This window comes from Lytechinus variegatus, chromosome 12 (assembly GCF_018143015.1).
Source record: "Lytechinus variegatus isolate NC3 chromosome 12, Lvar_3.0, whole genome shotgun sequence".
NCBI lineage: Eukaryota > Metazoa > Echinodermata > Echinoidea > Temnopleuroida > Toxopneustidae > Lytechinus > Lytechinus variegatus.
In genome coordinates, this window is record NC_054751.1 from 647,967 (window position 1) to 700,536 (window position 52,570).

At 37.6% G+C, this 52,570-nt stretch overlaps 3 protein-coding genes across 3 annotated transcripts in view; 2 read left to right on the plus strand and 1 right to left on the minus strand.

The window, feature by feature from the left end:
- Positions 1-9,748, plus strand: part of LOC121425724 — a 13,891-nt gene extending 4,143 nt beyond the window's left edge. The window contains exons 3-8 of the mRNA XM_041621893.1: positions 1-80; positions 617-766; positions 1,964-2,567; positions 4,328-4,548; positions 5,588-5,763; positions 9,059-9,748. The exon at positions 1-80 is cut by the window's left edge and continues 31 nt beyond it. Coding sequence (XP_041477827.1) covers positions 1-80; positions 617-766; positions 1,964-2,567; positions 4,328-4,548; positions 5,588-5,763; positions 9,059-9,644 — 1,817 coding nt within the window. The 3' untranslated portion in view covers positions 9,645-9,748. The remainder of the gene's footprint in view (positions 81-616; positions 767-1,963; positions 2,568-4,327; positions 4,549-5,587; positions 5,764-9,058) is intronic.
- A 4,032-nt stretch (positions 9,749-13,780) lies between these two features.
- LOC121425246 lies at positions 13,781-25,970 on the plus strand. The gene is made up of 2 exons (XM_041621265.1): positions 13,781-14,906; positions 19,153-25,970. Exons 1-2 carry the CDS (start codon positions 14,614-14,616, stop codon positions 19,379-19,381), a joined length of 522 nt encoding a protein of 173 aa, XP_041477199.1. The 5' UTR covers positions 13,781-14,613; the 3' UTR covers positions 19,382-25,970.
- Positions 25,971-41,657: 15,687 nt separating this feature from the next.
- LOC121425633 lies at positions 41,658-47,366 on the minus strand. The gene is made up of 2 exons (XM_041621756.1): positions 45,541-47,366; positions 41,658-42,820 (listed from the first exon to the last, which is right to left on the minus strand). The coding sequence occupies exons 1-2, from the start codon at positions 46,949-46,951 to the stop codon at positions 41,886-41,888; spliced, it is 2,346 nt and encodes a 781-aa protein (XP_041477690.1). The 5' UTR covers positions 46,952-47,366; the 3' UTR covers positions 41,658-41,885.
- Between the last annotated feature and the right edge of the window lie 5,204 nt (positions 47,367-52,570).

A 52,570-nucleotide genomic window follows, 5' to 3' on the forward strand; every position in this document is an offset into this window, starting at 1 on the left:
CGCTTTTACAACGGACAAAGAAAGTTAGCTGTCCGGCAACTATCATTATTATACAGATTACAAGATTGCAAGATATTAAGGTAATGTATATATTTCTGATTAGGCTCTCTTAAGTTGTGTATTTGTAGATTATCCTTTTATTTAAAAAAAGAAGAAGTATGAACAGATGATTAAAAGATGTTGATGAATGAATTAGACGATGAGTAAGAAAATAAAAAGAAAGAGACATTTAAGTAATTAATTGATTGATATATGTACATGTGTGTATATATATATATAAGTATAAAACTTGGTAAGTGTGAAAACAAGTATGTAATTGATAAGTGAACGATTATTATCTATGGTAAGTATGTCGGTCAGTAGGTAGAATAAACAAATTAATAAATCAATTAATCAAATATTAAATTAAAATATAAGTAATTAATGATGATGAATACCTGTAAATATGTATTTAAAAATGGATGGAAACTGCAGTATATATGACTAGAACAGTGACAGCAAAACACATAATGGAAGGTTTTTTTGGGGGGGATTAAAGTTTTTCTTAGCCCCCCCCAACCAAATGAGCTCTCAATAAATTTGGAGACTTTATTTTTCGTCACTACTTCCCACCCAGGTGAAAGAAAACAAGGAGTGGACAAAGCGGATCGCTTCTGCAGAATTTCGTAAGATGCTAGCCAAGGGTCACACACCTCAACAACAATCAGAGTTCTATGCTCTGTTTCCCAAGGATGAGGATCATAAAGGACATCCCATAAAGAATGAGGTACTCTTAACTAGATCTAGATCTATGTAAGTCTCTGGCTTTGACTAATTCCTTGTTTGGTCTCATCTCAAATGGTCTTGAGGGCAGTACGGTAGTTGCAGCAAACAATTATTTCATGAGAAGGTATTCTAAATCAAGGTTAATTGTCACCATATTATCATATACAATCAAACCTGTGTTAGTGGCCGCCTGTCTATAGCAGCCACCTACCTACAGTGACCACTTAGTTTGATTCCTCGGGAGGAAGATAGTGTGTATAAGGACCTGTCTATAAAGACCACATTTTGTGTTTCCTTTGGGTGGTCACTACAGACAGGTTTCACTTTATGTAAATCTGGTGTATTTAAATGTAAACTTATCATGTGAAGTCATGAAATCTTAACTCAAAACCGGTAATTCTGATGATCACTAACACAGAAAAGCATATGTTGGACAGTGTATTAATATTGCTTGGAAAAATACCTGACATTTGATGGATTTCTGTGCTTGTTTTGCTCATTTCTCAGCAATCACGCATTTTCTTCCAGAGCTATTTGGCACATATTTTTTTATTAATACATACAAACACTTTGGTGGTAATTTTATTGCATTCTCATTGATCTCATTTTGTAATTGTTATCACAACTGGTATTTGTCTTTAATTTGAGAAATTGTTCATTATTCATAAAAGATTTTAAAGTCTTGACTGAAGTTTCTTTTCTAACATCATTCCTTTATCACACTCTAAAAACTTTGTTATTCTTTGTATGTTTTCTTGCGTACCTCCAAATAGGATATTTTTAAAACCCCCCCAAAAGTCTTTGCCACCAATTTTATATTTCCCAACCCCCCAAAAAGGTCTTCAAAACAATTTAGGGAGGGGGGTTTGAACCCCTGTAACCACCCCCTTCCATGCATAGGCCACTGGCCTTGATCATATTATTTATAATAATAATGGTATTTTATTTCAATACTGTTCGCAACAAGAGCTGAATTGTACATAACTTTTGCATAAAAACAATATAAAACATAACATAATCAAAGTAGAATTATGAAAATACACTAAGCATGAAAAAATATACTATCATTAATACTTTGGGGGTTAATATGAACCAACAGAATATTTTCAAATATATATATATATATATATATATATATATATAAGTAATTGCAGAAGTTTCAAAATTTTCATGTTCATCATTACTTTGATTTGAACAGGCTGCTGGTCTACGCGAACCAACCATTCCAGAAGTGGTAGAGAGGGTGCGATCTCTCACCCGGGGCGGGGTCGTCAAGGTCAGCGAGATGAAGCAGCACATCATCACCTTCCTGCACAAAGAGTTGCACATAACAGACACTCTCCGCCGAAGATACATGCCTACAAACACAGACATCAGCAACATAATGGCCTCCGTGAAACGCAAGGCTCACCAAGACCCGGACAGCATGTCTGAATTTATCAACACGATGAGGAAACGCTGCCCCAGCGATCTGCTTCTCCATCGACCAAACTCTCCCAAGCATCCGCTACTCTTCTGCTACCAATCTACCTGGCAGAGTAGACTCTTAAATCGCTATGGCAACCAGTTCTGCCTCCTAGATGCCGTCCACCGTGTCCTTGAGGGGTCAAGGTTTCTGTATCTTCTGTATGTGAGGACTAATGTTGCGTATGTTGCAGTTGGTGCCTTTATTGTAGAGACAGAGGAGCCTGATAAGGTTCAAGAGGCTTTGGATATTTTTGCTAAATGGAACCCGAGCTGGATGCCATCTCACTTTGCGGTAGATGTACCGGATGTCCAAGCTGTGGAAGCATGCTTTCCAGGTTTGTAAAATAATAGTATGTGGGGGGGGGGGGGGAGTGGAGGGGGGGTAGTTCTTGATATAAAATGGAATTAATTCTGTATAATCCTGTTGGTTTATTTTTTACAATTTGTCTCATGCCAATTCATCCAATTGCCAACTCGTCTACTATCATTTGGTCTACCATCAGTTCGTCCACTCACCACATGGTCTAATTTCATTCAGTCTCGTGCCATTCCGTCTAATTAGCAATTCGTGCAATAGCCATTTAGTCCATTATACTGTATCATTTGGTCTAATTGGACTAAGTGTTAAATTGTGCAAAATGAATGAAAATGAAATGGATATTAGACCAACTGGTTGTGAGACGAAATGGTCATAGATGAAATGGTGATTAGACAAAGTGATGATTGGACCGAATGGTTAAAGGACCAAATAGTTGTGAGACAAAATGTTTTTGGACGGAATGGCATTAGACGAAATGGAAGTAGACCATGAGGTGAGTGGACGTGTTGGCAGTAGACGAATTGGCAATTAACCATCCTATTTGCTGAATTACGTCGATTTTGTGTTATTGCTTAGGTAGCGTGTCAAAGGTCAAATCTGCATCTTTCGCGCAGGAATCCCACAAGCATCATTTTATCCCATTTCTCACACATAGAAAAAATCAATAGGGAATGCAGGAAAGCTGCTATGAAGAGACGCATTGGCCCAAATTCACAAAGGTGGTTTTGAACACCCACGGTTGAGTCCATGGTTTATGCAGATTTTCTGTTTAAATTACGCTTATTTTACCGCATGCATTGAAAAGTGTCCAATGTTGATTCGCGCTATTGTCGCAGTGTGCCAAATTGACGCCTGTTGCCATGGTTATCCACGCTATTTTATTCATGAGTCCACTGTTTTGAATAATGAGTCCACTCTTCAAGCCGTGGACTCAACCGTAACAGGCGTCAATTTGGCGCACTGTGACAAAAGCGCGCATTAGCATTGGATATGTTTTATACACACGCACGATGCACGCCAAATTAAGCGTAATTTGTTCAGAAAATCTGCATATGCGATGGATTCAACTGTGGGTTTTCAAAACCAATTTTGTGAATTCGGGCCATTGTGCCTTTATAGCGGGATTCCTGCTAAAAGACGCTGTGCAGATTTTTGACAAGATACCTTAATGACCCCCCTGCCCTCTTCCATCCATCTCATATGTCTTTCTTTTTTTTAAACACCTTCCTCTTCTTCCCTCTTCATTCTCTCCTTTATCTCATCTCTTTCTCCTCTGCCTTTCTCCCCTGTTTATTCTATCATATCCCTCAAACCTGGTGGCTGATTGATTCCAATTTCAATGATTCTTCATCAACCTGATTTTCCAAGCGACTGAAAGCAAAGTAAATGTTGATATTAATAAATAATGACGTGCTCTTTAATATCACTAAGGAAGATTTTGCAACCACTACACAGATGCTGTCTAGTAGGTGGATCATCTATTATCTAAAGCCCTTCTTGACAAAGCAGTCTTTGTTAAAAGTCAGGTAATCAAAACAGCCGTACTGTCTGTGACTCTGGACAAAATAAATATTTGCAATTTTTGTCAGATCCAAATCTTAGGATGATCTGCTGTCTCAGTTCACCAGTTGTGGCAAAGATCGCTGAGCTGTTCAATGCTTTTACTATGTTCTAGAATTTGTCCCCATTGCAATTGCGAAAACTCGCTTTTGTGTCAGCTAATGAAAGGTACTATAATAATTTGACACCACATTTTTCTTCTTTTTACTTTGATAGATTATACTGTCAGCCTGTCCAATGTTCATTGCGAGAGGGCGTGGTCTGAGCTTTTTTCAAAGACTCCACATCTGAAAAAGGAGATTATCTTACCAATGCTCCGCCGTATGGCACATGCAGACACCATTGGAAAGTATGAAGACTTAATGGGCCAGCTGCTCAATAACAGTGATATGAAAGAATGCTCTGCATTTTCAAATTATTGGCTTCCTCAAGCAAAGGTGGGAAAATATACTATTTTGATTATTATTTACTATTTCTGCGATTTAAAATTCATATGCCACCTAGATAGATTTTTGTTATTTGGTTGGTTGTTTGATGTCAATCATTCAACCCATTTTACAATGTCATCCGTTCATTTCAGGATCCATGCGAATTTGTCCATTGCACTTGCTGAGACCAACGGCGCTACACGTAAATACACTCGTGTTTGTACACGAGACTGTGCGTGCACTGCATGTAATTTTGCTTCCAAATGCATAAATGTCAATTAAATAACAGATATCTATTTTTATAGTGTCATATAAAATAAATGATTTATTTGTGTGTGTGTGCAATGGAGAGAATGCCGAATAAGCATTCGGTGAAAGATGAAATGAATGATCCATTCAGCTCGGCTATGCCTTGTTGAATGGATCATTTCATCTGATGAAGTATTCTTTCCATTGCACTCATCAGCGTCCATTTGTAACTAGCTCACCAGCTCATCAATGGCCATGACTGTTGTCCTGTTGACTAGACTCAATGCCCCCTCATTGGCTTTTGAGATATTTACTTATTTTTCCCATTTGTGCTGTAATATAGAAACGTGCCCTCTGGATAATTGTCGCTGCCCCTAGAATATTGACAGGCCTTTTTTTTTTAGAACTGATTCTGATTGAGGTAAAACTGTAGAAAGCATGCCATGTTTCTGGGTTCCAGGAATTATGATTGTGATAATGAAATCCTGGAAAAACCAGTCCCTTCTTTTGGCATGCTGTGCACTCTTTCAACACAACCCAATACAGGGGGAATCTGCCAAAGAAGAATCTTTGTACCACAGAAATATCTTTGATTTGGAGTGGAGTTCAACTGGGATTATGTAAATAATTCATGTTCTGACATGTAAGATTGCTTCGTTCCACTTAGCCAATTATTAGACTTATAGAAGGTCAGCTTGACTGACCTGACTGAACTTGAGTGTATCAATGTCTCTACTGTCAAACCTCTTTCTTTGAAATATTGATGTGATCAATGCATTTTAATTTTGTTTTTGTGCAGAGATGGGTGCGTTGTTTCCAAGATGAGAGTTTCTACTTCACTGTGCATGCTGCTGGAGGGTTAGATAAACAAAATGAAATATTTAAATATGATGTCATCAAACCTTACACCAATGGTTCCATCAAAGATCTGGTGGCAGGACTTCTTAATAATTTCTTCCCAGAATCATATAGAAAGTAAGTTTCTATACACTTCTTTTGTTAGATTGTTTATTTTATTTCTTCTTTTTATTGTTATCTTTTAAAAGGGAATTTCACCCAGATCATGAAGATATTTTTATAAAAGCAGACAAATTTTATTAAAATATTAAAGGTTTGACAAATTTTCATCAAATGTTGGAGAGATATGTTTTATTTTAAAGTTTTGAATCTATGACTTGATATGCAAGCTTTTGCCCCATATGGAACGTTATAAGAATTTCATAAATATCAATTTTTTAATGGTTCACGATGACTGAAAATATTTTCCTCATAGCAGGTATTAATCGATGTGTCTGATCTCTGATGTCACAAATGCACAAGTAAAATCATATACAATTTTTGGGAAAACTGACATTTTTGTAGAATATACATGTATTACCCAACACATTAAGGAGCTGCTTACATGTGTCAACACAGAATCAAACTTTAAATCCATAATTTTGTTTATCTATTTGCCGAATCTTAATCTATGTATATTCCTGTTATTTTTCTGCTTTTTAGTAAAATCAAATTTATGTTTGGGTGAACTTGCCATTTATGAAAACAAATTTTTTTTCTTCATTCAAGTCTGCATACTTCTTGACAGACTTTATAATTTCCCATGTGTCTACATACTCCTATAGCTGACTTGAAATTAGTCCAGTAGATGACCCTATAGGCCATGTATAAGACCTGGAAAAGTTGTACAATGTTTTTGTCTCACCTGCGAAGCAAAGTGAGACTATAGGCGCCGCTTTTCCGACGGCGGCGGCGGCGGTGGCGGCGGCGGCGTCAACATCAAATCTTAACCTGAGGTTAAGTTTTTGAAATGACGTCATAACTTAGAAAGTATATGGACCTAGTTAATAAAACTTGGCCATAAGGTTAATCAAGTATTACTGAACATCCTATTAGAGTTTCATGTCACATGACCAAGGTCAAAGGTCATTTAGGGTCAATGAACTTAGACCATGTTGGAGGATTCAACATCGAAATCTTAACCTGAGGTTAAGTTTTTGAAATGTCATCATAACTTAGAAAATATATGGACCTAGTTCATGAAACTTGGACACAAGGTTAATCAAGTATCACTGAACATCCTGCATGAGTTTCACGTCACATGACCAAGGTCAAAGGTCATTTAGGGTCAATGAACTTTGGCCGAATTGGGGATATCTGTTGAATTCCCATCATAACTTTGAAAGTTTATGGATCTGATTCATGAAACTTAGACATAATAGTAATCAAGCATCACTGAAAATTTTGTGCAAGTTTCAGGTCTCATGATTAAGGTCAAAGGTCATTTTGGGTCAATGAACTTTGGCCGAATCTGGGGTATCTGTTGAATTACCATCATAACTTTAAAAGTTTATTGGTCTAGTTCGTTAAACTTGGACATTAGAGTAATCAAGTATCACTGAACATCCTGTGCGCGTTTCAGGTCACATGACCAAGGTCAAAGGTCAATGAACTTTGGCCGAATTGGGTGTATCTGTTGAATTACCATCATAACTTTGAAAGTTTATGGATCTGATTCATGAAACTTGTACATAAGAGTAATCAAGTATCACTGAACATCCTGTTCGAGTTTCAGGTCACATGATCAAGGTCAAAGGTCATTTAGGGTCAATGAACTTTGGCCGAATCGGGGAAATCTGTTGAATTACCATCATAACTTTGAAAGTTTATTGGTCTAGTTCGTTAAACTTGGACATTGGAGTAATCAAGTATCACTGAACATCCTGTGCGCATTTCAGGTCACATGACCAAGGTCAAAGGTCAATGAACTTTGGCCGAATTGGGTGTATCTGTTGAATAACCATCATATCTCTGTAAGTTTATTGGTCTAGTTCATAAAAAGTGGACATAAGAGTAACTATGTATCACTGAACATCTTGTGCGAGCTAGAGTAGTTTTCAAAGTCAGCACTGCTGCTATATTGAACTGCGTGATGCAGGTGAGACGGCCAGAGGCATTCCACTTGTTTTTTTATTCCAGTTCTAGATGGCTATTAAAGTAAATTCAGCTTGGTTGCCACCTTGGCAACCTTCAGCATTTTTTTTAAATTAACATAATTAGCATAATCGTTTAATTATTGGACATAATTTATTTGATATGTTACTAGTCTTAAGGACCAGAAAGCCAGAGAACGTAATTAGTACAATTTTTTATGGGGTTTCTATGACAAGGATTCATGACCCCAGATTTGTTTTTAGGTAGTTGAATATTTCTTTAGTACCAATATAAAACACAAATCATAAAAAACCTTGTATTTAAAGGTCAAGTCCACCTCAGAAAAATGTTGATTTGAATCAATAGAGAAATATCAGACAAGCACAATGCTCAAAATTTCATCAGAATCGGATGTAAAATAAGAAAGTAATGACATTTCAAAGTTTCGCTTATTTTTAACAAAATAGTTACAAGAACGAGCCAGCTACATCCAAATGAGAGAGTAGATGATGTTACTCACTCACTATTTCTTTTGTTTTTTATTGTTTGAATTATACAATATTTCAATTTTTTACGAATTAGATGATCAGGACCTCCTTGCCTGAAGCACAAAATGTTAAAATAATGGAGTTCCACGTGTTCAGGGAGGAATGAAATTTCATTTCACATGACAATGACAAGAAAATAAAAACATTTCATATTTCATATAATAAAATACAAAAGAAATAGTGAGTGATGTCATCAGTTTTGTGAAATGAAGCGAAACTTTAAAATGCCATAACTTTATTTTACATCCGATTTTGATGAAATTTTCAGTGTTATGCTCGTTGATTTTTTCTCTTTTTATTCAAATCAAGTTTTTGTTGGGGTGGACTAGTCCTTTAACAACTTTTCCACTAATGAAAAAATGTTGTCTGGATCTTATTTCATTTTTCTGTGGTCATGAATCTCTTTTGTAATTTGTAGAACAGGGGCCCATCCATCGTGCAAAGCGTTTCGATTGATCCAATCAGTGTCAACTCTATAGACATCCACAGATGTCATAATTTTTTCTACCCCAAAAACTGCACAATGTCCTTTATAAACTAAGAGAAGCACAGTTACCACACTGACTTTTTAAGAAATGAATAAATATATGAATTTACAGCATATCTAGAAAACATTTTGAGCAAACATGCATTAAAGGTAATGATGTTGTTGGCTTTCCATAGTTGTGGTTGATTGGATCTATATTAACTCTTTGTAAGGCGGGGCCCAGATGTCACATTCCAGTGATATTGTCAATTTAATGTTCGCAACTAAATCATATCCTTGTCAACTTGATCGTCAATTTATACAGATACCTTGAACGCAATGCAAGATCATCTGCAGGCTACAGCCATAGCAACGCTCAGATTCCAAAGTTCCTGCAGAACCGACCAAGAGCCATAGTCCATCACATCAGAAATTGCATGCAGAATGACATTCCTAAAGGAAGCATCGTGGATCATGGGAACGGACTATTTGTGGTACAGTACGCCAATGAATGCCACACCCTACGATTCGGCGAGGGTGCGGTCATGCCGCGCTGTACCTGCCGCGACTGGCAGACCCATCTCCTACCCTGCAAACACTTCTGCGCTGTTTTCCAACACTTTGAATCGTGGCAGTGGGAGAATATGAGCCCCCTATATCACAATAATCCTATCTTCGCCCTGGATGATGCGTTTATTGTCTCCATGGAAACCTATGCTCCGAAGGATTCGGAAGACGATTCTGAAGCGAGGCGGAAGGAAGCGATACAGGAGTGCATGGACACTACCAGGGCCATCAATGCAGCTGTGAAGAGATTAAGTGATACATCTCATATTGTTAGTGTTACCAAGAGACTGAAGTGTCTTTTAGAGGATATTCAAACAACACAGGGGGAAGTAGATCCTCCATGATTCACATGGATCAGGAAATTTCTAGTGTAGGGGTAAATTATGGTAAGTGGGACATTTCAGCATTTACCTAAGCATTACAAAAAAGAGAATAATCAACAGAGCAATCATGTATTTTATTTTGGAGTTTATTTAGATATTAACATTTTAATAATTCAACACTTGTATTATTAATAGCAATGAATTGAGGGAAGTATTGCATAAATTTATTTTACAGGCTTTAAAGAAAATTTCAATGTTTCAACTTACCCCATGTTCCAACTAACCCCGGTCTACCCTACAATATATAACAAATATACCAGGGTAGTTACTTTCCCATTACACCTTTATACATTATTGAATCTTAACTTTATGTGTAGATAATAAAATATTTTCAGTGTGGCATTTAGCACAGCAATAACAAAAGTAATAATACATATAACCCATTTGCCATAGTTTATGATACAAAATTATTCACTAAGTTGAGAAACAGAGACATGAAGAAAAATGAAAAATACTTCGCCAATATTGTATAGAAAATTTATGTTGAAGGAGATCTCACACAAGAAGAAAAGAAAATGGACTCATTCAATTTTCGTTAAAAAATGAAATAATTCAAACGACCTACATGTGTACTCCTAATTCAGTGGCAAACGATTTTTTTATTGATCATTTGTCAAAGTCTTTGCATTGAATATTCTCCAATTCAGAGACCTTCCTTAGTCCTGTCCATGTTTCATTCCAGTAGCGAGCACATCCAGTGCACAGCTACCAATCATCATCAAAGTGGAAGCCATTAAATCCACCAGAGTTGTTTTGAGTATCTTTTCTCTCATCTTGCATCAATACATTTATAGGCTCCACACACTTTTGAGATTTCATTTTACTTGTTTTGTTTTGTTTGCCATGTCTTTTGTGATTGTTTAAAATTTTTGCTACTAGCTTTTCCTGCTTTTTCCTTTTCACGATCCTCTTTCTTTTTTTTTCTTCTGCCTGTTTTTGTGCTTCCTCCTGTGCATCTTGCTCTTCCTTTTTGTTGCTTCTCCTCCATCTCTTCCGGAATTCCATCAGCTGTCATTAGCCTTGACTCAGTCACATGCCTCAATTTTTTTTCTTGCACTTCAGTGTTTTCTGAATGAGGGGTCTTTTGAGGGTTTCAGGAAATGATGGAGATGGAGTTGAATGTAGCAATGAGACAGGAGCACTGGAACTGCAATCAGCAGATGTTCTTGGACGGTCGATAGCTGTATTGGTTGTTGCAGAAGAAGGTCTGATCTGACTGTCAGACTGGGCCGACTGCCCTTTGTCTGTTGCTGGTTGAGGCTCTTCATCCTCTTGGCCCATCTCTTGTGACTCATCTGGACCCAGAGTCTCTCTTTCCAGATGGGTCTTGATAGAGGATTACTGCAAGTGCCTGACACTTATGGCACTTGGGTTGTAGGGATGCACCCCTGTGGCTTTAAACCACTGATGATATTTGCCATTGTCAGGTCTCTATTGTACACCTCCCTGAATATTTCACAGAAGTCACACCTCTTGATGACTTTATTTGGATTATCCTGCATGAATGATTGACAATGATTGTAGTCAACCTTCATGGATCTGAGAACTACCTTGTCCAGTGGATGTGTTTGGTTTTTGGTATTAGGTGATACGCAGAATAAATGGACTGAGTTTGCTTTGGCAAGCCCGAGTGTGTTACAAAATTATGGGTGAGCTGTGACCATTGAGAATGAGTATCACTGGTCTTGCTGGGGGGTATCTTGGCCAGGAGCTGCTTCTCAAACCAGGTTTCAAACAGCTCCACATCATCAGGGAACGAGCTCTGATTCACATGTTTCAGCTGGTGCATTTTAATTGCAAGACCAGGATTCAACCGGTGACCTTTGAAAATCACAAAAGGAGGGAGAGGTTGACCAATTGCATCCGCAGCTATCAGAACTGTGATATTTTCTCCCCTCTTTCCACTCGTTGTAGCCTGTACCATCTTCGTCCCCTTCTGTGCCAAATGTTTTGAATGGCACATGAACCAGACTAAATCCTTTTCCATCCACGTAATAGATTTGCTCCAAATGCCTCAGAGCCTTTCTGAAAGGGGTTCTAAATAAAATCTAGTACTAGGTTGCTAGAAAACAAAAATTCTTCAGCAATTTATACTTCTATATCAAGTTACCAAATGTAATGGAATTGCTTCAAAGGACATACAAAAAGGCATATTTGCGACTATATCTTAACGCTGTGACTGTTAATACCTTCACGTCACCACCAATTGTAGTGTTGACCCAGACTTCCCCATCAATCATTGCAGATCTCTACTTGAACTTTGCTTGGCAGAAAGGACAAAATGTAGTTTGTCCTGGGTGGTGGTGGTGGATTTCCAGTCCAACCCATTTATAATGCATCCAGCCACCAGAGACTTCACATTTTGCCCAGTCCTCCTTCTGAGGTTTGCCTTCTAACAGGCAATCAGGTGCATCGCAAATCAGCAGTGGTTCAGGCGCAGTCTTTGACTTGTTTAATTATGCAGCCTTACTGGTGAACACATAATTATATTTATCTTCTGCACATCTTCCAAAGCCCTTACTGATGTAGAGGGGGAGGTGTTGACATGGATTGACAGGGATTTGTAGTGATTCTTTATATGTAGTAAAGTGTCCGGGATGGGAGGGACTGGGACTGGGACTTGGGGAGGGGAATGACATTAGGGTGGACATTAGTTCTGGTGATGTCTTGATGGGATTTTGAATACAGTGAGGGCATGATGAACATTTTACAAAGATTGTTGTCCCAATCCGTCTGTCCATGTGCTGTGCATTTTGCTTGAGTTGGAGGATGTCTGGGTGCTGGAGGGACAGCTGACGGGCGGACTTCCCAAGTATCTTCTTGACTGCCTGGTAGTCTTGACCGTATGGATGTGGTGGTCTCCCACTAGGTACAACCTGCACATTCACCTGGATTAAATGAATTGAAATGGAACGAGGCGTAAGTATATGCATTATTCAACATTTTTCGATAAAGGAGAAAGTGAAATTAACATAGTAAAACAATGAAAGTTTTATGCATTTTTTACCACTCGACTGCCGAGTATTTTTTTTTTTTTGCTTAAGAAAAACTCAAATTAATAGAAGGCATCAAGATTCTGTAATGACCTGAATTACATGACACCATGTTGTGATTCCATAGGTTTGTACACAGATAATCATGATGGTGTTTGTTTTAATTGAATTGTGTGCCTATTTGCACAGGAAAATGGTACTGACATTTATTCGGTGCACAAATGGAAGGAAACCAACATTGGCTCTCAATTGGCATGTCAGTACGAAAAGATGTTACACATTATCTGAATGCAGGTTAGAATTGGAAATGAAACATGGCTAAAACTAAAACCGAAGCTGTAGATTTCGACAATTCAAGCTTGTGGGAAACGATATATAGTAATATCACTTTGAGTAAAAATGGAAATGAATACGAAATCTGGAAAGGGAAAAAAAAAAAACACCCCGTTTTTCTGTGGTCTTTCTGTGTACAAACCAATCTAGTTTATTTAACCAATAGAACTGAAGAAAGCAGTTTTCAATTTACATTTCTCCTAGATTCAATTGTACAATCTGATTTTCTTACGTCTTTTGTAAAGAATAATCTAGAACAAAATAATACCTGGTGACCAGCAAATCTCAAGTCCCTCCAGTAGCTTTCCTTCACCCTCATGGCCTCATCAAATACACGCTGCTCTTTCTGCTCCTTTTCCTCGGCTGTAAGGCCAGTTTGCATGGATGGAGGAAGATCTTGGAAGGTAGACGGAAGTAAGTGCCTGTGTACAGGGGGCCCAAAGGTGTTCTATTGGATTGTATGCCGATTGCCCGGGACAGTATTGAGTAATTATAAGTGCGTCGAGGTTTTCTTGAAAAAAAAACTGGCCGTAAAAAAAGAGTTGACTTGAAAATTGACATTGAAGTCGGGGCCACCATCTACAAGGAGGAGGAGGACAGACTTCTGTGGGGTAGCAGGGGAATGTATTATGTGATGCAGGTCGTTGAGATAGGACGCGACACTGCAGGCGGAGTGAGGCCTGCGGAGGTAGATGGTGGCTCGGCACTCTTTGGGAGCCTGAAATAGGAATTGAGAGAGTAACAAGAAATTAGTATTTTACAAACCAATAATGTCCTGTACTTCAAATGAATTTTGCATGTCTTTACACATGATGAATGTTGGTGTCAACTTTTATGAGTACTGGGAAAAAACTGATGAAGTATTAGATCCGTAATGAGTTTTCCTGGTTTTTTGCCATAAAATGCAGTTACCTAAGCAACGCAATTTCCGACACTAAAAAAAAAATTGTGTCTTGCAGGTCTTTAGCATGCATTTTAATATTGCATTATTTGGTCTCAAAAGTTGATTAAGGGTTGAAAGTAAGCGAGCGGAGCAGTAAACAAATTTAATGAGGCGGATTTATCGCAAAAATGTTGAGGACCCCCCTTGTATTAGGGTTAAAGCCTATTGTTAATATTTCACAAACAAGGTGATCTATAAATAAACATACACATAATGGTCTCTTCCTAGTTCATCCATGGTGACAATTTGAAGTGAACAGGCTGAGACAAATTCATCAGGCTCCTTTAGTATAAGACACGCTTCATCCAACCTTTTCGCAATCTTTTCATCTAGACGCTTCTCAGAACCCTCAAAGAAACGTAGAAACCAGCTCGGGGGGTCGTCAGCTACATCTGCGTATTTGTCAAATTCACCAGTAAAGTCCGGCGGGCGTGCAATAGAAACCTCGCCCGACTCTCCCCGGACACGTACTCCTTCGACTGCTACTTGTTTGGGTGCCGGTTTGGAGGGAGAGTTTTGTCCTTCTGAGCAGGATTGCCTTTTCTGATCCATCTTTTTCCTTTTTCTTAACACCAAAGAATGAAAAGAATACTTCAAAAAGAAGTACTTACTCGTCCATTACAAGTTTTGGGCCAAAAATCGTCAGATTAGGTTGAGCAAAATGAGAAACGATTCATCAGCGTTGAGGGCGCTCTCCTGCTCCGATTATTTTGGTCTTAGTGGGCTACTGTCTGATTGTGGAGATTTTAAGAACTCTATCTCTAGTCATTTGCATACCGATGATTTCAACTCTAATGGAGTTGATGTTCGTGTCATCACGAACCCGGCTATGATGAGCGATCTCAATAACAACGTCATGTCTGACCTCCCTTTGTCGACTGCCAGTATAGCGTACTCTGGATTCCTACCACTGAATTTCAGCAAGGTTTCCACTTTGGCGAGTTGGAGTTGCGAGTCATACGCGAGCTGCGCGAGCTCTTACTCGCCTTAGCTCGCACAAGCTCGCGTGAAATTTACATTTTTTCCTGGAATTTGCTTCAGTGACAAAAGACTCAACATCGAGTTCACTACGCTCGCTGTACGAGTGAACCGAGCGCGAAACGAGTCAGGCCGAGCTTAGTATGAGTTGCAGTGACCTTTATACGACTTAAAGCGAGCTATGAACGAGTTATCAAGATTTTGTTACGAGTTTCATACGACCAAGGGACGAGATATGCACATTTTTGGCACTCAAAGATGGACACCGACGGCGGTGGCGTCAACACCAAATTTTAACCGAAGGTTAAGTGTTTGATAATTAAATGGCATCATAACTTAGAAAGTATATGGACCTAGTTCATAAAACTTGACCATAAGCTTTATCAAGCATTACTGAACATCCTTCTTGAGTTTCAGGTCACAAGACCAAGGTCAGAGGTCATTTGTGGTCAATGAACTTAGACCATGTTTAGGGAATCAACGTCAAAATCTTAACCTACGGTTCAGTTTTTGAAATTAAAGAATATAAACATCCTGCTTGAGTTTCAAGTCACATGACTAAGGTCAAAGGTCAATTAGGGTCAATGGACTTTGGCTAATTGGGGTATTTGTTAAATTAACATTATAACTTGGAAAGTTTATGAATCTGATTCATGAAACTTGAACTAAGAGTAATCAGGTATCACCTAACATCCTTTGCAAATTTCAGGTCACATGTCCAAGGTTAAAGGTCAATGAACTTTAGTGATGTTCGGGTGATCTATTGAATTACCATCATAACTTAGAAAGTTTATAAATCTGATTCATAAAATTTGGATATAAGAGTAATCAAGTATTACTGAACATCCTGTGAGAGTTTCAGGTCACACGACAAAGGTCATTTAAGGTCAACGAACTTTGGCCATGTTGGGGGTATTTCTGGAATTACCATCATAACTTTGAAAGCTTATGGATATGATTCATCAACTTGGATATTAGAGTAGTCAAGTATCACCGAAAATCTCATGCAAGTTTCAGGTCACATGACCAAAGTCAAAGGTCATTTAAGGTTATTGAACTTTGGCCATTTTGGAGATTAATACTATATTGCTGTCATAACTTTCAAAGTTTAGATACAGTTTATAAAATGTGGATATAGGGTAATCAAGTATCACTGACAACTGAAGTCTTAGGTCACATGATCAAGGTCAAATGTCATTTATTGTCAATGAACGTAGTATTGTATCATTGTATGAATGGTGTTTTTGTGAATAATTATTTTATAGTAGTTTTCAAAGTCAGCACTGCTACTATATTGGATAGCGTGATGCAGGTTAGACTGCCAGAGGCGCTCCACTTGGACCTTGTCTAGTTTGATGTCTTGTTCTTTTACCTTGGCTCTGCTCGTCATTGAACTTTTCTTCCGTTTCAATTGTCTCTTCCTGCACTTCTTCTACCCTTGTTTGAATGTCATCTTCTTTCGCTGTTTCCCTACCTGAATGGCCACAACTTTTGGATCTTTTGGATCGAGGCATATTTCTCTCCTTATTTGTTTAAAGTTGTAATAATGCAGTGGCAACAGCCTTTTTAAAAGTAAGTGTACATTGCGTGGGTCAGTTAAAATGTTCACTTTAAAATAAACTCCCTCCTCGGTTTTAATAAATTTCAATTGTTATTAATATCAATGATTAGATCATCTAATTTTCTTTAAAATGATACCCTACATGATATGATTATGGTTCACATGAAGGTGCAGTGCCTTGAAATGTGGGGCAAGGTCAAAATTCAAAATTAAGTTGCAAAGTGACACAATAATGAAAGTCACTGTTCCTTTTTCCGTGGTGATGAGTGAGTTTTTTAAGCGGTTTCTTTTGAGTTTGATCGGTAATCCCGCCTCGGTTTTAGTAAATATCAATGTTAAATTAATATCAATGAATACACTGTTAGAAAATTTATCCTTAAACTAAAAGAAGTTCCTGCAGCAGAGTCTCGAGAACACCTGTAATCTTACCAGATTGCGTAATCTTACAGGAAATTGGTATTTGGTGTGTGTAATCTTACAAATTTCCTTAAATAAAACACTCTTTTCCCCTTTTTCTAACTGACCTGTTCTGTTAAATTGCAGAAAAATTCCTGTTTCATGAATTTAAAGAATGATTCTGGTATTGCTTTCTGCAAAATCTTCTTTTATTTTTCTGTAAAATCAGGGTTTTTTTAACAGTGTAGTTCATTTAATTTTCTTTAAAATGATACTTTCCATGATGTGATTTTGGCTCACATGGAGGTGCAGTGCCTTGAAATGTGGGGCAAGGTCAAAATTCAAAATTTGCAAAATGACATAATATTGAAAGTCACTGTTCTTCTCATCCATGATGATGAGTGAGATTCTCAGCAATTGTTTTCATGCACCTTAACATCAACATTCAAATAGAATCAAACATACTTTTGCACAAGCAAACACACAACAAACAAACATAAACCACAAGAAAACATTATGAAATGAAAAAGCAGGGCCAATGGATTTTCATCTGTATTGACACAGACAAAAGAATCATGTTCTGTATTGACCCTCCATGATTATTTCTGCTCGTTTTGCAGCTTTTTACTTCAGACCTCATCCAACACTTTTCAATTTTGCCCTTTTTTATGGCATGATCATAACAAGCGAGGGATCATTTTAAAGGGAATCAAATGATCTTTTGAAAGATATCAAATATGCCTGTGTAAAATTTGGAGTCGGGAGAAATTAATGGCCAAACTCAGATTTCCAAACTTTTTTGCTCGTTTTGCAGCTTTTCAATTCAAACTTCATCCAACACTTTTGAATCCTGCTCTTTTCGTGATGACATGATCATATAACAAGCATGGTATCATTGTAAGGAAAATCGAATGACATTTTAAATGATGTCAAATATGCAATGTGTAAATTTTGGAGTTGGGAGAAATTAATGGCCAAACTCAGATTTCCAAACTTTTTTTTGAGGGGTTTATATGTGGGGAAAATATAGATCACTGGACATTTATCGATCAGCCGGCATGCCTCTGAGCCCTTGCCACGCACTCGGAATAAACTCATACGAAACTCGCTGTAACTCGGGGTGCTCGATCTAAAGTCGCGCTAATCTCGTGGGAACCTCCACTTGACTCGTAAAACGATCGCAATGCTCGTATCTCGCTCTTGAAAACTCAGAACGCACTCGCGTATACTCAGATGTGGCGAGTTATTACGAGTTATTGTGAGTTTATCTCGAGCTTCTTGCGAGTTATTACGAGTACTGCGAGTATACAGCGAGTTTAGGTTAGTTCAGCGCGAGTTACAGCGAGTTAGCAAAATTTTTGAACATGTTCAAAAATTTTGAAACTGCTCACGACTTCAAGGAGAGTTGTCCCGAGCTTGAACGAGCTCCGCCGAGTCATGCCGACTTGTCGCGAGTTATCCCGAGTTTCATGGTGAGCTTTATGCGAGTTATTGCGAGTGCCTCATTTTTGCAACTCGCTATAACTCGCCATAACTCGCGATGTTAACTCGCCAAAGTGGAAACCTTGCTTTCCATATTACTGAACTTTCGAAAGTGATGAGTGTAACTGCCACCAAGTTATTTAGACAAAAGTCAAAAGATCCAACGTTTGGACGGATGTTGAAAGTTTATTCCAAACAGTGCCGTGAAACTGTAACAAACATTGAACAATTCAAACAATTTCATATCGAATATGTACATTGCAATAATATCGTTTCCAATTAAACATATATTAATCAAGTCTTATTAAATTACTCTTTTAGTGAAATTTCCTCAACTATGGCATTTCAAACAAGACGTATACGATCATTTAACATTTCATACAATAATTCTTTACTAATTCTCATCATTCATAACCAATTGTCATATCACTATGTTTCAAGTACATTTACGTAATATAAACAAAAAGGACATCAATATGAACCAAGTTCCAAAACATAAATATCCATCATATTCCACAATCGTTAGAATAATATCACATGAAAATAAAGAATTGATTAATAATTTATATCAGCAATATCATGAATAAGATCCAACTCACCTCGTTGGCTGGACATAAATAACTTTTGCATGGCAGTAATGTTAAAACAGATTTTGCAAAGAGGAGCGGTAAACGAAGGTCTCCTTCTAGGTCAAATAACAGCAAAGTGACAAAATCAAGAAAATAGTTATTTTGGGTTGTCATGGCACTTTGCGCACATTGATATCATAAAAATATAATCAAGAAAAATATGTTTTATAATTACACTGAATTGGCAAGTTAGACCGAGAAAGTGGAGAGGTGGAGCAATGGGTACTGCAACCCGACCGCCTAGCTGGTGTGTGTTCTGTAAGAACAACGGGGAAAGCGAGATGGTGTATGCCAGCCACAAGTTGAAGTCCGAGGATGGCATCACTAGCTTTGAGAGTGAGCACACCACCAGTATTAATCATGTTCGATCCATTCCAAGATAATTTTGGTCTAAGTCGGCTACTGTCTAATTGTAGACTCTGGCGATTTTAAGAACTCTATCTGTAGTCATTTGCACAACGATGATTTCAACTCTAATGGAGTCGATGTTCGTGTCATCACGAACCCGGCTGTGATGAGCGATCTCAATAACGTCATTTCTGACCTCCCTGTGTCGACTGCCAGTATAGCGTACTCTGGATTCCTACCACTTAACATCAATATTACTGAACTTTCGAAAGTGTTGAGAGGAGCGGGTCGACGCTCTAATAACGGTAGAGGTGGAGCAACGGGTACTGCAACCCGACCGCCTAGCTGGTGTGTGTTCTGCAAGAACAACGGGGAAAGCGAGATGGTGTACGCCAGCCACAAGTTGAAGTCCGAGGATGGCATCATTAGCTTTGAGAGTGAGGGCACCACCAGTATTAATCATGTTTAATCCATTCCAAGATAATTTTGGTCTAAGTCGGCTACTGTCTAATTGTAGATTCAGTGGAGATTTTAAGAACTCTATCTCTAGTCACTTACAAAACAACGATTTCAACTCCAATGGAGTCGATGTTCGTGTCATCACGAACCCGGCTGTGATGAGCGATCTCAATAACAACGTCATGTCTGACCTCCCTTTGTCGACTGCCAGTATAGCGTACTCTGGATTCCTACCACTGAACATCGATATTACTGAACTTTCGAAAGTGATGAGTGTAACTGCCACCAAGTTATTTAGACAAAAGTCAAAAGATCCAACGTTTGGACGGATGTTGAAAGTTTATTCCAAACGGTGCCGTGAAACTGTAACAAATATTGAACAATTCAAACAATTATTTTCATATCAAATATGTACATGTTGAAAGTTTATTCCAAACAGTGCCGTGAAACTGTAACAAACATTGAACAATTCAAACAATTAATTTCATATCGAATATGTACATTGCAATAATATCATTTCCAATTAAACATATATTAATCAAGTCTTATTAAATTACTCTTTTAGTGAAATTTCCTCAACTATGACATTTTAAACAAGACGTACATGTATATGATCATTTAACATTTCATACAATAATTCTTAACTAATTCTCATCATTCATAACCGATTGTCATATCACTAAGTTTCAAGTACATTTACATAATATAAACAAAAAGGACATCAATATGAACCAAGTTCCAAAACATGAATATCCATCATATTCCACAATCGTTAGAATAATATCACATGAAAATAAAGAATTGATTAATAATTTATATCAGCAATATCATGAATAAGATCCAACTCACCTCGTTGACTGGACATAAATAACTTTTGCATGGCAGTAATGTTAAAACAGATTTTGCAAAGAGGAGCGGTAAACGAAGGTCTCCTTCTAGGTCAAATAACAGCAAAGTGACAAAATCAAGAAAATAGTTATTTTGGGTTGTCATGGCACTTTGCGCACATTGATATCATAAAAATATAATCAAGAAACATATGTTTTATAATTACACTGAATTGGCAAGTTAGACCGAGAAAGTGGAGAGGTGGAGCAACGGGTACTGCAACCCGACCGCCTAGCTGGTGTGTGTTCTGTAAGACCAACGGGGAAAGCGAGATGGTGTACGCCAGCCACAAGTTCAAGTTGGAGGATGGCATCACTAGCTTTGAGAAAGAGCACACCACCAGTATTAATCATGTTCGATCCATTCCAAGATAATTTTGGTCTAAGTCGGCTACTGTCTAATTGTAGACTCTGGCGATTTTAAGAACTCTATCTGTAGTCATTTGCACAACGATGATTTCAACTCTAATGGAGTTGATGTTCGTGTCATCACGAACCCGGCTATGATGAGTGATCTCAATAACAACGTCATATCTGACCTCCCCGTGCGACTGCCAATACAGCGTACTCAGGATTCCTACCACTGAACATTGATATTACTGAACTTTCGAAAGTGATGAGAGGAGCGAGTCGACGCTCTAATAACGGTAGAGGTGGAGCAACGGGTACTGCAACCCGACCGCCCAGCTGGTGTGTGTTCTGTAAAAACAACGGGGAAAGCGAGATGGTGTACCCCAGGCACAAGTTGAAGTCCGAAGATGGCATTTACTAGCTTTGAGAAAGAGCACACCACCAGTATTAATCATGTTCGATCCATTCCAAGATAATTTTGGTCTAAGTCGGCTACTGTCTAATTGTAGACTCTGGCGATTTTAAGAACTCTATCTGTAGTCATTTGCACAACGATGATTTCAACTCTAATGGAGTTGATGTTCGTGTCATCACGAACCCGGCTATGATGAGTGATCTCAATAACAACGTCATATCTGACCTCCCCGTGCGACTGCCAATACAGCGTACTCAGGATTCCTACCACTGAACATTGATATTACTGAACTTTCGAAAGTGATGAGAGGAGCGAGTCGACGCTCTAATAACGGTAGAGGTGGAGCAACGGGTACTGCAACCCGACCGCCCAGCTGGTGTGTGTTCTGTAAAAACAACGGGGAAAGCGAGATGGTGTACCCCAGGCACAAGTTGAAGTCCGAAGATGGCATTTACTAGCTTTGAGAAAGAGCACACCACCAGTATTAATCATGTTCGATCCATTCCAAGATAATTTTGGTCTAAGTCGGCTACTGTCTAATTGTAGACTCTGGCGATTTTAAGAACTCTATCTGTAGTCATTTGCACAACGATGATTTCAACTCTAATGGAGTTGATGTTCGTGTCATCACGAACCCGGCTATGATGAGTGATCTCAATAACAACGTCATATCTGACCTCCCCGTGCGACTGCCAATACAGCGTACTCAGGATTCCTACCACTGAACATTGATATTACTGAACTTTCGAAAGTGATGAGAGGAGCGAGTCGACGCTCTAATAACGGTAGAGGTGGAGCAACGGGTACTGCAACCCGACTGCCCAGCTGGTGTGTGTTCTGTAAGAACAACGGGGAAAGCGAGATGGTGTACGCCTGCCACAAGTTGAAGTCGGAGGATGGCATCACTAGCTTTGAGAGTGAGCACACCACCAGTATTAATCATGTTCGATCCATTCCAAGATAATTTTGGCCTAAGTCGGCTACTGTCTAATTGTAGACTCTGGCGATTTTAAGAACTCTATCTGTAGTCATTTGCACAACGATGATTTCAACTCTAATGGAGTTGATGTTCGTGTCATCACGAACCCGGCTATGATGAGTGATCTCAATAACAACGTCATATCTGACCTCCCCGTGCGACTGCCAATACAGCGTACTCAGGATTCCTACCACTGAACATTGATATTACTGAACTTTCGAAAGTGATGAGAGGAGCGAGTCGACGCTCTAATAACGGTAGAGGTGGAGCAACGGGTACTGCAACCCGACCGCCCAGCTGGTGTGTGTTCTGTAAAAACAACGGGGAAAGCGAGATGGTGTACCCCAGGCACAAGTTGAAGTCCGAAGATGGCATTTACTAGCTTTGAGAAAGAGCACACCACCAGTATTAATCATGTTCGATCCATTCCAAGATAATTTTGGTCTAAGTCGGCTACTGTCTAATTGTAGACTCTGGCGATTTTAAGAACTCTATCTGTAGTCATTTGCACAACGATGATTTCAACTCTAATGGAGTTGATGTTCGTGTCATCACGAACCCGGCTATGATGAGTGATCTCAATAACAACGTCATATCTGACCTCCCCGTGCGACTGCCAATACAGCGTACTCAGGATTCCTACCACTGAACATTGATATTACTGAACTTTCGAAAGTGATGAGAGGAGCGAGTCGACGCTCTAATAACGGTAGAGGTGGAGCAACGGGTACTGCAACCCGACTGCCCAGCTGGTGTGTGTTCTGTAAGAACAACGGGGAAAGCGAGATGGTGTACGCCTGCCACAAGTTGAAGTCGGAGGATGGCATCACTAGCTTTGAGAGTGAGCACACCACCAGTATTAATCATGTTCGATCCATTCCAAGATAATTTTGGCCTAAGTCGGCTACTGTCTAATTGTAGACTCTGGCGATTTTAAGAACTCTATCTGTAGTCATTTGCACAACGACGATTTCATCTCCAATGGAGTCGATGTTCGTGTCATCACGAACCCGGCTATGATGAGTGATCTCAACAACGTTATGTCCGGTTTCCCCGTGTCGACTGCCAATACAGCATACTCAGGATTCCTACCACTGAACATTGATATTACTGAACTTTCGAAAGTGATGAGAGGAGCGAGTCGACGCTCTAATAACGGTAGAGGTGGAGCAACGGGTACTGCAACCCGACCGCCCAGCTGGTGTGTGTTCTGTAAGAACAACGGGGAAAGCGAGATGGTGTACGCCTGCCACAAGTTGAAGTCGGAGGATGGCATCACTAGCTTTGAGAGTGAGCACACCACCAGTATTAATCATGTTCGATCCATTCCAAGATAATTTTGGCCTAAGTTGGCTACTGTCTAATTGTAGACTCTGGCGATTTTAAGAACTCTATCTGTAGTCATTTGCACAACGACGATTTCATCTCCAATGGAGTCGATGTTCGTGTCATCACGAACCCGGCTATGATGAGTGATCTCAACAACGTTATGTCCGGTTTCCCCGTGTCGACTGCCAATACAGCATACTCAGGATTCCTACCACTGAACGTTGATATTACTGAACTTTCGAAAGTGATGAGAGGAGCGAGTCGACGCTCTAATAACGGTAGAGGTGGAGCAACGGGTACTGCAACCCGACCGCCCAGCTGGTGTGTGTTCTGTAAAAACAACGGGGAAAGCGAGATGGTGTACCCCAGGCACAAGTTGAAGTCCGAAGATGGCATTTACTAGCTTTGAGAGTGAGCGCACCACCAGTATTAATCATGTTCGATCCATTCCAAGATTATTTTGGTCTTAGTGTGCGACTGTCTAATTGTAGATTCAGTGGAGATTTTAAGAACTCTATCTGTAGTCATTTGCACAACGATGATTTCAACTCCAATGGAGTCGATGTTCGTGTCATCACGAACCCGGCTATGATGAGTGATCTCAATAACAACAACGTCATATCTGACCTCCCCGTGTCGACTGCCAATACAGCGTACTCAGGATTCCTACCACTGAACATTGATGTTACTGAACTTTCAGTCAAGTTCGAATGTGAGTTAATTTAAGGTTAAAGGTTAGTGAACTTTCCATGACTTGCACTGTGCTGTGTTGTACACACAATAACTTTCTATAGCCTCGAAACAGGTATTAAAGATATCTCACTGGTACTGTAAGTTCGGATGCTTTTTGCATCTGTTTGTTCCACTAATGGCATGACCTTATCTGTTTGTTCCACTAATGTAATTACCTATAGTTTTGACATGCAGTCTCTTTACTGCAATATGCAGGCAAGACAACGCTTGTAGTAATGAGGTTCAACGAAATGACACCATTCACAATGTAATACCAAAGATTCAAAATAAGAAAGGCATTCCTTTGATGACCAGCATCTCGTACGCTGGCAAGTAACTCGCGAATAAAGTTTGAACATTATTATAGTGAAATAGTCATAAAAGCTCTGGATATTAAACAAACAGACAAAAACAGTACAATACTTTGTGATGTTAAAATTTATATTTATTTTATCTTCCAACAACAGAAATCTCTATTTAAAAACATGTTTAATTCTTTTATTCTTTTAGGTATAAAAGAATTACAAAGAAGTCTTTGGATTTAGTTGAGACTTGGCTTGTTGATGTTCTTAAGACTCTCATTAGTGTTTTACCAAAGGGTGCCATCTTGGTAAGACAGAACAGAGATTGGAAATTTTTTTTACAGCTTTCAGAGTGAGCACACCACCAGTATTGATAACAGAGGAATTCAAAAGGTGATTTTGACTGTTTGAAATGACAAAAATAGCCCCCATAATATGTGTTCGATATAAACTATAACTTGAATTAAGCCAAAAGTATGGTCGTTATTGTGAGTATAAATCCCTAACAATTGTTTGAACAGAAAATTTGTCATGGGCTTAGTACTTTGACCTTTGCATAAAATTAGCTGAAAAGTTTACAAAAATGAAATGCCTTCACATGTAGATAGGTATCGTTAAATATTTCCTTTGAAATATAATTTTCTGTGAAAATTACCAAGACACAATTTAAATTTTAAAGTACTCTTTTTAAGTCAACAAAAGGATCTCAAACAATCTTGATTAAGTTGACTTACTGTCGTAAGCTTGTCATTTCTGTTGAGTTCAAAAACAAAGTGGTGATTGACAGTTTGGGTATGAATCAATGGTTTTCAGTGTGACGTTTTCTCCCCTCTTTCCACTTGTAGCCTGTACGGTTTTCTTCCCCTTTTGTGCCAAATATTTTGATGGCACATGGACTTGATTGAATCCTGTTCAATCTGCATTATAGATTTGAGCTGGTGTGTTTCCCAGCTCAGTGGAATTCAGCAGTTTCTTGAAATGTGTATCAGTGACCGTTGGATTCGGCATTGATGCACAAGGGGCAGAGAGTGCTTCTGGCTGTCAAAGAGGTTCGTGAGGTTTGTGGTTCTTGAATCCAACATACCAGTCTTATCCTGCTCTCCTTATCATTATAGAAATAATAAAATAGAGGCCGTTCTCATTACGCTTTCTAAAACTAGTTTACTGGAAACCGATTCAGGAAACCACTTTGGAAGTTGCTTTGCTAGCGTTCCCACTTGATCACACGAAAGTGGATTTCAAAATCACTTCACGTAAAGCGCTCTTGTTGCTATGGAAACGCTCTTAGTGGGGTGACACATTTCGCGCGAAATTCGAAACCGCAGCATAGGCATTCTACACCTGTCGTGTGGAGTAGCGCGCTCAAAATGTGCGAAGATCGCTTCCCGAAGAACGGTTGTGTCCTCACGCTAAAACCAGTTTAATGAGGCAAAGCGATCTTGAAAACTACATCGCGAGGTGGTTTTCCTAACTGGTTTGGAAGATCGCTTCCAAGACCGCTGTGACCGTTCTCACTACGCGTTAAACTAGTTTCCACTAAACTAGTTTTTAGGAACATAGTGAGAACAGCCTCTAAGCCTTCCTTCTAATGGCATCTCAAATGCCAATCTACATACAGAATCTATCATCAATCCATGATCAATACTTTCTATATACAAAATGTGATCATAGAGCTCCTTTTTCTGTGCACGTGTATTTACTGGAATTCTTGAAGCTGGCAGGTCAGTTTTCCCCACTTTGCAGTCGTCGCTGAAGTGTTGACTTCGGCACACCATGACTAGCTGCTCCTTTCCAGATGCCAATATTTTTCTCCTTAACCGTTTTAACTGCAGCTTCCATGGACTCTGCACTCCATTTCCCCTCAAGTTTGTGGATAGATGTCCAGTCTTTCTTTTTTCTGGGCATGGTGAAGCCATATAGGTCTGGACACCTACATTAAAATGATAATTATAATAATACCAAATTATTAAATCAGTGTGTTATTCAAATAATAACATTAGTCTACATCAAAGAAAAATATGTCAGAATATTTTTGAAAGACTACCTTCATATGAAATGGCGCAAATATTCACTACTGAATGACACGCGCCGTATAAGCTAAAAAAACAACAACAGCGTATGCATTACTTTAACTTCAAACATCATTTGAACAATATGGCCCAATATAAACTCTCACCTGGATGTGGCGCGTCCCACTTACCCCAACCATGTGGGGTAAATGCCCGTGGGGGGGCTGTTACACCCACAAATGTAATAATCGCCCACAAATGTAATAACGCCCACAAATGTAATAACACTTTACCCACAAATGTAATAATTTTTGATCGCCCACAAATGTAATAACACTTTACCCACAAATGTAATAACGCCCACAAATGTAATAACACTTAACCCACAAATGTAATAATGCACTTTACCCACAAATGTAATAATGACTTTAACCACATATGGGCAATTCCATGGAAAATGTTCACTTTAGAGAAAAAATGAAGTTTCAGATTTCACTCAAGCAGTCAAATTTTCTTAAAAAGTAATCTATAAAGTCTCAATTTCCAATAGAAAAATCGCACTATTGATCAAATTTTGTAGTTTTTTCCATCATCAAAAAAATAGAATAGTATATTGCAAAATTTGAAAAATGTGGCTATCTTTTAACAATTCATCTTTCCTGTCTCTACTAAAAGCAAACAAGGTCCCAGAGGTCTCTTTTAACTTTTGAATAGTTGATTAATGTTTAAATCAACAGAAAATAATCGTTAAATTTTATGCCATTCATCAATTTTACAGAAATCTGTATTCAGATTTGTGTGATTTCTTTACCATTATCAGTGTCATGTCCGTTACGTTTTTCACTTAAAGTTTTCACAGCTTACAGGAAATTTGTCTAAAGGTACTGCAGATTCAGATTCTATGTAAGAATTAACTCATTGAGTGCTTCGTGCACGCTACGTATCCTACTATAACATGCCACACTCGTGCTCGCACGCCTACTATTGATTGCTTTGTGCTTGCATTGTTTCCTACCCTCGCCTGCTTCGTGCATGACTGCGCACATTCGGAATTACAATCATTGTTACGCCGTTTTGCATTGTATTGCGCATCGCATGCACGCCGTAATTAGCACTATTGTGTGCAGTGCGAACTCTGCTTTCTGACAGATCAACTTACTCACGCGGTTTACATTCGACTTTTCGAGTATTTCTACATTTTTTACAAGATATGGCTCCGCCTCTGAGAGGGAAGAGACCTAGGTTTTTTGATCCATACAAAACACTCCACAAAATGGAACTACTTGATACAACTCATATTTTAGCGGTAAAGATAATAACCAATCCATGAGGACACCTTTATAAGGGGTATGAAATTTCCTACAACTTTACTACACAATATTTTGTGGATAAACTAATTGTTAGAGAGTTACAAGCAATTGTAATCATGACTATTGAAAGGAGTGAATACGACTCGCGATCCCAAAATCAATGTGGCACAGGGGGGTTTTGTGGCTGGCACAGGGGATTAGCACTGTGGCGTTGGGTTAGTAGTGTGCGTGGCATGTTAAGAGTTAAACCCCCTACCATGTGTAGCAATCATTTTCCCTTACCACTTCTCATTTTCATAAAAATGGCGTAACGGACATGACAATTCGCGTAACGGACATGACGCCTTATATATGGCAAATGGCAGCATTTACAAAAACAAAATATTAGGCTCAGTGTCACAGACTGAGGTTAGTCTCAATTGTTTGAGGATAGCTGAATGTAATATTTCCTAGAATCTGCATGTCATTCAAGCTATTTTTAGAAGTTGGTGAATGATGAAAGTTCAGCTCTTGTTCTGGTAGATTTTTCTGAGAATTAACGGTATGTTACATAATATTAGAATAAGATGCAGCTAGATCTGGCAACATACTTAGATCACAATCTGCATCATTCGTGTTTGAACAAACATTTGATTATCTTAGGTTCTTGCACTGACAGTTTGGAGCATGATAAAACTCCAACTGTGAATTAATGATCATTGATGATATTACTTCAAAGTATCTGACTTTCACCAACCTCTACATGTACTTTTTCAGTGATGGCATGGGATCACATTTAAAAGCAAGTTTGTATTCGGATATCTGTGTTTCATGATGTACATGTAGCTCTATGAATCCATGAATCTACAGTGGCACTTCTTTGCAGTATCACAAAGCAAAGGGAAAGAATGTGGCGCTATCAATAAATTATGTCATCATAGTATTTTGGTCAGCCATAATCACGATTTGAATGATGTATCTTCAATTGTACACAAGCAGCGCAGACAATACAACGAAATTAGATACAGCCACATTTGTCAGCAAGCAAGATTGTAAGATTTAGAACATCCAAGATTTGATGAAAGGATGATTATACTCAGGATGATAGTTATTTTGAATGAAAAAAAAATCTCAGAAGCTATTTACAAGCTTTCCGATTACCTTTGAACTCATACATATGTACATAATCGATAATGAAAGACCGGTTTCCAGGTACTGCTATTAAATTTTAATACCATTTTTTGTAATCTTAAAACTGACATTAATACTAGTACATGTTCTTTATCATACAATACATTCCATAATATGTTCTTATTGGATTTACATGTATACAGGTCTGGTAAATTTTGTTTTCTTCTCACAAAAAATGAGATTTGGTCTTCTTAGTGTGTCGATCGTAGTGGTACGATAAACGTTGTATTCAATATAAAATTATCACTTAGGCTATAGCTATTAATTTAATGATACCTGCTAATAATATCTACAGATTTTTCATTAGAGTGTTAGTAAAGGTACTTTGCTGTTACATAATTACATTCATTATTGATATTTCTTTCATTTTCAAACTAAGAAGTGCTGATGAAGTTCACTTCGTAAGGGTGTCATGTCCGTTACACTAGTATATTATCAAATATTAGGGCATGAATAAAAAAATAATTTTTTCTATCAACTTTTTCTCCTTTGATTAGGTGTGGTGGATGGTAGAAACTGGAAAATACTCATTAACTGTTGTTAACCGGTGTAAAATAATTTTTTCTAAATATTTTTTGTTTTATAAATATTGTACAAAAAGACCCCCTCTCAAATTGCAAAATAATAGGAGATATTACAGATTACCAGTTATGATATGTGTCTCTAACCTCTAGCCTTAACATGTAAACAATTAGACTTGTACCATATCTTGTAATAAAATAATTATATTCGCTTACAAAAAGTGGACAAAACTGTCATGTCCGTTACGCTTCGTGTGTCATGTCCGTTACGCTACATTTTGAGCTAGGAATACAGAATGCACTGCAAAACTGTTGTTAAACACAATTTTATGGATAGAGCATGATCTTAAGGTTAAATTAACACCAATGTCAGGTACACGCAATCTAAGAATTCACAGGAATTTTGATAAGCAATAGGAGGTAAAAATGCTTCGTCCATTTCGTGTCATGTCCGTTACGCTCACAAAGAGTGCAATTTCTCCGCAACTGTTCAATGAAACGATTTGAAATTTTATGTGTATGTAACTGATACTTAAATGTGTCTGATAAGCTTAGTAACAATTATCAAAAGACTGCTAGTTCTACTGTATAAACATTTGAATTACAAAAATTTGTCTGAACGTCATGTCCGTTACGCTGGAATTGACCATATGTAATAAATTTGAAGTGATTTTTGGCGAATTCGTTCTAAACTAATATCCTATAGTAATGCGTTCATATAGCACAAAAGTTCAAAGTCTTTTTTCCAGACCCGGTTAATGAAATATTACAGTACAAGTCCAAGTCTTTTTCCAGACCCGGTTTTTCAAAATTGTAATATACGTCCAAAGTCTTTTTACCAGACCGGTTGTTTCAAAATTATAATATACGTCCAAAGTCTTTTTTCCAGACCCGGTTAATTCGAAAATTATAATGCAAGTCCAAAGTCTTTTTTCAGACCTGGTCGTTTCAAAAATTATAATATACGTCGGTGAGGGGTAAAGACAACACTCTTAGCCCAAGCATTTTAAGTGGGTTTAATTTTGAAGATTGGTCTCAGCTCATTTTTTTTTCAATATTTCTTTATCTTTTAAATAACCGGGTCCAGACGAAAGACTAAGCATAATATTCCACAAGAATAAGAATATGAGTCTTTTGTTTTTAGGATTGTTTAAATCATGTTTAAATCACCGGGTCTGGAATAAAGACAACGCTCTAAACATGTGCTTTTCTACATGCATGGTCTTAATTTGGAGGATTGTTGGTTCTTAGATTCGTTGTTGGGGTTGAGTTTTATTGATTTTTTATTCCTGAAATAATTGTGTCTGGAGGAAAGTCGATCTTCGACAATCGGTCTTCACGTTGTTCCACAGTAATTAGATTATTGCGTATTCGTTTTAGAATATTTGTAAAAACTATTTTATTTTTCAAATAGTAACCAAGTCTGGAGAAAGGATGTCTGCTTTACCCACGCGTTATTACACTGTTTTGTAGGGGTAGTAGTATTATTTAAAAAAAGACATATTTTTACTGGGTGAAACTTTGGAAATTTGGTCTTAGATTTGAAGTTTTTCAGTTACTTTTTTTTAATAGCCGGGTCTGGAGGAAAGAGTACGTTTTAAAACTCGTGTTATTCCACGAGAATAAGAATATAAGGTCTTATGTTAGAAGATTTTATTTTCGTAACTGTTTTAGGTCTGAAATGAAGACAACACTTTAAACCTCTTTTAAAACAGGTTCTTAGGTTGAAGGTTTGTTTGGTCTTAGACTTTGATTTTTTTTTAATTCTTAATATTAGCGTTTTTTAAGAAAAAAATGGTCGGGCTGAAAGACTACGCTATATCCAGCATTAATAAGATTATGGAGTCTTTATACTGTTTTTAAACTGTTATTCATAATGTTTAAATAACAGGTAACCGGGTCTGGAGAAAAGACTACGCTTGATTCTCAATTTACTCTTAGTGCATATATTCACAATATACACCGTATAAGTTGAAACAACAACAAAGACATTAATTCCACCAGTTTTAATTAACTGGGTCTGGAGACAAGACTAATCTCGATTCCCATTTTTTCCACAGGAATATCATTATCGTATCTTAGTTTGGACTTATATTATAAATTTTGAAATAACTGGGTCTGGAAAAAGACTTTGGACTTATCAAAATTCTTGAAACAACCGGGTCTGGAAAAAAAGACTTTGGACTTTTATTATATTTTTTTAAACAACCGGGTCTGGAAAAAAGACTTTGGATTTATATTATAATTTTTGAAACAACCGGGTCTGGAAAAAAGACTTTGGACTTGTATTTTGATGTTTTATTAACCCGGTCTGAAAAAAAGACTTTGCACTTTTGTGCTATATGAACGCATTACTATAGGATTTTAGTTTAGAACGGATTCGCCCAAAATCCCTTCAAATTTATTACATTTGTGGGTAAAGTCATTATTACATTTGTGGGCGATCAAAAATTATTACATTTGTGGGTAAAGTGTTATTACATTTGTGGGCGTTATTACATTTGTGGGTAAAGTGTTATTACATTTGTGGGCGTTATTACATTTGTGGGTGCAACAGGGGCACTGAGTATAAACATATGATTCCTATGTGCCGCAGTCAAGGCCCCCATTTTTTCGATATAAGTTTTGGGGTAATCTTATCACGTTGGATCATGCCCGACCATAGACTGAGAGAGGACGTAGCTTCTGCGATTTCAAGGGCAGGTATTGGTGTTTATAGATGTTTCCTAGTACTAACCTCTTCCATACTTTGAAGGTTGGTGAGACTTGGAACTTCTTGAAAGCTGATAGGTATTAAGAATTTTCATCCTGTGTCTGACCAAAGTTGTATTGTGGGCTATAGTATTCAGCAGGATCCTTCTTTCGGTGCGTTTGTCAGAAAAGCTTGGGTATTGCCCAAGTAGGTAAAGAATATCATAATCAATTTGCTTATCCATTGGGAGAATATTGAGCAATAAGTAAATAATTTCATCAGCCTTGGCAATCCCAGCACTCTCTTAAACAAGAATGTTTGAGCCTTTTTCAGATGGGATAGCATGTCGCCAGTATTAGATGTTAAACTTGAATTTTGTATAGCATCCTGGGTGTGCAGAACATTTTCCATAGATGTGCACATATTGGTGGGAGCAGGTGCAGAGTTCTTTGCTTGGTTCCAGTGAGAGAGAAGAAGCTGTTATATCCCTTTGAATAATGATGTCATTGGTGTGGTCAGTATTGCATCCGCTTTCAACTATGCCGAGGTGTGGATGCATTTTGCTTGCCTTGATCATCATTCCCCCAGATTCCACTTGGCTGACCTTAAACTGGTAGACATTTTTAAAATTATTATTATTACAACAGTACTTTTCTGTGTGTTATTTGTACACCTCCAATCACAGTAATAAGAGAAAATCCGGTCTAGCATAGTTTGGAGTTCGTGGGGGCAGGCACTGATGAGGGCAACATCATCCGCTAGAACTATCACACCCATTGAGCAACCAAGACAATTTTTCACCTGGAGTATCCCTTTAATTATATGTCTTTGTCCTAAGTTATGCAACACATGACATATTTCTATATATATATGGTACATAACCTTATGTTGCCAGGCAACAAAGCTTTTCATGTGACAAGTATTTCTTTTATTTGTTATATTTGTAAAAAAAAAATGTGTTGCTTGGAGCCTTGGACGGGCTACCGAACATTGTGGTAGAGTACTTTTGCTGTTTGAATGAGTCTACCCCATTTTTAGATGGATTTGGGTAAATATCTCTAGCTGTTTAAGCAGCTTTTCCTGCTTTGTGTAGGCTTTTTTCTTTGAGTGCCTGTACTGCCTGGCATAATATGTGATCAGATTGGAAACGTTACAATTCAACCCCTCCTTAAGAATTTTTTTTGGAGAATTCAAATTTTCTAAAGCAACTGTCTGATTTTTACTTTCTAGCGTCTTGCCTGAAAAAAAATTTTAAAAAGAAAAAAATAAAATATATGTATGTATGTTTATATTCATACCTATTAAACGTCTGCTACCGGCGGTTTCACGCCCGGACTTGAGGCGATCTTCTGGCAGACTGACGTTATTGGCTATTTGTGTGGTGCGGCGGGTCAATTTGATGCTTTGCTGGTTTCCAGTTTGGTCTCGTTCGGTGTCTGCACTTAGAAATCAGTTCTGACCTTTTGTTAAGTGAGTTTCTGTTTGTTATTGACACTTTTTCCTCTAAGCAAAGATTGCACAAGCCACTTTTTCTTTGGTTTAAGTTTGACTTTTTCAATGTCCCTAGTTTAATAGCGTAGATTCATTGTTCTTTTCTTTCAGATTCCATATGTATTTTGAGAGTTGAGTTTCGTTCCGGTATGCTCTGCTTTGTATAGCATTGAGCACTTTGCCCAATTATTGGCATCTTCACATGTATGGATATGTATGTATATATATATATATATTATATATATGGCCTATCATGGGAAAATGGGTATTGTAGGTGAACTTCTGGATTTTGTTTTTGCTGCCAAATTATCTGGATCAATGGAGGATTATGGTTCCTTTTTTTTTGGGGGGGGGGAACTATGTACCTAAAAACTTGGTTTTACTCATTAAATGGACAGGCATTATAACTAACAAATAATCACAAATACACAGGTATCTGATCTTACTTTTTTGCAATGTATTTCCTGCTACACTTTGTACATGTGTGTAGTGGAAATGCATTGCAAACATCTTATGCTTCAATTAAAAATATCAGTTTAATTCTTGATATGGAAGGGACTGCATACATTTACTCTCTTCTATGCAGCAGTTTTAGCAACAGTCAGAGATGTGTATCACTCCACTGTCCAAACTCCATTAAAATGGATATAAACCATGATAATCACTCTTTAGTGTGTGCCTTTAACATTATCACACACCTCTTGATGAAGCAGCAAACTTTCCACATTTCAACTTTCTACAATGACATCCTTCTAATGCGTCAGCAAACGGTGCAAATTAAGTTCAAGTTTTTTTTATAAAAAAACTCATATAGTTTGTTCATTTAAAGAAAAACATGTGTATTTATTGTTCCATTTCCTCCCCCACCGAGGAGGCCGAGGTGCCAAGAGATCTGCCTTGTCCTCATCTAAGATCTTTCCATATGTCCTCTTCCCACCCCTTGGAAATTCCAGTTGGTAGCTTAACTGGGAGCACCTGAGAGCATGTTAGCAGAGTTCACCAAAAGGGAGAATTTTTCTTTCTCTGCATTGTTTGCTTTCTTCATGTTTTTGTCTTAAAAATGCCATGTTCCGATGACTCGAATCTGCATGTTTGACGAATGAAAACGAAAGTTCACCAATATTAATGTGTTATAAAAACAGTCGCTTTACTCTCTCATTTCTTCACGATTCATAGACATTATCAACAACATAATATTCAACATACATTAACTTTCCACTTTTTGATTTATGTAAATTTTACTTGTTAATATCATAAAGGTGGAAGTACACCCTGTCATATGTTTCTATTAAAGATAAATAAGATTAAACTATTGAGTTAAAAAAAATCCCTCAAAATATCATATGAGATGTTCATATTCAAATGTTTGATTTTGATATATAACTTGCAAACAGCTTTTTCTGATCCTTAGTCCAATTTCTATATTTTGCCATTTTATGGTTCATCATTTGATATTTTGTCTATTTTCTATGAATCTAGATTTCATTTACTGGTAAAAATTAATTTAAAACAATATCTTATAAAACGGCAATTATTCTGAATTCATGGAGAAATCGGTTACAACTGACACGACAAAGTAAAAACTGGCACACTATTTCCACATAGAATATGGATTAAGCATGGAAAGCTACTTGAAGCGGTGGTATTGATGAATCCCAAATCAGAGAGTCTTGAAGAACTGCTTGAAGAGCTGCTGTCAGCTGTATGTTGGTACTGACATGTTTTGTCCTCACTGCACTAATCCAGTTGCTCTGTGGATCCATGATGTGCCTTTAACACAACAAAATAAAGCAAGACCAATCAGTTAACAAATTTTTCACCAAATATTTTAGTTTTAATGACCAATTGAAACGTTCAACCAAGCCGTTACATTGTGGGTGATACAGAGTCGTTGTAACATAGCGGATTGAGAAAAGTCGGCTGACTTCCTTCATTGCCTCTGGCAATAATTGAGTCCCTCTGTTTTTCAGCGTTTCTTAGGGAATCCTAGCTTTGAGTAGATGCTCAACAACGCTTCTGCTACTGTACCAATGTCAATCTCACAAAGAAGTACCTGCCTCCGGGTACCTTGCAGCGTAGTCTACCACCAGTAAGATGTAGCGGTGACTTAGCATGATTATTATCGCAAGTTGAGCAATTTTCGAAATATGTTTACCCCCCCCTCTTAATTACCACTTTCATGAGGGATTCTCCCAGATGGATGCCTTGCGAAGGTCTCTGAGACATATATTGTTGGTAGCCCATTTATGGTGGTGATCATGTGGGGTACACAATTACCATATGTCCTCAGTACATCAAGATCATAGTATTGGCCCAAAAGGCATTCACTTTTATAGAGTGATTGTTTTCTTGGAGAGCACATTCTCCCTCCTGCAATGGTCAGCCATCTAAATGGTGATTGGTCCATGAGATTTATCATTTTTTTCTCCTTTTTCTATGATGTTCTTACCCTCTGCAGACTTGCTCTGAGCCTCATCACCTTTTTGTGCCAAGTCTTCCTTCTTTAGTTGGGCTTTGGCTTTGTTTAATTTTTGATAACTTTTCAAATTTATCTTGCATTGTTCCCCATTTCCTTCCTTCTTAAATATGAACTGGCTATCTCCTTGAATTTGGAAGATTGTTCCTTGTTCAAACTTCTTTGTATTCATTTGTCTTTTTGGAAAGTGTTCTGCTTCCTGGAAACCTAGTTTTTTATTTTGCCATGTAATGAGCTTTGGTGATTCTGATATCTGGCCATGTAGGAAGTCTGCTGTCTTGTTCAGCTCCATGTCACCGTGTCGGCTAGGACCACTCTCTCTGCTCGTTTAAAGTGTTGTATTTGGGCTGTCTAACAAAGCTAGAATATAGTTCCGAAGTGTGACATCATTCGCCATGGTGTCATGGCGGGCTGGTTTTGAACAGAGTCGCAGCTGACGATTGTCGGTACACATGCAAATGACTCTGTCTTGTCCGAAATAATAAGTTGCAATCGATTGAATTCTGATAGCAACCATTTTCTCCTCTGAAAAGCACCCACTTTCATTCGGCGGTTCATTTGTTTAGAACCAGGCCGCCATGACACCATAGCGACTGACGTCATCGCTTCAGTACTTTATAGCTTACAATGCCTTTCATTCCCTTCTTCATGCCCTTCTCACTATTCCTATCCTTCACGATTCAATAACTTTAGACTGCTAAAATTATTCTAACAAATCTTTTTTCACAGGACACCTTAATGTTACATAACATCATTGTATACTCATATACAACATCTTCTAGCTGTACATTGTACCTTAAGATAAGACAATTTGTTTGCCAAAATTATTATTTTTCATTCTGAATGTGAATTTCCAAATTCCTCTTCCCTCAAACTGTAAAAGAATGGACCAAAAATATATGAGACAAATGACTTTAGGATATCGTCTATTTTCAGGAATCGTGGGTATCCATGTTCCAGGATATTTCTGGGGGGGGGGAAGCGAACCATTTTGGGAGCACATGTTTGTGTGGGAGAACATCTTCCATGATAATGCCTCAATCAAACAAATATTTTGAATGAGTTTTCATCGATCAGTTTGGGTAAGTCTCATTGATGTGGCTTTATTACCATTCTTTTGTATCCTATGGGCCGTAATCTGAAGTCGGGTGTAACTTAAACTCAGGTTTAAAGTTGTGGTTTAAGTATGGACAGCCAATTGTCACATAATCACTAATAGTAAAGATATCATACTTCAGCTCATTCGGTTCTCAAATCATTTACTAACTGTGTAGGAAGTATAAATAAATGATTGTCTTCATCATCGATTAATCAGGAAATAGCACAGTAAACATAAGAAACATACAATTTGATGAAATTTTGATACTTTTGGCCTTCCATACTTAAACCACAACTTTAAACCTGAGTTTAAGTTAAACCCGACTTCAGAATACGGACCTATGTGTCTTACAATTCCGGATTGTGAGGCAAGTCGATAATAGAAATGACATGTCAGGCAGCTTCAAATCATGTCAATTTGAAATTCACAGTAATCAAACAGTTCTTGCCAAATTTATCATACAATTGAAATATGCAGTTAAAGGAGAAGTTCACCCTGACAATAAAAATTATTTTGAAAGTAGGAGAAAAATAATTAAAAAAAATATTGGCCAAGGGGCTTGAGAAAAATCCATTGAAGAATAAAAAAAGTTGTAAGAATTTCAACTATTTGATTTGTGACATATGCAAGCAGTTTCCTACATTAATGAAATGTCATTTTCTCAAATAATTGAAAATGGTGTTTAAGGTACCTTTAGCATATCAATAGACAAATCATTTCATACCCGTTCCAAAAAAGAAAATCATGATAAGTCATCACGAACCATTAAAAAAAAAAATGAAATTCATGCATTTTATATTACACAACATATGGGGCAGCTGCTCGTTTATGACGTTACAAATCCTAAACTTAAAATTCTAATGACTTTCTTAATCTATAATGGATTTTCCTCAAACCTTCAATATTTTTTATTATTTTTACAATAAACTAAATTTCAGGGTGAACTTCCTCTTTAAAAGCACAATTTTATGAAATTTGGTTGAACACAGTCATAGAGGAGTCATGTCGGCTACATTATAATCTTCATCTGCACATTCAAGTAAATAAGGAAAATGGACATTGCTGTTATTTTCTATTGTTTATTTGTACAAAACCTTGAAGAGTTGGTTTTGCCTGTCACAAAATAAATATATGCACATGTACTTCTGAAAGTATAAAGCATATCATCTGTATTTGCATAATACTGCATAAAATGTACATCTCGTCTTTCAATTTGGCTGTCTTCTAGCAAAACTCTTTGGCCGGTATTCTGAAGTCGGGTTTAACTTAAAATCAGGATTAAAGTTGTGGTTTAAGTATGGATAGCCAATCGTTACATAAATCACTATTCATCACTCATTTGGATCTCAAATCATTCATAATTGTCTATGAAGTATAATAATTGTCTTCACCATTGAATAATCAGGAAAGAGCACAGTAAATGTAAGATACATACAACTTAATATTTTTTTTACACTTTAAGCTTCCCATAATTTTAGCACAGAGTTAGACCATGGTCCAAGTTAAACCCGACTTCAGAATACATGCCTTTGAGCACATGTACAAATAAGAAACTTCTTGCAACATTCTGCAATCACATTGTACTGAAAACAGTTACATTCTTGCAAGCATTTCTGAAATCAATTAAACATGCAATAATTTCCGAAATAGTTATAAAATTGGTTACATTCATGTTATCATTTTTAAAATCAAATTGTAATGAAAATTTTCATTTGTGTGATATTTTCTGAAATACTGAAAGATTTTTGGTTTCTTTTGTATAACATATTGTCATGCTGTGTAATTTGAGAGTTCAGGACATACTAGATTTAAATTCAGAATTTTGAGGAACATTGAAGCCTGGTTGAGACTTGAGAAATTCAATTCAGCAAAATTTATTTTATGAGTTTAGTTTACTATTCATCCAAAGGTATGCAGGCAGAGTCATGACACTTTTATACCGTCTTTCCTAGGAATTTGATTTGTACAGATGAAGGAAAATGTCTCTTGCATTTGCAATATTTTTTAGTTTACCTCATTTCCATTGATTACTTGCACAAAAAATGTTGCTGAGCTTTTGTTACACCATGGGCCTGTTTTACAAAGAGTTGCAATAGATTTATAATATCAAACTGACAATGAAATTCAACTCAAATTGTGTACATAAGATATAGGAAATTATACAAATCTCAATTTGAGTTTGATATAAATCTATCACAGCTTTTTGTCGGGAAGGATTCAGGTATGAACAACTTGTTACTATAAATGTCAATTGTATGTTGAGCAATTCTCAATGTACAAAATTCACAACATATTTCATGAAATCTGCTGCCTTGTATATTAAAAATGATGAGAGAATTTTATATCATTTGAATTACAAAGAGTAATTTCATTTATAAAGATATTTGGTACCTATACCAATTTGAAAGTAATTTCCGATCCATTCTATGATCCCGTATTGTAGGCCAACCATTTAGTTGGTTTGTTCGTATTGTTTTGTGAAGATGAATTGTAGATTGATACGCGTTTCTGTGAATACTTTCTATGATAAATTCAATGAATATTTTACATTTTGAAGAAATGTTGTCATATTATACAAAAATGCATCCATAATCATCAAAGCATAAAGGTTATTAGTCATTTTTGGATGCATATTATGGAGGTCTCAAGGTAAACATTGATGTACTAAATACTAGTAGATGCTTATACATGAAGGTATAATGATCATAACAGTAAACATTACTTGCCAGACAGTCCAGATTCATTTAGATGATTTTGATTTTGAATGAATGATGTTTGAAATTTTACAGTCAACTCATCTTTTTGTTTATATTTATGAGTAAATTATTGATTACTGTTCTATTTCAGTGTTTCTAATATACCAAATATTCTATTTTTACGGTTATATGATTAATTTAATGAGTAGTGTGTCAATGTCAGCGATTTTCCATGCATTAAATGTCATATTAAAACATCTAAAGCAATATATCATTGTGTCAAGTGTCACAGTTTGATGTTCTCAGTAAAATAATATCATAATGGGGGCATGGTGGCTCAGTGTAATTGGTAAACACCAGGGAAGTGTTGAAACAACACTGGTTTGGCATTAGGCTAACACCAGAGAGGCATTAAAGCAACACCAGTAGTGTTAAAACAGTATCGGATTGATTCTAAACTGGTGTTGTTTCAACACTTGCCTGGTGTTTATCGATATCTATACCAGGGGCCTGTTTTACAAAGAGGTATGATTGATCCAATTAATCGAAACTATGGAAAGCCAGTAAAGTCAACATGAAAAATGCATGTTTGTTCAAAAAAAATTCTAGATATAAATGTATATCCATGAATTCATTGATTTCTTGACAATTTGGTGTGTTCTCTAACTTCTCTTTTGTTAACAAAAGACATTTTGCAAATTTTCTGTAGGAACATGTTTTGACATGGATGGATTTCCATAGAGTTATGATGGATTGGATCAATCGTAACTCTTTGTAAGATGGAGCCCAGGCTGGTGTTAAATGAATACCGGCATTTTTGTAGTGCAATGACTTACAGAAATGGGACCATCTGCCATCTAACTAGACTCTTTGCATATTAGAATGAAAAAGGGTAGTTATCTTTTGCACGGCCAGCATGAAAACCAGCTCATAAAGTGGTTACCCTCGTTAAATATGCGATTAATGTGAAGAATTAAATTGTAACTCATTTAAATTTAACTCTGATACTAGAGCAATATAAATATGTTTGGTACTTAGTACATCAGTATCTAGAAATAGAATGTAGCAAAGAAATACTCATGCATTTTACTGATGTACATTTAAAGCTCTTAAATTAGGTGCCATTATAACCTGATCTCTCTTGCAATAGTTCAGTTGAAGAGCTTATACTTCTAGTCATTTCATAAAATGATAGTTCTGGGCCCCATCTTACAAAGAGATATATGATTGATACAATCAGTCTTAACTCTATGGAAATCCATCAGTGTCATTTTTTTTACTATAAATTTGCTTAATGTCCTTTGTAATCAAAGGAGATCACACCAAATTGTCAAGAAATCAATGAATTTATGGATATACATTCGTATATAGAATTTTTTAGAAATAAAAATGCATTTCATATGTTGACTTTGCTGGATTTCCATATTTGCAATGATTGGATCAATCGCAACTCTTTGTAAGACAGGGCACAGGTTTATATCCTCAAACAATAGTTGCTGGATTGTGCATGCCATCATGCTTATGTCGTCTTCCTCTCTGTCTAGGGTGCGTACAGCCATTGTTCGAAGGTACTGTGGATGAATCGACACCTTCAGTACTTTGACAGTTCTGGTCAAGGTTCTTACACAACCGTTGTTAGATTCTGCATGCCATGTTTATGCCGCCTTCCTCTCTGTCTTGAGCGTGATCTTCCATTGTCTGAAGGCACTGGAGAAGATGCACCACCTTCAGTAGTTCCCCTGTTGGACAGTCCTGAGTTGTCCATGATCCGTGGAGTCGACTTCCCAGACCTGTCGCTTCCTCGTAAGAGAAGGATCTTGTTGCCATCAAAGTCTGTAGTCTGCCATCTCTTCTCACTGATCGGACTGCAGACGTTCGGCAGAAGAGGAACCAAACTTCCCATATCGGCAATCTTGAACTGCAGGATGACGTCCTCCATGGGTTGAGGGGTGTACCCAGATGGTAACCTCTTCAGGGAGAGCTGTATCTCAAGATTCCGTGTCGGATCGGAGTAGATGTTAAAGAAGCAGAAGTCCTCTTTTTGGTACTGGACACCATGTCCAAGTATAGTTGCATAGAGTTGGATGGAGTTAAACCAGTGCTCATCCGATACAAAGAGTTGAAAGCGTAGTCTGTCCGATCCGCAGTGGACCTGACGAACAGCCCAAAGAGGCATGTTGTTGGCATGAGCATAGTAGTCCTGATTGTTTGTTGGGTAGGGTACCGCACTGGGCCCCAACTCTGACCGATGATGCAGGGCCCACGGTTCCTTCCTTAAGAACCCTTGAGCATCCTCTAGTCGATCCGCTCCCAGTTCCTCCTGGATGAAGACAACGATGGCTAGAGCAGGAATCTTGGTGTGATCATCATCGTCGGGTTCAGGTGGATGAACGCTGATGCTCCGTTCGGCGTAGTTGAAGATGGCAAACTGAGGCACTATGGCTGATGTGATTGGTCGGAGGAAGTTCCGAAGTCTGTCTGCTTGGCCTGGATCTGTGATGAAATGGACTGTGATGTGGTATGGGTCATGTGATGTAGTTGCATTCCACTGACTCTCTGAATAAAAAAATAAAAAATGAGAAGGAATCCAATGAATACAGAATAAAATTGTTGTACTGACTGTTTGGACTCACAAAACAGTCAGTCTCAAGCTTACTTTATTTCATAATTATATTACTAGAACGTTGGAACAAAGAGAGAAAATTAGACATTAAAACTTTAGAAGCTGAAATTGTTTTTTATCACTACTGTATGGGGAACATTTTAGTGAAAATTTGTTTGTCATCTGAAATGAATGACATTTCGTCTCCCTAAAAATGAGAAAAGCAAAGCCCCTCCCCAATGAAAATGAAAATAAATAAATGAAGGAGACATGGCGTTCAATGGGTGCACCATTATATTTTCAAATTTTACAGGGTGAGCCTGCACCTTCCTCCCTAATCCACCCACTGGATCCGCGCCTGGATGGGCTACTGTTATCTGGTTTAATGTCAAACGATTCATTGATCTTATTACTATAGAGAAAGTGGCAAATTAAATCATTTTATATCTGCTAATTTTAAGTGAAATGATGTGAATTCCAAGACAAGATGGCGCAGATAGGTTTGCAGGAGAGCCGAGGAAGAAGGAGACGACGGAGGAGGATAACAAGAACGATGAAGAGGAGAAAAAAGGAGGGGAAAAGAAAACGAATGAGAAGACGGTAAAAGAACAATCAGATGGAGAAGAATCAAAAGAAGAAGGTAGTTGAAATGGGGAAGATGGAGGATTATAAGAAGAAAGACAATGAGAACGTAAGGTGAATGAAAAGAAGAATAAGAGGATGGAGATGAGAAGGAAAAGATAAAAGAATGAAGGAGAGAGAGAGGAGAACATAAGATGATGAATACAGGTAAAAACAATTGGAAGAGGAAGCAATGAGATGAAGGGAAGAAAATGATGAGGAGCTAGGAAGATTTTTTTTTAAAGAAACGGTCCCTGAATAAGACAACACTTCATATCGTTTCGACGAGTCAGTCAGTTCAGCCATGGTTCAATCCATTCTTATTGACTGGACAATACGATTAAATTAAAAACTGCTGAGAATTCCCGGTTTTATATCACGGCCTTGGCGTGTTACCATTACATAACAACATCGATTACTCCGACAACAATGGCTGGCGATAAATCGTTTGTTTCACTCATTCTTTTTTAACTATTTAATCCATAGTTGTTCAGATCGATGTTTACGACTCTCGTCGATAACAGATGAAGGAACAACAAATGTCAGAAATATATTGATCGTATTGGTGACAACTGACTCCTTTTTGAGCTGTTAATGGACTGGGAGATAGATGCGATGACCATCGATCCGCTAGCCTGAAACCTTGACACCCTTTTGCCCCTTCCACTTCATCAAATGTAAGAACAGAGTATATTTTGGACGTCGCAAACCAAGCCCGGAAACTAAATTGTCCAAGAGGATAGTTTTACCGCTGTAACACTGACTATTCGAGTTAGATCATGACGGTGGCAGTTTTGTTTCGATTTCCAATGTTGATTTGAGTCTGAGATGAGAGACTACTACCCGCATCCCAATCGTAACAATTGTCTTTTGAGAAAATGACGGAGGCGTTAGTAATATCTGTTATCAGCCGGCCACACAATCGACTTCTTTGGCGAGACTCGATCTATGTTCGGACAATAGTCCGTTTGAAAGTTTAGAAAATATAGAATGGGAAGTTTGGTACATAATTATAGGGTTCTAACATTCCCTTTATATAAATTACACGCCAGTATATTTTTACAACCAAAGGCAAATCGGTACTTAGGTTATAAATTTTAAAACTACGTTCTAAGCACATGCACCCGATCTGAATCCAGATCTATCGCGGACTAAAAATTATAATTATTGGCGAATTCTACTCAAATATGAATTAACTCACGTTATAGTACCTTATCAATATTATTGCATTCGAGTTTGCTCTGAATTGAGTAAAAGGTAATGCACAATTTATAGGATCTATTAAGTAAGAACGGAGTATGATCAACATTTGAAAAGAAACTTAGTAAATCCCTGCTTAAGTTTAGATTTGCCGCTCTTTTTTGTCCAATCTACATGTATAATATAACAACTAATTGCTCCACTTTCTACCAACTAGTCAAAATATTATATGTACATACAGTGTAGTTTCCTTAAAAATACATGCCTAAACAGTGTTAAAACTTGCCCCAAATTCTTATTCTACTTTCAGAAAACTGTGGTATAGTATCTCCATATTGAGATTAAGCAAATTCAAACGAAAGAATTGAAATGAAAGAAACCGAAAGTGAGGACGTTATGGAAATCAGTGAAAATTGACAATATTGCATGTTCAAGTTCCCCATCACGATAAATGACCGTTTTGGTGATCATTATTTCGTCACCCCATTCTCAGTGGAGAGGAAGATAATAACTTTTATTTATTTATCTATTTATTGATTCATTTGTTTATTTATTATTTATTTATTCATTCATTCATTTACTTATTTCTTGATTGATTGATTAATTATTCATTTATTTATTTATTTATTTATCTATTCATTCAGTTACTAATTTACTTTTTTGCTTATTAAGTAAGTCAAACGAACTTATTCAGGATAACAAGATCTTTTTAAGAATTGTTTTACATTATGGTCTTGCAAAAATTTGGAACATCATTAAATATCAATACTGGATCATCTTAAAGAAATAGGTATGAAAACCAATATATCATACAAAAAATGAATTATGTGATTAAAAAAATGATGTAAATTACCTTGAGGAATTTTACTCTGTCTCAGTAGATCAATGGTAGAAATTGGTTTGACGTGGGGATGAGTTCCAGTACAAGCCCAGGATGATCTCCTCTTGTTTCTCCTATAAGCTTTCAACCGCTCAGCATGTTCACTTTCAGACAACGTTGACTCGTCCTTGGCTTCTGATGTCGACGACGACGCGCCCTTGTCATCTTCATGATCGTCGCTTGCGCCTTCGAGTTCGGGCGTGGTTGACGGATTGTAAACCACGCTGCTTCTAGGAGAACGAGGGAGATGAAGGCTTGGTAGGATAGGGGCGATGGTCCCGTGGGATGCCCGTCGACGTCGAAGATACTTGGCTCGCTCTCGAGGAGAAGTCAGGTCCACCGACGACGACGAAGTCTCCGCCTTGTCTGCTTCATGGACGTCATTACCGACTTCATTGTTGGCTTCGATGATCGAATCTTCGGCGATTTTACTCTGTAAGGAAATCTGGTGTTGGCGGATTTCTCGGGCAAAGGCTTTGTCTTCCAGCACACTCAAACCCATGTTGCTGACGTCTGCCAAGGAGTAACGCCGAGGTCGTCGGGAATTGCCACTTAAAGAATTGCTTGAAAAAGGACACGGTGGGGTCAGGAGTCGAGGGGTGCTAGGTAGAGATGATGGGACCTTGGTTTTAGGGTCTCTGGTATCTACTTCCATCAAATTCACCGCATCCCGATTGTTGTTTTTCTCTACCCCGTGACTGCCATCCTTCAGTTTCAGTCTGTTTAACTCATCATCAGTCGAATGATTCTTCTTTACTTTCATTTCGTTGGTTAAATTATCCAGTGAATGTCTTCTTTCTTTCAAGTCAATTTGTCGATTCTCTGCTATCATTTCGTCACCAGGTCCGACCCCGTCTAAAGAAGCGACATCGTTGGTTGTACTTGCATTACTCTTAGGGTGTTCAGCAGTTTGTTCGGGCTCGGATTCTGATGTGGACTTGTCTTCAACAGTTTCTTGGTCTATCACCACCGTTGGGACCACCAGCTCCTCGTCATGTTGCTTTACGAAAGTGTCCTCAGCTATTACCGGAATGGCTGGTTTGTAACCAGACTTCGGTTTCACCCACGATGGCAAGTATTGACTGGGGATCCAGGTGTTTACAAGATTACAGTTAGGATCCTCAAAATCCTTTTCATTTTGAAGATCATCCTCAAAATCTTTATCAACATGGACAATGCCAGTTATATAGTCTGATGGTTTTCCACGATCGGGCGGTCCTACCTCAAAGTCATTATCGTTGTTCTTAGAGTCGGAACTATAATTAGCTAATCCCGCATTGTATCCTGCAAAGATGTTGAGGGCCTCTTCAAGCGTAGGGGCAACGTCAGTACGATGATCAATATCTAATGAAGTGATGTCTTTTGTTTCAGTAGAGTCAGCCATTTTGCGCCATTAATTAATATGCTATGATGTGTCAAAAGCCGTTTCTTCACTACCAAACGCTGCTATATTTACCGACTGATGCTCGGCATCGCACCTCTCACATTCTACCACTTTTAATCAAATCTCTTCAACACCGAAGCCCAGTGGTCGTGTCACTCAATTTCAGATGTCACGATGCCATTTAGACAATGCCACTGATCACCTAAACATATCTTGACACGATGAAAGACCGAGGGAATAAGATGATGAAAACTTACAATCCCCGACCGCCACTCTGAATAGACGCTCTCCGGAGTGAGAATCCTTTGAATAGCGCTTGGTGGCGGAGTTCAGCCCATTGATTTTTATAGTCCGGATAAGACGCTTTTAAGAGCCTTTGACACGGTGGACAATTCTGATAGATGGTAGCTTGGGAGGAATGGACAATAGGATGGGAATCGCAGTGGCCTTTACCGATTGGAATTACTTTCATTTCAAGAACTAAAATGAGCACCGTTCTTTTAAAAGAAGAAGTCTGAAAACCAGTTTGGCGACGATTGGTGTTATCGGCGCTTGTTTATGGGTGCTGCCTGACTAGTTTTCTTACCATGATTACAAAGTAGAAAACATCACCTCAAACAAACGTTACCAATGTTAACAAAATGCAACCAATTCGAACGAATCCCACCAATTTGAACAAATGCAACCAATTTGGACAAATGATGCGATTTGGATACCAGTGAAGTGGTTATCAAAAGATATCACGGTCGATAACAATTATATTCTTGGATTTAAATTGGGTTCAATAAAAAAATGGTAAAGTTTTGAATCCCCCTTTGCCACAATGATCTAGATTCTATTGACCCTTTCTATACTGTATATGGATCACTCAAATGGTATGCTAGATAGAGATGGTTTGGTTCTTTATTTACAGATCTAAATCTGATCCTAACAGTAAAATATCTAATCGTAGTGACTTCAAATTTCTCTGAAATAAGATGATGATGGCGATGGTGGAATCTTATATCGTGTAGCGTCAGTATATACCTCTGCTGGGTGCTTATGGCGCTTGCTAAAAAAGGGAAATGTCTTCCAAATTTAATTGTCTTCAAACATGACAAAATCATCATTCATTTCAAATATTGTCCTAGTAGTCCTACGATTAATGTGGGACCTGGGGCGGAGTGGGGCCCGTTTCATAAAGCTGTTCGTAAGTTAAGAGCGACTTTAAGAACGACTGGTGATCTATCCTTTCTTACTCACTAAACAATCGCCAATGGTGCGTTATATCATTTACCACAAGAAAGGATCACCAGTCGTTCTTATAGTCGCTCTTAACTTACCAACAGCTTTATGAAACACCCACCAGTAAGGTTCTTTTTTTTAATCTATATTTTAATAAGCTCTGAATTACTCATTGATCATGCGCAGCAGAGGAACTTATCGCCCCAACTATATATTTTTTTCTAAGATTTTCAATTTGTAGTGCTTATTTTTATTACGAACCCATAATGTGTGCACAAGATCTTTAAGTTCCAATTGAAATGTGTAATGTGTTTGGCGTTTATTTCGCTCCCTTTGCTTTTATATAGCTTTTTTTAATCTGATATAATTCTTGTCCCACGAAAAAAGTAATTTTTTTCTGGCATACTTTTTGTGATCTGAATTTAGGTATAAAAGATCACAGGGGCGGCGGAACGTATTTTTGTCGGGGACAAAGCCAAAAGGGGCACTTATATAATGTTTAGTGCAAACGGATATTTTCACCATAAGGTTATTATCTGTGTAAAGAAGTTGTGTGTTTTGTAGTAATTAAGTCGAGCAAAGTTTTTTTGAAGTGATTTCTGGTTGATAAGATATGCATTTAGGTTTTATATTTCCTCGAGCGAGCGGTTTGGGAAAATGTTCAAATCTGAAGTTGTAAAACTCGCATTTTGGTCAATTGTGGCGCTGATTACTGTTAAAAGGGCATCCTTGCGAGATGTTGCGAGCGCGAACCATGAGCTCATAACTTTTGATGAAAACTAAACATTCCGAGCAGTTTTTGAAAAACATGAAAAAGATGTGTATCTAACTAAAGGAATAACGCGAGCGCGAAACGCGAGCTGAAATTTTTAATATACTGACCAGAAAAGGAACATGAATAGGATACATATCTCACATTAAGAATAATGCGACCGCGAAACACGAGCCAAAAATATGTGATATTTAAACCTGAAAACTGGACATTCTAACTTTTCTAAGCATTTTTGTAAACATGAACAGGAGGAGTACTTTGCTATACAATAATTAATGCGAGCGCAAAGCGCTTGCCAAAATTTTGTGATTTCCAACCTGAAAACTAGACATTCTAAGCATTTCATTTTTTGTAACAATGAACAGGACGAGTATCTTGCTAAAAATTTCTTACCTAAATGTATTATGTTATACTTCAAAAAGGGTATTTCATTTTGACAAAAGGCACATTTCATTTTGAAAAGAGGGGATTTTTTTCCTATTGGGATTTTTTTATAGGGGGGGCAAGTGCCCGCGGTTCAGCCGTCCCTGAGGAAATATGTCTCTGAATAGTTTAAAATGCGCATTGGATGGCAAAGTTACCATAATAATAACTTATCATGCAACAAGGCACTAAAATTTTACTTCTGACACCGGGGGCTGCATGCCGCTGTAATAGTCCCCTGGCAATATTTGAAGTCGATGGCTTCATTATTGGTTTATCACCATCATGACCATAAACACTTGCTATATAGATACATTTTCCCCTCTCACCGCCCTTTTCCCCTTTTGTTTATTTTATTATATCCCTTTTTTACATTCTACTGAATATTGCGCGTCGGGGGCACGTATCCTTCCCCGTACACCACTACATAGGTGAAGTCGTAAAGATCCTGCGGTTTTCAAATTTGATGTCCCGATATAACGGTGTCATTAATGACAAGGTTTATTATAAAATCAATAACACGTCGAAGTTCTCTTTCTTTCAAAGATTCGTTTTTAATTAATTGTGGAAAACACTGAACAATATGATGATTCCCCGCCATGCTTTTATTTCGTTACGACGGTTTTTAGGTGAACGAACTTTAAGACCCTACCACTACTGTAATTAACAGTCTCATACAGGACGACAGGGGCGGATCCAGGATTTTCAAGGGGGGGGGGGCCGGGAGGCACATTTTCTTGGGTATAATTGACAAGCAAAAAATGAAAATAAGAAATCGTGTGTGTATGAACGACATATAAAAAAAGTAATATGCTGTGACTCAAAGGGGGGGGGGAACTTAGGTAGAACGGCATATTTACATTACAAATCTTTATCATGAAGCTCAAGAGGGGGCGGGGGGGGGGGGTTGGTAGGCGGGCCGGATGTACCCCTGGATCCGCCAGTGCAGGGCGACACTGGGGTATTTTGATGGAGGGGGGGGGGCAAGAGTAAAGGTGACGTCATTTTTAAAATTAAATTACAGGGGTATAATACGACCCAGGCTTCTCCTTTTTTTTCTTATTTCTATATACATTCCCAATTCCACTTTTCTTCGGTCTTTTTGTCTTTCCCCTTTTTCTTTATCTTCCATTCTTTTGTGGTCATATAAGAGGGAACAATAAAAAAAATATTTTAAAGATTACCTCGGTGAGTCGACCAACAGTATGTTATAGCGGTTCGTTCATCAACACTTTTTGTTTGAAAAGTATTCAGATCTGAAAACTATCCTTGATTTTGATTGGCTGACAAGCACTTTTACTATGGTGACTGTGTGATAAAACGGACCTTGTCGGATAAAACCTCCGATCAGTCATGAAACGGCCGCCAGAGGTTGTCATTTTTTCGCCTTTCATGTAAATATCCATTTATATCCCTTCAATTCCGCTTTCTTATTTCGGCTTCCTATCCTTTTCCCTTTTTTTTCGTTTTCTTCCCTTCTCTCTCTTTTCCTTTCCCCTTCCCTATTTTCCTTATAGATTTCGAGGGGCATGGGCTGGAGGGGTAAGCTTTTGTGCCGATTCGTCTACTGCCAACTCGTCCACTCATTAACTTTTTGTTGCGGTGTATTCTTATGTAGTAATATTTTGCACTACCTGTCTCAGTGAGTTGAAAAGAGTGTTGTTTCTATGACTGTCAACCTGAAAAAGTTTATTGTAAAAATAGCAGAAAAAACAATTAAAATATTGCCGAAGGTTTGAGAAAAATTCATCAAATAACTAAAAAGTTATTAGCATTTCAATTATTTGATTTGTGACGTCATATGCGAGCACCATTCCTACATAGCGAATGGTAAAAAATCAATGAAATGTCATTTTCTCAGAAAATTGAAAATGTTTTTCACCGTACCTTTTGTATATCAATAGACAAATCATTTCACACCCGATCATGAATAGAAAACAGAATTAAGTCATCAAGAACTATACAAAATTTGAAATTCATGCATTTTATATTACATAACACATGGACAGCTGCTAGTTTATGACGTCACAAATCCAAAACTTTGAGCTCTAATAACTTTCTTACTCTTTAACGGATTTTCCTCAAACCTTCACCAATATTTTTTTACTATTTTTTCTGATATTTTTACAACAAAGTTTTCTTCAGGGTGAACTTCCCCTTTAAAGTTTGGGTTCTCATCACTCTAAAAACAGAAAGTTACCAAATATTGGGGAGAAAGGGAACATGCATGTTTGCTGTGAATTTTCTCTCCCAATATTGGGCAAAATGCATATTTGAAGGGTAAATTTCAAAGCAACATTCACTGCGTAAAATTTACAACGTATTTTTCACCCAACAAACATTCATTTCCCATTTTACCCAATATTCTCTTAAAAGATTTAAGAAACAGTTGAAAACTTAGTTGTACACTCGAGTCTAAACGCTATGATAGAGTGTACTATATGTATAGCGTTCCTAAATGCTTTAATTATCATTATTATCATTATTGGGTAAACTTTTTTAGAGTACAAGTTTTTTTTAGAATAGTGTAATAGAAAAGGATTAGGGTTTATTCAGTTTTGGAGGCTTGGTTTTGCTTTTGGCTTAACGCGAGCATTTTTTTTATCGGAGCATTTGTCTTTTTTTTTAACTCTGAAACTTTTCGGGGCTCCAGTAATATCATATGCTGTGACTTTAAAAAGTGCATTTTATATTGATCGAAACAGAGGGCTAATTCAAATTGAAATTCCCTCAAAATAAAAGCAGAATTCGACTTTACCTTCACCAGCATCGGCATTATTTTGATTTTTTTCTGTCCTTCAGATTGAAATTATATTTCTCGTCTTTGCTAACCATATGGGATATATATATGGACATAGTATCCTGTTTATTTTTTGGACAAGTACACCAATGACCAGTGTGAGAACAGTATACAGGCGTATCCAGGGTGTCGATCAGGCATGTGCCATCTACCTTTTTTAAATAATTTTTTAGGGGGGGGGGCTTGTCAAATTTTAACGAGAAAAACTACCATCAGCTAAAAAGTAACAATCTTCTGTATTCTCTCTCTTCTTTTTTTTTTGCTTGCCATTTTCTTTTTTTTTGGGGGGGGGGTATAAAAAGTGTCCTTCCTGCATGAGTGCATGACATCAAAAAATCCATTTGGCGCCAATGATTTAATATAAGTTATGGGATGTTTTGAGAATGGCCATTTAGTGAAA

What these genes read in the sequence shown, in the direction of transcription:
- LOC121425246 (XM_041621265.1), top strand. Translation starts at nt 14,614, where the DNA reads ATGAGAAACGATTCATCAGCGTTGAGGGCGCTCTCCTGCTCCGATTAT. An exon ending in TTGGCGAGTTGGAGTTGCGA is followed by an intron (nt 14,907 to 19,152) that starts GTCATACGCGAG and finishes AATATAATCAAG; the next exon opens with AAAAATATGTTTTATAATTA.
- LOC121425633 (XM_041621756.1), bottom strand. Translation starts at nt 46,951, where the DNA reads ATGGCTGACTCTACTGAAACAAAAGACATCACTTCATTAGATATTGAT. An exon ending in ACAGAGTAAAATTCCTCAAG is followed by an intron (nt 42,821 to 45,540) that starts GTAATTTACATC and finishes TTTTTTATTCAG; the next exon opens with AGAGTCAGTGGAATGCAACT.